At 49.0% G+C, this 67,767-nt stretch overlaps 3 protein-coding genes and 27 non-coding genes across 30 annotated transcripts; all 30 read left to right on the forward strand.

Annotated features, from left to right (window-relative positions):
- Window positions 1–20,940: 20,940 nt before the first annotated feature.
- On the forward strand, window positions 20,941–21,012 carry Trnat-ugu (transfer RNA threonine (anticodon UGU)). Its single transcript has one exon. It is a non-coding gene; the product is annotated as a tRNA-Thr (tRNA).
- A 66-nt stretch (window positions 21,013–21,078) lies between these two features.
- Trnat-ugu (transfer RNA threonine (anticodon UGU)) lies at window positions 21,079–21,150 on the forward strand. The gene has a single exon. It is a non-coding gene; the product is annotated as a tRNA-Thr (tRNA).
- A 66-nt stretch (window positions 21,151–21,216) lies between these two features.
- Trnat-ugu (transfer RNA threonine (anticodon UGU)) lies at window positions 21,217–21,288 on the forward strand. The gene has a single exon. It is a non-coding gene; the product is annotated as a tRNA-Thr (tRNA).
- Window positions 21,289–21,354: 66 nt separating this feature from the next.
- Trnat-ugu (transfer RNA threonine (anticodon UGU)) lies at window positions 21,355–21,426 on the forward strand. The gene has a single exon. It is a non-coding gene; the product is annotated as a tRNA-Thr (tRNA).
- Window positions 21,427–21,492: 66 nt separating this feature from the next.
- On the forward strand, window positions 21,493–21,564 carry Trnat-ugu (transfer RNA threonine (anticodon UGU)). Its single transcript has one exon. It is a non-coding gene; the product is annotated as a tRNA-Thr (tRNA).
- Window positions 21,565–21,630: 66 nt separating this feature from the next.
- Window positions 21,631–21,702, forward strand: Trnat-ugu (transfer RNA threonine (anticodon UGU)). Its single transcript has one exon. It is a non-coding gene; the product is annotated as a tRNA-Thr (tRNA).
- Window positions 21,703–21,809: 107 nt separating this feature from the next.
- Window positions 21,810–26,877, forward strand: LOC144145720 (uncharacterized). The gene has a single exon (XM_077677418.1). The coding sequence runs from the start codon at window positions 21,821–21,823 to the stop codon at window positions 23,003–23,005; it is 1,185 nt and encodes a 394-aa protein (XP_077533544.1). The 5' UTR covers window positions 21,810–21,820; the 3' UTR covers window positions 23,006–26,877.
- Window positions 26,878–26,884: 7 nt separating this feature from the next.
- On the forward strand, window positions 26,885–26,956 carry Trnat-ugu (transfer RNA threonine (anticodon UGU)). The gene has a single exon. It is a non-coding gene; the product is annotated as a tRNA-Thr (tRNA).
- A 66-nt stretch (window positions 26,957–27,022) lies between these two features.
- On the forward strand, window positions 27,023–27,094 carry Trnat-ugu (transfer RNA threonine (anticodon UGU)). The gene has a single exon. It is a non-coding gene; the product is annotated as a tRNA-Thr (tRNA).
- A 66-nt stretch (window positions 27,095–27,160) lies between these two features.
- Trnat-ugu (transfer RNA threonine (anticodon UGU)) lies at window positions 27,161–27,232 on the forward strand. Its single transcript has one exon. It is a non-coding gene; the product is annotated as a tRNA-Thr (tRNA).
- Window positions 27,233–27,298: 66 nt separating this feature from the next.
- Window positions 27,299–27,370, forward strand: Trnat-ugu (transfer RNA threonine (anticodon UGU)). Its single transcript has one exon. It is a non-coding gene; the product is annotated as a tRNA-Thr (tRNA).
- Window positions 27,371–27,436: 66 nt separating this feature from the next.
- Trnat-ugu (transfer RNA threonine (anticodon UGU)) lies at window positions 27,437–27,508 on the forward strand. The gene has a single exon. It is a non-coding gene; the product is annotated as a tRNA-Thr (tRNA).
- Window positions 27,509–27,574: 66 nt separating this feature from the next.
- Trnat-ugu (transfer RNA threonine (anticodon UGU)) lies at window positions 27,575–27,646 on the forward strand. Its single transcript has one exon. It is a non-coding gene; the product is annotated as a tRNA-Thr (tRNA).
- A 66-nt stretch (window positions 27,647–27,712) lies between these two features.
- Window positions 27,713–27,784, forward strand: Trnat-ugu (transfer RNA threonine (anticodon UGU)). Its single transcript has one exon. It is a non-coding gene; the product is annotated as a tRNA-Thr (tRNA).
- A 66-nt stretch (window positions 27,785–27,850) lies between these two features.
- Window positions 27,851–27,922, forward strand: Trnat-ugu (transfer RNA threonine (anticodon UGU)). The gene has a single exon. It is a non-coding gene; the product is annotated as a tRNA-Thr (tRNA).
- Window positions 27,923–27,988: 66 nt separating this feature from the next.
- On the forward strand, window positions 27,989–28,060 carry Trnat-ugu (transfer RNA threonine (anticodon UGU)). Its single transcript has one exon. It is a non-coding gene; the product is annotated as a tRNA-Thr (tRNA).
- Window positions 28,061–28,126: 66 nt separating this feature from the next.
- Trnat-ugu (transfer RNA threonine (anticodon UGU)) lies at window positions 28,127–28,198 on the forward strand. Its single transcript has one exon. It is a non-coding gene; the product is annotated as a tRNA-Thr (tRNA).
- A 66-nt stretch (window positions 28,199–28,264) lies between these two features.
- Trnat-ugu (transfer RNA threonine (anticodon UGU)) lies at window positions 28,265–28,336 on the forward strand. The gene has a single exon. It is a non-coding gene; the product is annotated as a tRNA-Thr (tRNA).
- A 66-nt stretch (window positions 28,337–28,402) lies between these two features.
- Window positions 28,403–28,474, forward strand: Trnat-ugu (transfer RNA threonine (anticodon UGU)). The gene has a single exon. It is a non-coding gene; the product is annotated as a tRNA-Thr (tRNA).
- A 110-nt stretch (window positions 28,475–28,584) lies between these two features.
- Window positions 28,585–30,757, forward strand: LOC144169632 (uncharacterized). The gene has a single exon (XM_077698891.1). The coding sequence runs from the start codon at window positions 28,593–28,595 to the stop codon at window positions 29,799–29,801; it is 1,209 nt and encodes a 402-aa protein (XP_077555017.1). The 5' UTR covers window positions 28,585–28,592; the 3' UTR covers window positions 29,802–30,757.
- A 3,645-nt stretch (window positions 30,758–34,402) lies between these two features.
- LOC144169636 (uncharacterized) lies at window positions 34,403–35,785 on the forward strand. The gene has a single exon (XM_077698905.1). It carries the CDS (start codon window positions 34,469–34,471, stop codon window positions 35,705–35,707), a length of 1,239 nt encoding a protein of 412 aa, XP_077555031.1. The 5' UTR covers window positions 34,403–34,468; the 3' UTR covers window positions 35,708–35,785.
- A 24-nt stretch (window positions 35,786–35,809) lies between these two features.
- Trnat-ugu (transfer RNA threonine (anticodon UGU)) lies at window positions 35,810–35,881 on the forward strand. The gene has a single exon. It is a non-coding gene; the product is annotated as a tRNA-Thr (tRNA).
- A 66-nt stretch (window positions 35,882–35,947) lies between these two features.
- Trnat-ugu (transfer RNA threonine (anticodon UGU)) lies at window positions 35,948–36,019 on the forward strand. The gene has a single exon. It is a non-coding gene; the product is annotated as a tRNA-Thr (tRNA).
- Window positions 36,020–36,085: 66 nt separating this feature from the next.
- Trnat-ugu (transfer RNA threonine (anticodon UGU)) lies at window positions 36,086–36,157 on the forward strand. The gene has a single exon. It is a non-coding gene; the product is annotated as a tRNA-Thr (tRNA).
- Window positions 36,158–36,223: 66 nt separating this feature from the next.
- Window positions 36,224–36,295, forward strand: Trnat-ugu (transfer RNA threonine (anticodon UGU)). The gene has a single exon. It is a non-coding gene; the product is annotated as a tRNA-Thr (tRNA).
- A 66-nt stretch (window positions 36,296–36,361) lies between these two features.
- On the forward strand, window positions 36,362–36,433 carry Trnat-ugu (transfer RNA threonine (anticodon UGU)). Its single transcript has one exon. It is a non-coding gene; the product is annotated as a tRNA-Thr (tRNA).
- Window positions 36,434–36,498: 65 nt separating this feature from the next.
- Trnat-ugu (transfer RNA threonine (anticodon UGU)) lies at window positions 36,499–36,570 on the forward strand. Its single transcript has one exon. It is a non-coding gene; the product is annotated as a tRNA-Thr (tRNA).
- Window positions 36,571–36,912: 342 nt separating this feature from the next.
- Window positions 36,913–36,984, forward strand: Trnat-ugu (transfer RNA threonine (anticodon UGU)). Its single transcript has one exon. It is a non-coding gene; the product is annotated as a tRNA-Thr (tRNA).
- A 66-nt stretch (window positions 36,985–37,050) lies between these two features.
- On the forward strand, window positions 37,051–37,122 carry Trnat-ugu (transfer RNA threonine (anticodon UGU)). The gene has a single exon. It is a non-coding gene; the product is annotated as a tRNA-Thr (tRNA).
- Window positions 37,123–37,188: 66 nt separating this feature from the next.
- Trnat-ugu (transfer RNA threonine (anticodon UGU)) lies at window positions 37,189–37,260 on the forward strand. The gene has a single exon. It is a non-coding gene; the product is annotated as a tRNA-Thr (tRNA).
- Window positions 37,261–67,767: the final 30,507 nt, after the last annotated feature.

Genomic DNA, 67,767 nt, shown 5'->3' on the forward strand with positions numbered 1-67,767 from the left:
GAACATATATGCCCTGGCCGAAATGTCATAATCAATCGAACAGGCTGGTTTGGAAGCCATTCTTGAGTCGCTTATCTGGTGATCAAAATTCCGATTTGCTAATGCGCAAGATGCCCTGTAATTTATTGATTCTGGGACCAGGATTCGAAAGATAAAGTGTTCGTGTTTTTATCCTGATTTCATCACGAACTTCAATGCCGCATTATGTGTCATTTTTTTCCTAGTAAGGGTGCTGTTTCAGTCCGCGCTTTGAACCCTTGATGCGCCCGATGCCCGCTACCCACATCAGCTATTAAGCAATTTTCAACCTCATCGAAGAACCTAACTTTGCATCTTCGGCCGGCTGCGATGATATTAACCGTAAATTAATAAAAAAAACATCCCTTCCTAAGGAAACTTGAGAGCAGCGCGAAAGCTAAGAGTGTGTCCAACCTTCGCTGAAAGGGCGTCCAACCGATCGTGGATCGTAGAACCTTCAAGAGACGTAAATCGCAAACGAACAATGAAATCATTCGACGATTTTTCGCGCACTAAGTATACGAATGATCTAGATGTATACCGATACGTGGTTTATGAGTTAAAGGTGTATTATTGTACTCCTTCTTCATGATCGATGCGTGCAACTGATGCGGTTAATTTTAAAGTAACCGTTTTGACACAATCTAAGCCCGGTTTCACGAACGCGCATGTGTGCAGAGACCGTAGACAGTTTTTAGTTTCACGTACGTAGTAGCTCCACGTACGTAGAACTTCCGCGGGGGACCAGTGCTCATGCTCAGAACGCAAAAGGCTTACGCGAATCTCACGGCGTAAGATTCGAGTTTTTACATTTCGGTGTTCACGCTGCTTCCGTACGTAGAGTCGACCAACATGGCGGTGCCCTGCCCTCCCGCTTCGCAGCGAAAACAGCTTCGTCGTAATCCCTCGGTGCGATATCGTGTTCGAAGATGTTGATTTTGCCTTCAATTTACCCATTCTTACCTTCACTCAAAGTTGAAATCGACAAACAGCTTTTTTTTTCTCAGATAGAAGAGCAATTTTTCAGCTGTTAAGCCTGATGAAGTAGCCTTTGTCGTCATCATAGCAACGGGGTCTCGAGGTCAAGAGTGGCTACAGCAGTATTTGTGTTTGTTAGTAGATAGCGCTAGGAGTAGCGCGCCGGCTGGGATACGGCCCGTTCGTCACTGGCGTTTCGTCATAGGCCGGTTCGTAATAGGCCGTTTGGTTACATAGGATCATTCGTCATAGGCCGGTTCGTAATAGGCCGTTTGGTCACATAGGATCATTCGTCATAGGCCAGTTTGTCACTTAGGAAAGTTCGTCACAGGTGCACAAAATGAATGTCTACGTGTTTTTTTTTCGACTCGAAAGAGAGAAGCGAGGCACAGGTTTAGTTAGTTTTTTTTGTACTTTGGGCCGTACATCTAGCAAGGCTCAACAAAGAATGCAAGCCAGAGTGGGCAAGTAGGGTGACGTGTTCGGACAAGTTCTTATGTGCACACAAAAAAGGCTTTCCAAGGAAAGGGGCAAAAATGACCACGCTGTGAGCACTTGGCTACCAGTGAGGGAGCAACGAAAATGAAAAAAAAAAAAGTGAAGAAGCAGGAGTGCTACAGCCACTGCAAATTAGCGTGCGCCTGCTACCGTGATGTTCATGTGAAAGGCAAGGGGGACGGGTGGGAGCGTTATGGACTGCAGGACCAGGATAATTCGTGCACGGGTTCCCCGAAAGCCAAACATTTTTTGGGGCGTGCCTTACTGCCAGTTTAGGATCGCCGTGGCGGCCGCTAAGAGGACCGGTACTGCGAAAAGGTGTGCAAAGTAGTTATAGTCATGCTTCATCACCACTTACGTCTAAAAAAAGCCACGAATTTTGTTTTTTGCGTTCCTGTGACGAACTTTCCTAAGTGACAAACTGGCCTATGACGAATGATCCTATGTGACCAAACGGCCTATTACGAACCGGCCTATGACGAATGATCCTATGAGACCAAACGGCCTATTACGAACCGGCCTATGACGAAACGCAACGTGACGAACGGGCCTACACCCCGCGCGGCTATGGGCGGAGAGCGCGTGCATCGAAACGCCCTACGCGAGTAGTGCGTCGCGTACCTGTAACTAAAAGGGTTTCAAACTATATGCGCGTGGGCTACGTATACTTTTCACGTTTGCGTACGTGAACTTTGTACGCACGTGAAAAAAAAAATGTCTCTATAAGAGATTTTCGGTCGACCAACCGGGGTGTGAAGAAACGCACCGGTTTTTCGACAGAACTCCATCGGTCACACTGAGAAAGCGTTCGCTTTAAAGGGAATGCTATTTCGGTCTACAGTCAGATACTTTTCCTAATATTTTCACAATCTTTAGAATACAGCATCATTCCAGATGGCTGGGAGGCCGCGCAGATTTCGTCGCTTTTTTTATACTGGCAATCGTGCAACTTCCGCTATCACCCCATTTCGCCTACAAGTGTTCCATCCAAATTGATTGATTGATTTGTGGGCTTTAACGCGCCGACGCAACGCGGGCGATGAGGCGCGCCGTAGTGGAGGGCTCCGGAATAGTTTTGACCACCCGGAGATCTTTAACGTGCTCCGAAATCTCGCACACACGGGCATTTTTGCTTTTCGCCTCCATCAGAAAAGCGGGCGCCGCGGCCGGGAATCGAACCCGTGACCTCGTGCTCAGCAGTCCCATCCAAATTGCTCAAATGCATATAGCACTAAACCTCATGAATTATCTGGCCACAATTAACTTCTTTTAACACTATCAACAGGATTTTCCCAAGTCGTTTTCTTCCGAAACTCAAAAGAATTTACATATGACATTTTTAGGACATGAATGAAGTGGATGTAATATTTTTGGCGGTTTCCAAGGCGTTTGACCGGGTTCCCCATAATCGTCTCTTGCTTAAGCTCTTCTCGTGGAATTACCATTAATATATTATGCTTGATTGAACACTTTTGAGACGGTCGTATGCAATATACTACTACGAATAAAGAACGCACATCTCTCACCAGTGCAACTTCTGGAGTTTCGCATCGCGCAAGCCTATCACCATTGTTATTCCTTATCTATATAAACGATTTTCCTACGAATATTAGAACGAAATTACGTCTATTCGCTAACGACTGCGTCATCTATAACCCCATCAACTCTACATCCTATAACAACTCCTCGCAACACGACCGTAATACATTTTTTCCTGTGGGACACATCATAATGTCATTAAACCTTGAGAAATGCGAAGCCTTGTGTTTTCCAGAAAACACACTATCTTTTAACACATGTACACAATTAAGTTTGAGTAACCCCTGCCACCGCGAATAAATACCTAGGTGTTCATCTGACGTCATCTTTTTCGTCGGTGTCCCATTTCTAATCAATCTGCTCACACGTTTTGAGAACGCTTGGCTTCCTCCGTCGCAACCTCAAATCCGCATACGCCGTTATTGAAAAGCTACCAGATCTAACGTTCGTTCCACCAAAGCTAGATTAAGCAACATCAATTTTGGACCCCTCACAATCATACCTTTCCCACGATTTCAATCGATACAAAACCGTGCCACCCGTTTTATAACATCACAGTGCACACTCACTGTCTTTGTTACGTCACTGAAACAGTCCTTCAACCTCCCCACCCTCACTACCCGCCGCATTATCGCTCGTTTGTGCCTTCCGCACTCATTTCACTACCAATCACAACCAAGACATGTTTCATAAACGCCACCACCAAGAGCTTCTGGCAGTCTGAACTAGAGCCCCCAATCGCTAGAATCAAGTTGATTGATTGTAGGGTTCAACGCGCCGACGCAACGCAGGCGATGTGGCGCGCCGTAGTGGAGGGCTCCGGATTAATTTTGACCATCTTGGGATCTCCAACGTGCGCCGAAATCTCGTACACACGGGCGTTTTTGCTTTTCGCCTTCATCAGAAAAGCGGCCGTCGCGGCCGGGAAACGAACCCGCTAGAATCAAGTGGTACACATTACCATTGAACAGTTCTTTCTCTACCCATGCAACAGCCATTTGGAATACACTAACCAAAGGAGATAGCTTCGTGCACTAACCGCCAAATATTTCGCGGTTAGTGCTCAAAAGGAGCAGGGACATCACTGATCTATGGGCCTTCACGTGATACTCCTTCCGAATTGATTACAAGGGCTAATAACGACATTATTTTTCTTCTTCTGTCCACTTCATCATGTTTGCAATAATGTTTGCTATTCCTAGCGGATGTTGATTTCTCTTGTGTTCTTGTTTATTTTAAGAGCGAAGGCGGTACTACGTTACATCTTTCAGGCTCAATCATAGCACCGCATTGACCTAGAGCCGCCGATGCACAAGTTGCACCTTTCTTTCTTATCGCTTTTCTTGCTCTTAGCTTCTTTGCTGCGATACCGCGGGACTAGGAGAGGATAAAACAGCTGCTTTGCCCGCGCCTTATCGGCCAGTGGCGGTGGGACCTCTGCGAGTGCGGTTCAGCGGAAGCGTATAACCTGACTCGGCGAGTGTCTAACGTCTCATACTGTGCTGACTGAGTTTACAGGAACGAAAACTAGAACACACGATGGGTGCACATGAAAGTGCTGCTTCGCGGCTGCTTTGTCGATGCTTGGTCCCTCAGTCTCGCCATCGATGGTGCGCTGGTTTGGCTGTCTGTGTGTGCCCTTCAGCGCAAGCGAAAGGATGAATTCAATCATCCAGTAGGTAGAGCTGGACGGCAGGCTGTTAAAGAGTCCCTGAAACACTTCGGATAAACGCTTTCACTCTTTCCTACGCGTCTGGAGCACTGCCTAAGCTACTGTTACGGCCAGCACGGAGCGGCACAGTGTGGTTTCCTCGTCGCAGCAGATATGACTTCCGTTTATGTTTGCTTTTGTGGCTTCCTTTTTAAAGAGACTATCGAATGCGTTCATTGCTGCAACTGAAGGAAAGCGTGCCAGTAGCGGCTACGCCGCTGTTATGACGTAATTACAGGGGTAGAAGAACGCCAACAGCGGGAAAGAAAAAAAAATGGCGCAGCCTGTAGTAGTGGTGCAAGGCTGGAGAAACAGCAAAGCTGTCGGACCCTCTCCTTTTGCAGGAGACCCGGCTGTTGCACCTCACATGGATATCAGATCTTGCAGCTGAAGCTTCTTTATGACTGGCAGGCCCGGATAGTTAAAAAGACCGCAGGCTTTCATATCTCTCCCACAGCGGACCACGTTAGCACGTGCCAAAACCCGCGGCCACCGGCTTTGTGAACTCAGTCTCTGTGCTCCCCACTTCAGGCTCGAAGGCTCGTGAACTGGCCAGGAGAGCAGTAGGACGCCAGAGGTCCCGCCACGAATGCAGGACAGAGTGTTCTCGAAGGTCGAGCTGTACGGCGCTGGGAACTCTCCACGAGACGCACTCTCACGTGCAGTCGGTATTTTCCTTGGTATTTGTTTCGAGCTCCTCAGGTGGCGCAAGCTTACGCGCAATCCTGGACGACGCCACCGTGCACGAGCCTTTATACCATGTGTTGCGCAGTGACATCACGGCTTCACGGGCGCCGATGGGGCTCGCCGGAGCCATGCACAGGCTAGCGATGCGAGTGCGAAGCTATGCACAGCTGCGCAAGGGTTTTCTAGGCAACGCGAGGTGACGTCACCGCTCCTCGAGGTTTTTTTTTTGATACGACGGACGGATAACGCTCGGCTTAAGCAGCTCTGCTGTTAAAATCTTTTGAGCAAGTTTCTAAGTTACTTTGCGACCCCCTAATCTAAGTACCAGATGTGTTGGTTGACCACCTTCTGCAAGCATTTAATATGTCGAAAAAGCTGGAAAAAGGACCGCAGGGTCCCTTGAAATCTCAAGCAAACGTAAAATTTCCGGAAGCACCGTGTGCATAGTCTATGCTTTCGGCCCCGATAACTCAGTTTAGAAGTGTTAAGCCTGAGCCATTTGTTGTTGTTATTTTCACTGTATATATTGATATATTGCTTTACCTTGGCGCAAGCCCCCCCCCCCCTTTCCCTGTGTAATGCCTCCGGACCACTAAGGAGCAAATAAATGAAATAAAATAATTCATGGAAGCAATGGCAAATGCCTTCTTTAAAAGATTTAGCCTAGTAGAGAGCCGCGACTAGAGCTGTTATGATGCCTGTCCAGTTCACCAGTGCTTCATCTTCCTTGCCGTTATTGCATGACCGCCAATTTCCTTGCAAGGGTAGGAGATAGCATAGAGCTGTTGACCGCTGTTACCTCTTCCGCACTACAATATATATATATATATATATATATATATATATATATATATATATATATATATATATATATATATATATATATATATATATATATATATATATATAGCCCTGAGGAAAGCAAGTTCTCTTTGCTGAAAAGTAGGCCACAATCGTGCTTTTACCTTGTTCGAAGTTTTTCTTCTCTTGTGTTCTCTACCATCTTCAAAGGTCTACTACTCCCTATATATATATATATATATATATATATATATATATATATATATATATATATATATATATATATATATATATATATATATATATATATATATATATATATATATATATATATATATATATATAAAGAAGAACGGCGGCTGGCATGTAGTACATTAGTTGTTATGCACTTCTCTCGTTTCTGTGGTTTCGTGCTGCAAAATTGTATTTACAGTATCGAGGTAGCTTCCTTGACGTAAGTGTGCGTCGTCAGTGCATAGCGGTTAAAGATGTTGCTCGTGCACGCCTACAGCACTGAATGTTTCCCCCCGAATTCTCTTGGGGAATACTGTATGTACAAACCGCGCGAAAAGAATCTGGCGCTTTATTTCTAGTGACCAAATGAGGAAGAAGACAAACAGGATAGCGAAAGTAGCTAGGCAAAGAAATTCTGTAACGGGCCAGACAGAAAAAAAAAGTTACTCTATCCGAGCATCACGCAACGACGACCCAAAAAACCGCGGGGCAAGCGTGGACGAGCTCATTGGGGGTCTGCACCATTAGGCGGACCATTGCGCGGGCAACCGTGTACTGCAAGAAGGATGGCGTAATTACGTGACCGTGGCGTTCGTTTGCAGCGCGGACAAAGAAAGGAAACTACCCAGGCTTAATTACTTAGCTGATCAGGGAACAGAGCAAATGATACGAATGTCGAGAGGAAAGGCGCCTCCATCGTATCTCTAGTTATTCGCTTGAGAAGGCATGCGCCGTCTTCATTTCGGCATTCAGGTAAGTGCGGAAGCTGTAATCACCGCATCGCGAAAATTTCGGATCATAGGAACATTAGGCGCAATGTTAGGCTTAATCTTTACGAGGCAAGTGAGAAATGCACAGCTTTTCAGTGGAGAGAGTTCCGCCCGTTTTAATTGTACAAGTGTAATTTGGAACAGTGATAGCTTCGACCTCTGTTTGTAATTTAATCAGCCTCGCGTCATGCCTGACCCCTTAAAAACATACTGTGCCAGTGACGCGTGCTCGTTTCACAAAAAGTGCGGGCGCCAAGTACATTGCAGAAAATCACATTTGTGGAGATTTATTCTTTCCGAAAATTCGTATTCTACGTACTAAAATTTCTTAGAATTTTTCTTCGTAATAAGCTTCTAGTGCAGAACGTAATGTTATTTTGGCAAGTGTAGAATACAATATGTGGCCTTCAAAAGCCATTTATTGTACACCGTGTTATTATCACTAGAGGAACGTTTCATGCGTATCTTTGAAGCATTAGAGCGACGTTGAGGCGACGATAATGAATGCATGTGATTGTGCTTGAAATTATTGTATTTCTTTTCTCGAGGAGAATGAAGCTGCCCACGCCGCTGCCCGCAAGCATACCTTCCGGGCCTTCCCCTCGTTGGCAGACCGATCGATAACCTCCAGCGACGAGATTCCAAGAAGATACACGGATGTCCTCGCCCATTACCAACTGTAGCGCCGCGTTTACCCCCCCCCCCCCTCCCCCCTCCACCCCAAGATGACCAGAGCGGACGCCATTACCCTCAGAGAGCTGCAAACTAACACCTACCCCCACGGAACACTACTCCATGCCGTCTACCCAGCAACACACAATTGACTTGTCAACACTGCCCCACACCCAACACTCTCTATCATATAGTATGAGAGTACCGACCATCATCATCATTAACCCTCCTACCAAACCCCATGCTGAACCAATGGGAGTACCAGCTGACCAGCTAACGCCCTCAAGACCAGCAACGACTGGTGGGAAGGGCCCGCCCGGCAGCCAAGAACAAAGTCTTCGGAGACCTCCCACAAAGGAACCCATACAGTTCAATAAATGTTGGCGGTGAAGCCCCCTATGGGATCAGGCTGTCAGCGTCTCTTTTCTTGTCATGTAGTCATGGTACTAAAACACCGGCACACTTGTTCTCCAACGCCTCGCGCTACAACGTTTAATCTCCGTGGGCAAAAACGCGTACTAAAAGAACACACCAGGATACTCGTTTTCCAACGCCTCGCGTTACTTGTTATCATAAGAACTTAGCATGCTCCGGCGTGTGACACGAAGACAACTTACGGCCAGTCTGTCTCTCATTTAATTGCTTAAATCCGGTTCAACGCAAGAGACGGCGCCAACGTCTCAGCAATCACGGGATTGCTTCTCCGGCGCCCAATCAGTGCGCGCTGTGTGGCAAGATACTTGCAATCCTTGAATACACATAGAGGGTGTTGCGACGATAATTGGAACACTTTAAAAATTTTCCTGAGCGCGCCGCCGCTCTGTTGGCGCTCAAACTTGCCACGAAGGTCGCAATTTGTGGTCTATTTTGTTTGACACCGGGAACAGCGATGGTACTTACCTGTGAATTCTGAAAATAAATAAAAACGATTTTCGCCTATGGGAGAATGGCGGCTGATTTGGACGTGCGAGCCAGCGCAAGTTGATGTTGGAACGACGGAACCACCTGCAGACTGAAACGAACGTTTGGGGTTCACGTACGGAGCCAAATGGTGCAGCAGACGATCAGAAAATGCACCTAGAAATGAGCTAGCAGACGATCAGAAAACCCAGTTTTCGGGCTCGCACGTCCAAATCAGCCACCATTTTCCCATAGGCGAAAATCATTTTTATTTATTTTCAGAATACACAGGTAAGTACCATCATTGTTCCCGGTGTCAAACAAAATAGACCACAAAATGCGACCTTCGTGTGAAGTTTGAGCGCGAACAGAGCGGTGGTTCATTCAAGAAAAATTCTTTAAGTGTTCCAATTACCGTCGCAACACACTGTATAACCTGCATGCTTCTCCCCTCCCTAGCTTTCACGTTAGTGGAGATGGCCCGGGATTTTTTATTCCTCCTCTCCCCGTTAGACCAATTATCTGCACGGCCAGTGCAAATCACGCAATGCAGAAGCTTCATTACACTGAGAAAAATAATTGACCGCGTATCCGCTTACTTCGCTGTACATGTCGTCGAAAGACGATGGTCTGCCACCCCTACACATAAATGCCTCTCTTCCCCGTGTAAGCCTCTCAAGCTCCTCCCACAATAAACATTGTGGACCTTTGCTACAGTCGATTCAATTTTCCTGCGTTCCACCGCTAGCGCGCCGTCAATATGAACCTTTCGTTCTTGGATTGCCGCAACGAGGGCTGAGCTCGGGAGCGAGTTTTTTCGTATTTTTGGTTCCAAATGTTGTTTTCAGCGCGTATTTTTCATTTCCTTTCCGCAAATATCAAGCGCACATTTATTTTTAGTTAAAAGGACACAGTTTGGTACAGGTTGTTCATCCATGTTTTGCCTCGAATATGCCTAATGTTTTCTTTTTGCTCAACAGTGTTCACAAGTATGAGTAATGGCCCCATATTTAGTGGTTTGGAAAGGTTTTGCCTATATAAACTGCTCGTTTCAGAATTATTATACCTTTTGGCCGGGCGCCTGAATAGGGGGACAGACAGACAGACAGACAGACAGGCAGACCAAAATTTTCGGGTTTAAGTAGCCCAAGAAAGACTATAGTCTTAAAATAAACAACGGAAAAACGGTAAAGATGGACGTAGTGAATGCATCGTGAGCTTCGACTTCGAAATGTGTGTTAGAGGTATGTACGGTGCCTACATGAGTACCTTGATCGAGATAATTACAGAAACAGCGCCCAGTTAAATGCACAGGAAAGTGCGTTCCAACTGAATGTCATCTTTGCTTGGAGATGCAAGCGTAGCTACGTGCCTAGTAACAGTAAACGAAAGAAGAAGAAGAAGACGCAAAAGGAACAGGATAATGAAAATAATGACAGGGCATGCTCGGCAATGTAACGGATGATATCCCAATAGCAGGAGTACTTAGCTGTTCGTGTGGATTTTGGTGCACCCTTTGATTAGAACCAGGGTGTCGGAACAAAACGAAACCGCAACCGAAAACCAAAAGAAAAACGACATTTTCGGTAGGAAAGAAAGCAAAACGTAACTTTATTTATTATTTCGTTCAGGAGTGAAACCGAAAATATTTCGTTTCGGTTTTTGGTTTGAGCGGCAAGTTCAGGTATTTCAGGATTTATTTCAGTATCCATGAAGCCAGGTGAGAGATTGCCGTCACTTCGCTGGCATAAAATCGTCTTTCGTTTCTCTGGCGCATTCCCTCCTTCGGCTCGCTTGTTTCCTGCTCCTGTACTCCCTTCGTCTGTGCCGATAGGCGTAGTGCTGCGCTCTCCGCGTGATCGTCGCGCGTACCTGGCTGCGATGCAGACGTCGTGGTCCTATTTACTTATTTTTTAAGGCGAAGCTTTAGTGTTCTGCCTGGTGGCGTCTGTAACGCGAAAACTGGTGAAGTGAAAGGAAAAACGCTTCCCGTCGCCGGAATCGAACCTGGGTCACTCGAGTTATGAGGCCCCCTTCTATCCGATTGCTTCATTTTGACATGGTTGAAACTCAGTCCAAGCTCAGACGACAACCAAAGAATCCGTCACGAGAAAGCTTCGTGTTAACCATCGTCGTCGTTAAACGGAGGGATGTCTGATTTTTATTTATTTATTTATTTATTTATTTATTTATTTATTTATTTATTCTTAAAAAAGCCACATTAGTCCTACGGCATTGTTGGAGGAGGCGCGCTATACATGAATAAACACAAATATTCTGAAACACGATGTAGGAATAAAGAAGACGCAATACAATGTTTGGCGTGAAAACCAGCATACACGACCATAGGTCGGCGTACTCACTCGTGAGTACACTCATTTGTACTCATTTGTACTCAAACTCACGAGTGAGTACGATGATGAGTGATCACACACCCAGAAAAAAACAGTGAGTATGATGACGAGTGAGTACAGGGGTAAGTCCACTACTCATGAGTAAAGTACTCATGAGTACACTACTCATGAGTATGAGTACTCATGAGTACAGTATTCATGAGTATGAGTAGTCATGAGTTTGAGTACTAATGAATATCAGTACTCATGAGTACACAGTACTCATGAGTACACAGCACTCATGAGTACACAGCACTCGTGAGTACACAGCCCTCATGAGTACAATACTCGTGATTACTGTTTTTGCGAGTGCTTGCACTCTTGAGTATATGCACTCCTGAGTACAGTAGTGCAAACAGTAGTGCAAACAAGAAAACGGACGACAAAAGCTGCCACCCGAAGACACACAGAAAAACGCAGTTTACGGCCACGGCTGCACCGACAACCCCCGAGCTCCCCTGAGCCCGACCCGGCCTGAGAACAAGAGGAGACGCCAGACGCAACGCGAGTGCTTACGTTCCGTTTCGCTTTCTCACATGTACTTGCCTTCGCGCAGTAAGTCGCTCAACGACAGTGCACCGCGTCAGACGTTTTCTTCCTCTGTCCTGATTTATATGTAACCTGTGTTTTTTAATCAATTAAACAATTTATTTTTTCTACTTAGTCTTTCATTCGAGCTACGACCTAGCTAACAGTGCAGATAAGTTGATTATTCGTGAGTAATACAAATTGAGTACTCATGAGTACTGATTGAGTACTCATGAGTGCAGAATGAGTAGTACTCATGAGTGAAAAATGAGTAGTACTCATGAGTAGTACTCACGAGCAGTAGTACTCATTGAGTACTCATGAGTACAGATTGAGTACTCATGAGTACAGAGTGAGTACTCATGAGTACAGATTGAGTACGAATACTCGTGAGGACAAATGAGTTTGAGTACAAGTGAGTACGATTACAAATGAGTATTTGATGAGTGAGTACGAGTGATTTTGTAAACAGACGAAGTTTTTGAGTCTGAGTTTGATTGAGTACAGCGTGAATGAAAAAAATTGTGATTGAGTTTGAGTGAGTTCTTTCTGTTTTGCCGACCTATGTACACGACTAACAGCGCGAACAGCAGATTACTACCGCACACTCAATGACAACAGCTACAATTCCTGTTGCAGTTGAACGCAAGTGCTACCAGAGCTCAGCGGAAAACATTGCATAAGCGGCGGTAGCAACAGTGTCGGGCACGGTATTCCATTCATTAATAGTTTTCAGAAAAAGTCGCTTCCTATGCGGATGTGCGCCATGAATGTTCACCAATTTTCTTGCTCTTATTCATTCGTCTGGATGTATACGTGGGAGTCTGAAGGTATTGATGCTGGTGCTTTCCTACTTCCTCTCATACAATGCTTGAAGATTAAACGCAGGCGTTTTAGAGCGTTCCCTGAGACAGAGCGTTTTAAACTTGTAACGATAATGTCACAACTATAAGAGTTAGCAACAAAGCGCAAAGCTGGATTTTGAATTGCCTCAAATTTATTCATAAGAATTTTAGTGTTCGGGTTCGAAACAAAGGCCACATACTCAAAACCTGAGCGCACGCGCGCAGCACACTGGTTTTCCGGAAGCTTGGAGTGTTCGCGCCCAATAGTTGTATACTTCACCCTAAAGGGGCACCCCGAAACAAACAGCGCTCGAGGATTTTGTCCTCTACGACAGCACATCAGTGAAACCTGGGTACCAGGCTGAGGACTGCCTTCATGTAGTTTCTGTAGACCAGAGTAAAAATTTGGAGCGTCATTTGCAGCTGCGCCATCTAAAGGTATCCGACAAGGAGTGCCTTACGGGTCCTCGGATTTCTTTGTGTGCATTTGAGCTATTTAACGGACATCTTTACAAATACTTAGAAGCATCACTTACTCTTCTTTAACATAATTTCATAATGGTCAATGTTCTTAACACAATTTAATAAATCTCAATTTTTCGCTCGCGCAAACACAAACCGTTATGAAACGTTACGAACCATTGTTTTTTTCGTTTCGGAGCTGAACCGGAAAGGAACTTTTATTTATGGAACAAAACAAAAACCGAGTCGAAAAACATTTAGTTCCGATACACTGATTAAAACACTAAACCATGCCGATTTTTCTTGTGAAACGTCCTATTTATTACATCTTGGAGTAAATAGACAAGCACGACGTGTTTTTAAACAGCACAAATCTGATCGAGGGCAAAGGATGCAAAAAAGAAGCAAGTATATAAGCATAAGCACGACATGCTCAAGATCACCAAAGCACAGACGGGGACCAGAGCTAGAACGACGCTCTGAGCTAGGTCCGCGGGAGGTAAGTAGAAACACTAAAGTAGGACGAGTCAGGTGTTAAAAACTAACGATATTCACAGAAGTGTTTTACTTGAGCCACTATGTAGCTGAAACAGCATTTTGAAGAGAAAATCAGATCTGCGCCCAAGCCGAATATCCGTGTTTTCGACAAGCTGTAAAGGCCAATAAACGAACTATTACCTTGTCTCAGTGCGACAAGATACCATGCACCGTGAGGTGTTATGTAAAGGTTTTATGAATGCCTCCATGAAAACATCCTAAAATACTAGGACACCTCTGCCATTTTGAGAGCCTTTAATGATGTCTTATGCACGGGTATTAAAAGACACTACTGAGGACGGAAGTGTGTGTTGTTCGTGTGGCGAGGTATTAGCAAACACTATGTGAACACTTGCCTTCTATAGACGGGTTTTCTGAGGTATTTGCACGCAAACAGTAATGCGGTTTTAAAGACAGTGAGGGCCGAACAATTAAATGAACAAATCTTTCACCAATAGTGCTCCAGTGGTTGTGTAGCGCCATACGAGTTTTCTATGGTGCGCAGTTAAAGCTGACGTTTCAAACGCTTATGGGTGTATTCTTTCTTGCCACTGTAATTGTCGCTAAGGCCTAACTAAGCGGAAGTCTTTTACTCCAAAATATTTTTTTAAGATATGGTTTTTGTTTCGTTTACTAGCTTAATCTGTGGATATCGCGTCGTTCCAAGGCTATTCAAACCTCACGCATGCAACGCTGTTAGACACATTTGTTTGATGCCCTAATTTTAAATGAAACAAAATCAGTACACTATTTCTGCCACTTGTTGGTGCAATTAAAGTACGGCCATGGCTGTCATGCCTACTGAGGCAAAATATTCGAATTTTGTGGATACTTTGAAGAGACTCGCTGCGTATGCCATTGCGATTATGTGGGTCACCACTTTGATTTACCAATGCAGACCTTCAGTTGAATTTCAGCGTCCAGCTTTCGTCAGGAATTGTGTGAATACTGTCGTGTTACCCTACAGTGTCCCGTTGCGAATTCTATTTGAGTGCTTTGAATGCTTTATAGAACCGCCACAAGCCATCGGAGCGCTGGACCATCGGCCTGCATTCATGCCTGCGCGGGGGCAAGCAGGCACTCTGTTTATCCCGCAGGATAAGCTGGTCAGTGGGAAAATGAGATTTTGTACGGGGGCCCGCAAGCGCATACGCACGCCTGGGCAGACGCACGTGTGCGGGCACGCGCCTGAAAGGAAAAAGTCCCTTGTGGCTGTCGCCGCAAATGTTCGGATGAAAGAGGAGAATGTTTGTCAGATTACAGCTTGGGACAGGCACTATAGCTGCACGACTTTGGGACTTTATGGCAGTTTCTACAAAATGGTGTCCTATTCACCACCTGTCGGCAAGAAAAGTCAACATGAACGCTATTCTGTTCCGAACATCCATCACGAAATCTTTATATTTCAGACACACGCCTTCTCTCTCTCTCTCTCTCTCTCTCTCTCTCTCTCTCTCTCTCTCTCTCTCTCTCTCTCTCTCTCTCTCTCTCTCTCTCTCTCTCTCTCTCTCTCTCTCTCTCTCTCTCTGTCTCAATTTGGCGACGAGCATTCATTCTGTGCGCGTCCGTTGGGGCAGCCTTTTGTGTAATGTCAGGCATCTGTAATGGCAAACAGCCGACTCTGCGGCATCAGAGTCATTTGCGGCTATTTATCATCGGATAAATAGTTTTCTGTACATTCCGCGGCTGCATGTCGAACAGTGAGTTTAAATTACAGGGCATTGTTTTAAGCGACGTTTAGCGGCGACTCAGATGGCACTAGCACAGACAGGATAATTGAATACGCGGCTGGTTCCTAATTACCACCAATATAATCTTGTGGCCCATGGGAGCGCCCGTCTCCTGCATGTATAGTGTTCGGGTGAAGCTGAACGTTGATTCTCTCCGGCTTTCCTATAGGCCTAAATGCGCGGAAATTCATACGATTGAGCCACTAACGAGCGCGGTGATGGTCTTCGAATTTATAGTTTCGTAAAAACAATATAACCTCTCGATAAAAAAAAACATGAAGTGCTATTCTTGACAAAATGGCATGTTGTGAAAGATAATAAGAGACGGGGAAACCGACATGGGGTTGATCACATTAGTTGCAAGAACATGGCATTTTCTTTCCTTTAAATAGCGGAAAATAAGCACTCTGCATCGCTACTACCATCGTCTCTTGGAATAGTACTTCCAATTCTGTTGCGAATTTCTCAAACGGCTCTGAGCCGTGAACTGCATCCTTGTTTGTTCCGTCATTCGGTGTGATGCTAGTTTATATATCTATTTTTGTTTTACAGTGTTCATTCCGCGGCGGCCGCTTTTATGGTGGAGGCGAAAAGCAAAAACGCCCGTGTGTGCGAGATTTCGGCGCACGTTAAAGATCCCCATGTGGTCAAAATTAATCCGGAGCCCTCCACTACGGCACGCCTTATCGCCTGCGTTGCGCCGGCGCTCTAAACCCTACAATCAATCAATCAATCAATCAATCAATCAATCAATCAATCAATCAATCAATCAATCAATCAATCAATCAATCAATCAATCAATCAATCAATTCAATCAATCAATCAATCAATCAATCAATCAATCAATCAATCAATTTACAGTGTTAATTAAGTTTAGCGCTACTTTTTATAATCACCTTTCGCACATTACTTGTTGTACCCGCTGAAACGTGTACTTGTTCCTTTGCTATCCCCCCTTACTCAATGCCCTATTCAAGGGTCTGTAAGGTAGTTTTCTGTTTTTTCGTTCGTACACCCCCCTAAACAGAGCAGGAATTGCGCAAAAGTCAGCTTTAAACGAAAAGTTAACTCGCCTTACCATATGCGCACTTACCTCGCAAGAATGTATATTCCGATAGACCACTAAGACCACTCCATATCTGCGCTGAGGGTAGCGCACTACGGCTGTACTACCGCAGATAATAAGCAGTCAGGGTTTCATCACAAATAAAATTGCTCGGCCGCTTCCGACGCCGTTTGGGATCCGGTGGCCCCACCAAATTTTAAAACGCAGCTACTAATCAGAGTGTAATGGCTCCATGTTTGTCCGCTGAGACAAGGCAGCATTTTCCCCAAAATTCATGGCACCACTTGGCGTAAAAATGCAGCCTCAACAGTCATTTCGTTAGCTTCTCCGCAACCCCGCTGAACTTATAGGAGGCCAATGCTGCTACAATTGCCGCGTCCAGCGTAATCATCTGTCACGAGAAAGGAGTTCCGCGCTGTAACATTAAATAACGCAACTCAGTTAGTTCAGACCAGCAAAATCCATGGTATATAGAATTTGTTCGCAGCTCTCTGATGACAAAAATATAGATCGCCACTATGTAAGTCCGTGATCCATACTGTTGCGACTAGAAGGAAGTCGGTAAACGAGGTAGTAAAAAGTTTGATGCCATAGAAATAGGGTAAGCATCTGTCGCGAAAGTAATGCATTCGCATGTGCTGTGACAATGATCTCTACCAGTTTTTCGCATGCTTTCCTGGGACTGGGGCGCGGAAAAACAATTTGGCTCTCCATGCTCGCCACTTGGGTAAAAAGAAACAGCGGCACAAAGCTCGAACTAGGTGTTCGATTCACTTTCGTCAAAGCATTACGAAAGTTTTGTGCGTAGACTTCGTGCGTAGCAGAAGATGTGGCGAAAGCGCTGGATTATTTGTTCGCTGATCTTATTACTTTCTCGACGATGGTGGGGAATAGGTCACCTGCTCGTAAGATGAAGTTTCTGCAATGTCTGATGTTTTTACCTTCTTAACGATGATGTGGAATAGTTTACTGGCTTGTAAGAAGAAATTTCTGCAATGTCTGATCTCCAGCCCAGCTGCTGTCGGTGTCATCATTCATTAAATCTACGCGTATTGAGTGGACCTCCGACAGCGGACGACGTCCAGCCGTTTCGACACTTTGGGTTACGCGACACCCCAGGTCAGCGGCCCCGTTCAGGGCGTGCACAAATGGACATCCACAGCTGCTACAGCCCAATATTTTTCTAGGTAGATAGATATGACGTAACATTTCGAGTGAAAGTGCGACTAATGTATCCTTCTTCTTAAGGCTAATGCATGCTCTCAGGGTACTTGAGCAAGAAATCAATACCTTTTGAGGTTGTTTTCAATTTAGTGTGCAACAGCCCACATCATTTGAATTGTTTTATCGGAAGTTTTTGAAATGCGCATGCATACCCTTTTCTGTTTTTCTATTGGTTGACTATATATATCTTTGAATGTCTCCATAACCCCACTGAGAAAAAATAGACTTATTTTAAAGATGATAAACCGGCAATCCCGGCGATAAAGACCATATATTAGTGTTTTAGTAGACCGGAGTAACTATATCACCCGTGGCTTGCCTTGCGACACCTAGACAATGCAGTGGCGTCGTGCTTCAGAGAATAAATGCCTTCAGCAGCATAAAAAGCACCTTGAAATTTTTGTTGATTGATTGATTGTAGGGTTTAACGCGCCGACGCAACTCAGGCGATGAGGCGCGCCGTAGTGGAGGGCTCCGGATTAATTTTGACCACCTGGGGATCTTTAACGTGCGCCGAAATCTCGTACACACGGGCGTTTTTGCTTTTCGCCTCCATCAGAAAAGCGGCCGCCGCGGCCGGGAATCGAACCCGCGACCTCGTGCTCAGCAGCGCAACGCTTGAAATTTTTGTGCGCGAGTGCGTGCGGGCGTATGCATGAACAGGAACATTCACGCATATTTGAAAAATAACACTTTCGTCAGTTTTAGGGATCAAACCCAAACCTTACAGGTCCCAAAGCAGCAAACATAACCACTCGACTTTAGCTTTTTATTATGTATTTTAAAACCGATGGCCCAACAAAAAGCGGCAACTAGAAAACTCAACTTATTTCAGGTATAATACCCCAATGTCACTACCCGGGCAAAGATCCTGCCTTCGCAGGCTGTCCGCAACAACGGTTCCTTAAAGATACGGCAAGAAAAAAAAAAGGTTTATCAGCACTTGGGAAAAAAAAAATGTGTTAACACTAAAGTCCCGTTGCGCACGCGTCGAAAAAAGTTTGTAAGGCTCATTCGTTACCAGGATAGATCAAGAATAGATACAGCAAAAATATGACGCGTTTGCTGAACTTCACCTCACAACAGGGAGGTGTTTTAGGCGCGGAGTACCTTAGGACCTCACAATGTCCGTCCGCGTCCATGCGCATAGCATGTACAATCGGAAAAAAATCACATAGGCACCGGCAGGATTTGAGCCTGTGTCTGGTAGACCACACAGAGTTAGTGCCAGTCGTCTTACCCATTGGGCTACGACCGTGAGTTAGTACCCGAGTGTCAAAAGGCTTACTCCCTCGCCTGTAACGGTGCGGAGTACCTTAGGACCTCCCAGTGTCCATCCGCGTCCATCCGTGCGCACACAACCATCAAGAGAAAATCAAGCGAAATGCGATTTGAGCCGTGAGTTGCAGTTTCATTTAGGGAATAATCAAGGTGCAACTCACGGATAAAATCAAATGACGGTCGGGGCGCAAATCGGATGTCACTCGGGGCGCAACTTGGTTGTCATTTCGAGTCCTCGCCATCATCCACGGAGTGGAGATGCTGCCATTTTTTAACGCGTACCACAGCTTTTTCACCATGAACATGTTGCAAACTGCCACGTACGCGAAGCTGGATGCACTTGCGTCCTTCCATTTCTCAGTCATCGCTCATAGCTCCACAGCTTGTATCGGCTAGTAGGGGTCGCTGTCGGAACAATATTTAAGACGTACAACTAAGTGCTTAAAAGGGTCACGAAGTCAAATTATAACCTTGTTCAATTTTAAAGTTGCCTTTGGAAAGCCACCCAGCGGCCGTCCAGCCACGAAAGATATTTCTTTTTACAAAAAATGCAAGGAACATTTAAGAACTTTCAGATTTTGCTCTGCATGACGTAACCAGTGGCACATTATTGCGAACGCTAAAACATAGTTACGGGTGCATTAACAGAACGTTAGCGTTCAAGTGATGCGATCAATTGGAACTGGAGGCCCCCTACAATAGCGAAGTCATGTTTAGTGTGGTGGCTTTGCTTTGAGGCCACCATATCGCACGTACCAGATGCTATGATGTCACAAAGACGTAGCGAGAAAATGGCTTCTAAATGGCCACTGCTTAATTTCTTATATTTAATATCGAGATTATTTTTGTAAGCTTGCGATAAAATTGTCATCGTTATTATTGAGAGAACCCAGTTTTTTATTTGCACTCCATGGTATTATGTTCAATATTCTGCTCAATATTCTGCTCAATCTTGCTAATATTCTCAAATACCGTGAGTGTTGTACACCACTCGGCAGGTGGTATATCCCTAAGTACGGTTCTTCCACTATCCTATCCACTTGATTCCCGCACTGTTCATTTACGCACACCATAGCAATATCATCCGCGTATGCCAAAACACGAGCTTCACCTGCGTGGAGTTAATTTCTCTTAGTTGGGTTGCATATTACCCGAAAACACAATGATTTGGTGTATACGTGCAGAGGTGGAGAGGAGATACACACAGGAGGGGTCGGCGAGCCTAACTGACCGCATTACTCTTCAACGCCTTCCCAACGCCATTTTCCCAGTAATTTTAGTTTAACAGCTGGTGTAAACCATGCGAGCACCTCCCAAAAAGCACAGAAGTAATGTTAACCTTCTCCAGAACCGCCGTAAAGTCCCGATGTAGTACACAATCACAATCTTCGCTTAGGTTGACTTGGGACATTGCGACGCCGATACGTACGCGACAGGTGCTGTCCAGGTTGGTACCGACTAATCTTCCTTTTTTTTCCACGTGCGATGAACTCCCACTCATATGTTGATTCCAGTCTGCCACCTTTTAACCAGCATTTTTCTTGGTAATTTCAAAGCGAAGATTTTTGTGGTTAGGTGAAAGGAAAATCCGGCGGTCCCCTGCACGCACAAAAAAAAACATCCGGCGCAACCCCATGCGCATGTGCGAAAAAATCATGTTCGAGAGGCGTTAGAAGTAAAGGGAGAGACATTGGCTGGGTTTATAGATGACGTAGATACTCTCTCGCATCTACGGACACTAGTAAGTGGGAACGGCACATCAGAGGGGGCGAAAACGACGCTCTCTCGCACTCACGCAGTGAGCTACTTCGTTAAGCACAGATCAAGCCACAAGGTCAGGAAAGGACAGAGTCTGTGCGGGAGGAGCAGCGTCAACGTGGCAATAGCAAGTACCGGCCGCATTTTACTCCGAAATGGGTAATACGCGGGTCAAACGCAAAACATAGGCCCCACTCTACGGCTTCGCTGGTTAACCACTTGTACGGAGTGCATGGGCGGCTTTTTTTTATCTGCATATCAACGCGCGCATACTATCAGTGGCACAAATAAGCGCTGTGCAGCCGCGTGCCGCTATAGCTCAGTGGTAGAGCGCTGGTCTTGTAAACCAGCGGTCGTGAGTTCGAACCTCACTAGCGGCTTTCTTTTATCTGCATATCAACGCGCGCATACTATCAGTGGCACAAATAAGCGCTGTGCAGGCGAGTGCCGCTATAGCTCAGTGGTAGAGCGCTGGTCTTGTAAACCAGCGGTCGTGAGTTCGAACCTCACTAGCGGCTTTCTTTTATCTGCATATCAACGCGCGCATACTATCAGTGGCACAAATAAGCGCTGTGCAGCCGAGTGCCGCTATAGCTCAGTGGTAGAGCGCTGGTCTTGTAAACCAGCGGTTGTGAGTTCGGACCTCACTAGCGGCTTTCTTTTATCTGCATATCAACGCGCGCATACTATCAGTGGCACAAATAAGCGCTGTGCAGCCGAGTGCCGCTATAGCTCAGTGGTAGAGCGCTGGTCTTGTAAACCAGCGGTCGTGAGTTCGAACCTCACTAGCGGCTTTCTTTTATCTGCATATCAACGCGCGCATACTATCAGTGGCACAAATAAGCGCTGTGCAGCCGAGTGCCGCTATAGCTCAGTGGTAGAGCGCTGGTCTTGTAAACCAGCGGTCGTGAGTTCGAACCTCACTAGCGGCTTTCTTTTATCTGCATATCAACGCGCGCATACTATCAGTGGCACAAATAAGCGCTGTGCAGCCGAGTGCCGCTATAGCTCAGTGGTAGAGCGCTGGTCTTGTAAACCAGCGGTCGTGAGTTCGAACCTCACTAGCGGCTTTCTTTTATCTGCATATCAACGCGCGCATACTATCAGTGGCACAAATAAGCGCTGTGCAGGCGAGTGCCGCTATAGCTCAGGATTCTGCTTCCGGTAGCGCTAGCGTGCGGTCGCAGAATGTCGAGCTCCGCCCAAGGAGCGGCTTCAGCGGGCCTTTCGGCCCGCGGTAACAGGATATATGCCCAGGACGCTGATGATTACCAAGTACTTTTGCCACAGTTTCCTTCAGGTCAGTCGGTTTTAAACACGGTTTTTCTTCATGCCGACATGCGTGCCCGGCCTTACCGCGTTGAGGACTTTCGGGACGTTTTGGCTCGTCTGGAACTGCTCCCCGACGTCGTGGCGTTGGGGGCGTACCAGATGAGTCACGTTTGGGCAGTGACGTTCAAGTCGGCGGAGGGTGTAAAGAAAATTTCTGCGCTCGCTGATATCAAGGTGAAGGATCGTCGGTGCCTTGTTATCGACCCGTCTAATCAAGAAGCCCGCCTCAAGCTTCACTGGCTGCTGCACAACGTGCCGGACGACGCCGTTCGCGCTGCGCTGGCGCCCTACGGGAGTGTCGGCGAGGTGCGCAGGGAGCGGTGGCGCGTCGAAGGCATCCAAGACAAGGGCTCGACACTTCGTACGGTGACCCTCAAGTTGAAGGCGGGCGTGACCATCGACGACCTGCCGCACGAACTTCGTGTGGCGGGTGACAAGGCCCTCGTCGTCGTCGCCGGAAGGGCCCCGCAGTGCTTACGTTGCAACCTCAAGGGGCACGTCAGGCGAGAATGCAAGGTTCCGAAGTGTTCTTCGTGCCGTCGCTTCGGGCATGATGCAAGCGCCTGCGTTAAGTCCTATGCCAGCGTCACTGGTCCAGCGAGGGAGGACGACCTCCGCGAAAACCTCATGGACGAGGCAGAAGCGGAGGAGACAGCTGCAGGAGTAGCCGACAAGGCGGTGAAGGAGTCGACGTCGGCGGGGCGGGTCGAGGCCGAGGCTGGCCAGCGCGTTCCTGAAAAGGAGCAGCCGGTCGAGCCGACGACGCCTCCCCCTCACGTCTCGTCGAACGAGGACAACGGAACCGGAGCGGCCAGTCAGGGAACGACGGAGGTGTCGGCTCTAGCAGCCGAAGCCGTGCAAATGGACCTGAGTGGGGCCGTGGCAAAGCGACAACGAGAAAGCAACGACACAGAGCAGGGTGACGGACTCACCAGCAGCGAGGAGCCCCCGGCTAAGGCGGTTTCAGTGAGACGTCCGAGCTTCAAGCCGAAGCCCAACGTCCCACCAGACCGAACGAAAACTTCGGCTCCGCCCTCCTAGCCAGCACGTCTCTACGAAAGGTAGTCGCCATCCTGTTCCTCAGTGTTTGTTGTTGCGCTGCTGTCTTGAATCGCCAACGAACTAAACGCAACAGTGTAGTTGGGTCAAGGCAGTATTTTTGGAGGGGGTATTGTGTTCCTGATGCTTATGCTTTGAGCTTTAGGTTTGGCTGGGGGGAGGGTGGCAGTGTGTATTGCAGCGGCCGTGAATCCCGCAGGCCATACGAATGTTTTATAAGTGCGGGATTTTGGAGCGTGTATGGGATGTTTGCAGTTGATGAAGCGTCGTTCTTTTTCGTGCTGCATGAATGTAAGTGTTGTGCGATAAGTCTAGCTCCCTCCTAAAACATGGTTTACTTGAGCAAACCAATGCGCATCGCCACGCTTAACGTCAGGGGATTTTCGGATCGGAGACGTCAAAATCAGGTGTATCGACTCGTAACAGATGAGGATTTGGACATCGTGGCCTTGCAAGAGACCAAAGTTGGGAGGGAGGACCAGACGGATCGTATGGTGCGGCCCTTTATTGCGCGCTATGATGTGTGCGTGTCGCATGCGGTCGGGTTTTCTGCGGGTTGCGCACTTCTAATTCGGAGAAGCTTAGGGGCCGCTCTAAAGACTGTCACCGCCTCGGAAACGGGGCGGTATGTTGTGTGCGACTTGGAGTATTGTTCCAATGAATGGCGTGTAATGTGTGTCTACGGGCCCACCAATACAGCCGAAAGGAAGGCTTTCTTTGAAGAAATGCGTCCATGGTGTGAGACGGAACGGCTCTTAATTTTAATGGGCGATTATAATTGTGTTTGCTCAGCGCGCGACAAAAGCAGCACGACCAATTTCAGAGACGCCAGTACGGTGGTACTGAATGAGATAGTAGCCGGCTGCGCCCTGGAAGATGCAGGTGATAGCATGAGCAATGCAGGCACCGTTCGCTATACACACTTTCAGGGCAATAGTCATGCGCGGCTCGACAGGGTGTATCTTTCCGTGGAACTCGTACGTGAATGTGACAAATACGAAGTGACCCCTGTTTCATTTAGCGACCATTGTCTGGTGTCGTTAACACTAGGCAGGGCCGCTAAACGTGGAAACGCGTTCTCCTGGGGTTTGTGGAAAATGAACAACAAACTTCTGCAAGATGATGAATTCGTCGAGGCCGTTGACGCATGCGCACGGACCTCGTTTAGCAGCTCAGACGTGACGACCTTCAGTCGGAAGTGGGAGCTGTTCAAACAAGAAGTTAAGCTAAAAGGCCTTGAACGTTCTTCTCTAATGAAGAGCGACGAGAAAAAGAAAGAAGCCACGCTACGAAGTAATCTCGACGCTCTTATTGTAGCAGAATGTAGATCGCCGGGGACGTGCAGAGATGACATAAAGAATGTTAAAGCACAGCTCGAGGTCTTAGATCAGGGCAAATATCATGGCGCGCTTGTTCGCGCAAGAGCAGAAAAGATGCTGCTGGGAGAGGCGCCGACCAAAAGAGCCTTATGCTCCGAGAAAAAGTACGCTCGCAGAAATGCGATAGCGGAAATAGAAAGCGAAGGCGTCTTGTACAAGGATCAAGCCAGCATAGAACGCTGTTTTTGTAACTTTTACGACAAGCTGTTTGCACGTCACGCTATTGATGTCGTGGCGTTTAAGGATGAATTTTTGAGATTGTTACCATGCCTAAACAAAGAGATGTCAGCACTGCTCGAAACAGACATAACGGAGAATGAAGTAAGAAAAGCTATAGAGGAGTTGAGCCCGGGAAAGACGCCTGGCCCCGATGGGCTAAGCGCTGCATTCTATAAAAAGTTTAAAGAGTGCCTAAGTCCAGTGTTGTGTACGTTATACGCTGAGGCGTATCAGAATGGTGTGCTGCCACCGTCTTTTCATGAGTCGCACACCATTTTTATTCCTAAGTCAGATGATGACGCCAAACTCCGAGCTGTATCTGGGTATCGCCCAATCAGTCTCACTAATGTAGACTATAAGATTTTAATGAAAATTCTGGCGAGTCGTTTGCAGACTGTTATTAGGGACATCGTTGGACCGCATCAAACATGCGGTATAAAGGGGCGGTCGATAGTAACGAACATTCATACTGCTCGAAGTGTTCTTGAGTGTTGCGACAGCACTCAAGGTTCTCTAGCAATGCTCCAGGTAGACCTGGAGAAGGCGTTCGATCAGGTATCACACGAGCTCCTTATAGCCATGTTAGAGCATATAAATGTAGGGGCTGTTATTCTTCAAGGAGTGCGCATGGCGTATAGTGGGTGTTCAACTAGCCTCGTTGTGAACAAGTCGCTCAGCAAAGCAGTGCAGGTTCAACGTGGCGTACGTCAGGGTTGCCCATTGTCCCCATTGCTTTTCTGTGTATATGTAGAAGCGTTTTGTTTGAGTGTTATTGGAAGCAAAACCATCAACGGCTTTCGACTACAGTCGTGTGAGGTGCGTGTGTTGGCCTATGCCGACGACATTGCACTTTTCTTTATTGATAAAAGCAGCATAAGCGAAGCTGTAAAGACACTAAAGGCCTTTTGTAAATACAGTGCCAGCAGTGTGAACTGGCAAAAATGTTTAGGTTTCTGGCACGGCCAATGGGAAGAAGCCCCGGAGGTGTTTGAAAACATAAGCTGGCAGACGACGCCAACCAAATACTTAGGTGTGCCTCTCGAAAACTACGAGGACAGTGATCCCTATTGGCGCAGACAGACAGCTGAATTGCGCGATAGAGCAGAAAAATGGCAAGGCACTGGGCTCTCCATTTTTGCAAGAGGCTCAGTCTGCAATGTGTTCTTAATAAGTAAAATATGGTACGTGCTCCAGGTGTTACACTGTTCGCGTGCGCATGTGCAGGCGTTGCACCGGGTTTTCGCCGTGTTAATTTGGGACTCCACGTGGGAAAAAACAAGTCGAACGAACTTGTTTCGGCGCGTGCGTAGCGGGGGCCTTTCCTTGTCTCATTTGTTTTTACGACAGGTTGTCAATCGTTTTCTCTTCCTTCGGGATGTACAAGACCCCTTTTTGCGTACTGTTTGCCAAATGAAGTTGTCTGTGGTGTTACCCGATTTTGTTATAGCGTCAGCACGTTTCCCTGTCTTGACAATGAAGGGATACTTCCGCGAAGTTGTTCAAGCGACCCAGTTTTTGCGTGCCCGCTTCACGATGGAATACCTATGTAGCGTAACGCGGAAAAAATTGTATAATGATCTCGTTGACTCTGTATTTCCAGTTCCACTGTACCGCTCAATGTACCGTGCAGGGCCAGGCCAGGATGTGCTTAAACGCGTGAAATCTATGGCGGTACCGCCATGGGTTAAAACGTTCTTTTTTAAGCTCCACGCGGGTGTCCTACCAGTCAAAACGTGGCAAAAAGAGAAAGGACTGTACGTTCCGTGGGGGGTTGACTGTTATCCGTGCAAAAAGCCGGAGACAGTAGAACACGTGTTTTTAGAATGTTGGGATGGGGTCTTTTTTTGGGACGTGCTTCAGAGGACTTTGAAGAAAGATTTCCCTCTAGACGCCTACGGAATCAGGTTTATACCCATCGAGAATGACGGCGGGTTGCCGTATGATGTGGTGATGGTTTTGGCTCTGCACGGCATTTGGAAATCTCGCATGGCTATACGCCACCGCGATGTTGATGCTAAGCGTTCCAAGGAATACTTTGGAGAAACTGTTCGTTTGATTGTAGAGGTTTGGAAGACTCAGCCTGACCCCCCGGAATGGCTTCCAGTAATGGAGTCGCTGACAAACCTCAAGCAGTTTTAGCCATTTCCTGCTAGCAAAAGACTGTTAGCAGTTTTATCAGTGTATGTTACAGCTTTGTGTACCTGTTTTCCTTGCTTTGTGTGCTTGTTCTCTGTCAGAGTGTGGCAATAAAGAAAAAAAAAAAGCCGCTATAGCTCAGTGGTAGAGCGCTGGTCTTGTAAACCAGCGGTCGTGAGTTCGAACCTCACTAGCGGCTTTCTTTTATCTGCATATCAACGCGCGCATACTATCAGTGGCACAAATAAGCGCTGTGCAGGCGAGTGCCGCTATAGCTCAGTGGTAGAGCGCTGGTCTTGTAAACCAGCGGTCGTGAGTTCGAACCTCACTAGCGGCTTTCTTTTATCTGCATATCAACGCGCGCATACTATCAGTGGCACAAATAAGCGCTGTGCAGGCGAGTGCCGCTATAGCTCAGTGGTAGAGCGCTGGTCTTGTATACCAGCGGTCGTGAGTTCGAACCTCACTAGCGGCTTTCTTTTATCTGCATATCAACGCGCGCATACTATCAGTGGCACAAATAAGCGCTGTGCAGGCGAGTGCCGCTATAGCTCAGTGGTAGAGCGCTGGTCTTGTAAACCAGCGGTCGTGAGTTCGAACCTCACTAGCGGCTTTCTTTTATCTGCATATCAACGCGCGCATACTATCAGTGGCACAAATAAGCGCTGTGCAGGCGAGTGCCGCTATAGCTCAGTGGTAGAGCGCTGGTCTTGTAAACCAGCGGTCGTGAGTTCGAACCTCACTAGCGGCTTTCTTTTATCTGCATATCAACGCGCGCATACTATCAGTGGCACAAATAAGCGCTGTGCAGGCGAGTGCCGCTATAGCTCAGTGGTAGAGCGCTGGTCTTGTAAACCAGCGGTCGTGAGTTCGAACCTCACTAGCGGCTTTCTTTTATCTGCATATCAACGCGCGCATACTATCAGTGGCACAAATAAGCGCTGTGCAGGCGAGTGCCGCTATAGCTCAGTGGTAGAGCGCTGGTCTTGTAAACCAGCGGTCGTGAGTTCGAACCTCACTAGCCGCTTTCTTTTATCTGCATATCAACGCGCGCATACTATCAGTGGCACAAATAAGCGCTGTGCAGGCGAGTGCCGCTATAGCTCAGTGGTAGAGCGCTGGTCTTGTAAACCAGCGGTCGTGAGTTCGAACCTCACTAGCGGCTTTCTTTTATCTGCATATCAACGCGCGCATACTATCAGTGGCACAAATAAGCGCTGTGCAGGCGAGTGCCGCTATAGCTCAGTGGTAGAGCGCTGGTCTTGTAAACCAGCGGTCGTGAGTTCGAACCTCACTAGCGGCTTTCTTTTATCTGCATATCAACGCGCGCATACTATCAGTGGCACAAATAAGCGCTGTGCAGGCGAGTGCCGCTATAGCTCAGTGGTAGAGCGCTGGTCTTGTAAACCAGCGGTCGTGAGTTCGAACCTCACTAGCGGCTTTCTTTTATCTGCATATCAACGCGCGCATACTATCAGTGGCACAAATAAGCGCTGTGCAGGCGAGTGCCGCTATAGCTCAGTGGTAGAGCGCTGGTCTTGTAAACCAGCGGTCGTGAGTTCGAACCTCACTAGCGGCTTTCTTTTATCTGCATATCAACGCGCGCATACTATCAGTGGCACAAATAAGCGCTGTGCAGGCGAGTGCCGCTATAGCTCAGTGGTAGAGCGCTGGTCTTGTAAACCAGCGGTCGTGAGTTCGAACCTCACTAGCCGCTTTCTTTTATCTGCATATCAACGCGCGCATACTATCAGTGGCACAAATAAGCGCTGTGCAGCCGAGTGCCGCTATAGCTCAGGATTCTACTTCCGGCTTCCGAGCGGAGCGGTCGCAGAATGTCTGGCTCCAGCAATGGGGCGTTTTCAGCGAGCCCTTCGGGCCGCGGTAACAGGTTTGAAGATGACTCCCAGGATTATGCTATCGTTTTGCCATCGCTGCCAACAGGACCAGTTGTTTTAAACACAGTTTTTTTTCATGCTGATATGAGGGGACGGCCTTATCACGTCGAAAATTTCCGTGACGCGCTCCTGCAACGAGGCCTGCTCGGCGAAGTGCTCGCTCTTGGACCGTACCAAATGAACCACGTTTGGGCTGCAACTTTCAAGACACCGGAGGCCGCGCAGAAAATGCTGACCGAGACCGAGATGGAAGTGAAAGGACGGAAATGCGTTGTTGTCAACCCGGGCAACCGAGACGTCCGTGTGAAGCTTCACTGGATGCTTCACCATGTACGAGACGACGACATCAGGGCAGCCTTCACTCCGTACGGCAATATTATCGAGGTGAGCCGGGAAAAGTGGCGCGTGGAAGGCTGCGGAAGCCAGTGCAGCATGACGCGTATAGCCGTGCTCAGGCTCAATGCTGGTGTGATGCCCGAGGACATCCCGCATGAACTAAGGATTGCCGGTGCCAAGGCGCTCGTTGTGGTGCCGGGCAGAGCTCCTCTTTGCCTACGGTGCCAACGTACAGGCCACATCAGGCGAGAGTGTCGCGTGCTGCGATGCACCTCGTGCCGCCGCTTTGGACACGAAGCGGCTGAATGCGTAAAAACTTACGCGACTGCTGCCACGCGCACCGTCAACGAAGACAAGCGAGAGCTGCTTATGGACGAGGCTGACGCCGAGGAAATGGCCCTCGCAGTGAAGGAGGATACGCCCACTGTGCCACCGCCCACCAAGCAACTCCACGACGACCGCGCTGCCTCCGGAAAAGCTGGAAGCAACGAAAACCATCAGCTTGAAACTGCACATCCACCGCTGTCTGACGAGCACGGAAAAGCGGAAAACGACACCTCTACCGCTTGCGCTGTTCCACCCGCGGTGGACCCCGAGCCCATGGACAACCAGGACGCCGGCGCAAGCAACACCTCGGCCAAGCGGCACCATGAAGGAAATACCAGTGACGGCCTGAGCACGGTGGCCGCGACTCCGGACGAGCCTCCGCCAAAATCGGCCCCGGGACGACGCCCATCTTTCAAGCCAAAGCCAACGATACCTCCAGACCGAAGAACCGCCGCGACACCCTGGGCGTCACAGCCACCATAGCTGCGAACGCCATGCACGCCCGGACAGACGGCCAAGTCGTTTGTAGGATACGGCGAACTGAACTTATGGTGCCGAGGTATGTGCAGCAGCCGGCGCCAAAAAACGAACAATACGCACGAGAGGACAGTTTCGAATGCCCAGCGTGGTGTTACCTGCCTCGACTGAAAGGTAAGCACCGTGAGGTCCGCTTGCTCTAGCCTTTATATGGCACTAAATCTGAAGAATAACCTACGCCTAGGCACGTTGAACGTGCGTGGATTGTCAGCGAAAAGGCGGCAGCATCAACTCAAACGCCTCCTCGTAGATAACAGCCTTGACGTGCTTGCGGTGGAAGAAACAAAAATCGAAAGCGAAGAGCAAACGGATCGCATGGTGCAGCTTTATAGTGCTTTCTACAATGTATGCGTATCTCACGCGGTTGGCACGTCCGGTGGATGCGCATTATTTCTGAGTAAGTCTTCCGGCATTGATGTTGAGCACGTTGTGTCGGCCAGCGATGGCCGCCTGATTGTGTGCGATTTTCATTTTACCGGTTTGAAATGGAGAGTTGTATGCGTGTATGCCCCCACCCGATCTAATGACAGAAAGCAGTTTTTTGAAAGTGTTGAACCCTATCTTAAATCCGAAAGAAATGTCGTCCTGTTAGGTGATTTCAACTGCGTCTGTAAACCACCCGACAGAGTGTCGAATTCGCCCATCCGTGATACAAGTGCTTTGTTTCTTAATGGGATGTTACATGATCTACATTTCGAAGACGTGGGCTGTCTACTCTCGGGTGGGAAACCCATCGAGTACACCCACTTTCAAAGAGATAGCCATGCCAGGCTAGACCGGATATACGTAACCGCGGGTCTGGTGCCTTTCTGTTGTTGTTATGAAGTTAAACACATTAGCTTCAGCGATCACAGTTTAGTGATGCTAGATTTGGGGTACGGGAAAAGAAAACACAAATTCGACTGGGCCTTATGGAAATTTAATGCAAAACTTCTCAAAGACGATGCGTTCGTTGGCAAAGTAAGAGAAAAACTTAAAGGGGTCCTGAAATACCTTCCGCCGATGCATGGATGTACATGTAACCAAATAAGACAATGTATTAGCAATCTCCTCCCGCAAGAATTTTGTTAAAGCGATGAGTATTAGCTGAGAAATCGTAAATCAAAAACCGCGCATTATCGTCGCTCCGCGTTTCCTCCTCTTTTCAACTGTTGACGGCGAGCGAGCACTCCCTCCCATGATGCTGCGCTAGTCAGCGGTGACGTACTTCCGCATTACGCTCCTCCGACTGCCGTCTGCTACGGGCAAGTTTTGTTGACACCATGAATTCCGCACTCCGCTCAAGGATGGATAAGCGAACGAAAAATCTGGCCGCATGTGTGCGCTGTCCTGGCCTTGCCCTTTCGCGGTGTGCGTTGCTGCAGTGCAGCACGTGACTTTTAATCGGCGGCGAACTCGCAGCCGCTGGGGAGGATCTTGCGCTCGGTCCCTTTCATGCACCGCGCACTGTTTATCCAAAAAGCGCCGTATCAGATGTGGCCCCGCTGGTGCCGGGTCTTATTTTGCGTTGGTGGTAATTCCTGCCGGCGCCATGCGAAAAAGACATTTTAAAGGCCAACTGCACTCAAAATTTCGACCTCTTGAAAACCCTATTTTCGTATAGTCTGCTTAAAAAGAAAGCAACATGCAAAATGCAACAGCTGAAATACGCGCGTGGACGCCGCAAGCGGCCAGCAAAAATCGGCGATTTTGAAACCGAAACCGAGCAGAGCGCGGCCATCGCAGTGACGTTGCAGCCGTCCAGCGACCGGCTGGACGGTCACCAGCTCGGGAGAAGGTCTGCGCGCAAGCTCTACGCGCGCACGTGCGCAGCCGAGCTCGACCGGTTCTCCGGCTGCGTGGCTGAGCAGAGGAAAAAGCCCCCGTCGGCTGGAACGTCGCAGGCGCGTCATGGCTGTTTACGCGATCCGCCGGCAGGTGCAGCGTGGTCTGCGGCGGAGCTTTTTTAAACGCTTACTGCTGATTAACGAGGCGTTTTACGGGGCTGCCACTTGTGTCACCGCTGATTTGGGGGTACTTACTACACATTAAAAATAAATTTGGCCGAGGTGAAATTTGAGTGCAGTTGACCTTTAAAGCGATACAGAACCCGTGCACAAAACGCTTCAATCCTGTGAACAGTTCAGCTTGGGGCGACGCGTGGTGGAGAGCGGCAACGTTGGCAAAACATGCTCCGGCGCGGCTCTGAGCTTTCTAGCGCTGGAGCGAGCGCCTTTCTTTGACGATCTCAAACATCGGTTGCCTTGGCAACAAGGCACAAACCGCCCCAGAGGTCAGTTACGGTTGCGTGATCCCGGTTCAGCTCGGGGCCCCACCTCGCGACATGTGGGCACTGCAGGCGTACCACTCACTCTCATTAGGAAGTGTGAGATGCGTTTGGCATTGCAGGAGGCGATGGTGTGTGTGTTGTGGACGCCTTTGTTTCGCGATGAAATGCGACGTTGTGCATCTGCGGGTGGATAGTGCTTCCCATGGTCTGGATTATCTTTCTCGAGCGACGTACGACTCAACCTCGCATGGGGCATGTGCAGTGTGCGTGGCTAAAAGCAATCTGGGCTTGCGCGCCGGAGTTAAGTGGCTTGCTGTTCGTCCCCGCAAACCGCGCGCGAGGTGAGTGCCGAGTTTACGACGGGCAGGAGGAGGCAACCCATCGTCTGTCAATCGCGGTTCAGACTTGCAACGCATGTTGTGACGTTGGGTTCGTTCGAAACGCATCTCTGGATTGTTTTGAAGTGGAAAAAAAATGTATCCGTCAAACCCGGGCATTCGGCTCAGGGCGTTCTCTGCGATTGCACGAAAGAAGTGCCACGGGGCTTCAACGCTTTCTTTATGGAACGTACTCCGGTAAGAGAATATCCATGTCGTGTTATGGCCGTGTTGCATTCAATACGAACGGTTAAGCGTTTGTTTACACTTGTTTCGTTTGTCGTAAAATGTCCAAGCACTCCGGCACTACGCTGGCAGATCAGCCGGCGAGTCGACGCTGAGCAGACGACTCATCTCTTTGCCGGAAGTGCGTGAAAAAGCCGCCCAATAGCAGGATGTCTAGCTCATGACGAACATCTGGGAATCGATGATGTAGACATGTGAAGATGGCGGCGTCCAAAAACACGAAGGAAAGGGTGAGAAAAAAGCGACAAACTTTTCAACAAAAGTGTGAGCTTTCCACTGCGCGTAAAAGAGTAATACTTGGCCCAGATGACCTTGACGACCCAATCTAACGATTGCGCTACTTCATTTAGTGTGCTCAAAATGCCTTTCAGGGCCCCTTTAAGGTTCTGTTAAACGTAGAGCAGAAAGACATTATACCAAATTGGGAAAACTTTAAGCAAGAAGTTAAAATGGACGCCATTGAAAGGGCTTGTGCACTAAGACATGACGAAAGGAAAAAAGAAAAGGAACTGCAGCTGCAGCTTGAACTTCTTTTAAGCATCGAAACAGCTCAGCCGGGGAAGTTCACCGATGCTATCAGAGAGGTGAAGGCGCAACTTGAACTGATAGATAACGAAAGATACAGAGGGGCTGTAATACGGGCACGAGCTGAAAAATTATGGTTAGGGGAAGCGCCAACGAAGCGTTCACTGGGCGAAGAAAAAAGATACGCAAGGCAGAACGAAATCACAGCTATAGACTATCACGGCCAAGTTATCCATGACAGCGATACGATCAGTCAAGCGTTCCTAGAGCACTATCGCGAACTGCTAGGGAAAGGGCGGGACGTCGAAGATGGATTTACAAAGTGTTTTTTATCTGCGATGCCTAAGTTGGATGACGAGCTAAGAGAGCGTCTGGAAGGACCCATAAGCATATCAGAAATAGAGAAAGCCATAGATGAATTGAGTATGGGCAAATCCCCTGGACCAGATGGTTTAGGGGCTTGTTTTTACAAAGCATTCAAAGGTGAACTAGCGATGATCCTTTACTGCTTGTTAAAGGAAGCATATGAGAAAAAATGGCTGCCAAAATCGTTCAGACACTCGCACATTGTTCTTATTCCAAAGAGCGACGACCCCGCTAAATTATTGTCGGTGAAGGGCTTCCGCCCAATCAGTCTCACGAACGTTGATTACAAAATTTTTATGAAGGTTTTAGCAAGCAGGTTGCAATCAGCTATAACATATATTGTTGGGCCGCACCAAACGTGCGGAATAAAAGGACGCTCTATTCAGACCAACATTCATGTGGCCAGGAGCATCCTAGAGTGCGTAGACGCTCTGGGTGGACAAGTCGCCGTACTACAACTTGACTTAGAAAAGGCGTTTGATCGCGTTACCCACAAAATCTTGTTTGATATCCTGGAGCATGTTAATGTAGGTGCTGTCATTTTAGAAGGCGTCAAAATGAGCTACTCCGATTGCTCAGCGAGTCTCATCATAAATAAGAAAATAACCAGTAGCTTCCAGATCCTGTCATCCGTGAAACAAGGGTGCCCCCTGGAACCTCTACTCTTCGCTCTGTACCTCGAGCCATTTTGTTTGAAGTTGCTCTACAATGACAGCGTGCACGGTTTCAAGCTCCATGAAAGTGAAGTCAAAATCCTTGCGTACGCCGACGACATTGCCCTTATCTGTACTGACAAAGAGAGTGTTTGTGAAGCCGTGAATGATGCCGTAATGTTTTGTAAACAGACAGGAAGTGAAATTAACTGGGACAAAACTGCGGGGTTCTGGCACGGAGCGTGGGATAACACTCCAGCCTCATTCGCAAGGGCACAGTGGGCCACCATACCCTCAAAATACCTAGGCGTACCACTTGACCAGTACCGCGACACGAAAGAATACTGGGAAGCGGAGATAGAACGGGTGAGGGAAAAAACGGCTAAGTGGGGCGGTCGCGACTTATCGATGTTCGGACGTGCAACTGTGTGCAATTTGTTCTTGGTTGCAAAGATCTGGTATGTTCTTCAAGTGCTATACATGACAAGGGTTCATGTGCAAAAATTGCATAGGGTCTTTGCCGTATTTATATGGGGCTCCACGTGGGAGCGCACTAGCCGCACAAACCTTTTTCGTTCTGTCAGATGTGGCGGCTTGGGGTTGGTTCATTTGTTTGTGAGACAAGTTGTGTCGAGATTTGTTTTTCTACGCGACCAAAGCAATGACTTTTTACGTACTATGATCCAACTTAGGCTGTGTGATTCCTTGCCTGACTTTGTTATGTCTTCTTATGTTACCAGGGGAACGACTGCAAGGGGATATTTACGAGAAGTGGTGCTGGCATACCAGTTCTTAAAAGCGCGATTTTCAATCGAATATATCAGTGCTGTTACCCGCAAACGACTTTACAAAGACTTGATCGATGTGACAATGCCGGTGCCTCTGTACCGATCCTTACACTGTGCAGGCCCAGGACAAGATGTTTTAAAAAGAGTTAAAAAAATGCCAGTCCGGTCATCAACGAAATCCTTTTTCTTCCAACTTCACTGTGGCACCTTGCCAGTCAAACCTTGGCTACAAGAAAAAGGGTTGTTTGTCCCCTGGGGCATTGACTGCATTATCTGCCGTAAACCAGAGACTATTGAACACATATTTCTTGACTGCAGTGACGCTTTTTTTCACTGGGACATCCTCCAGCGAACTTTAAAGAAAGATCTACCGATAACTCCTTACGGCATACGGTTTCTGCCGACAGAAAATGACGAAGGCGTGCCCCACGACATGTTTATTCTCCTCAGCCTGCACAGTCTGTGGAAAACGCGTATGGCAGTTCGTCACGCCGACGCCAACGCACGTCCGGCGAGGGAATACTTTAAAGAAAGCATCGCATTTATAAGAGGTGTTTACAACTCCCAGAATGAGCCACCCTTGTGGATGAATGTACTGAACGAACTGGTAGCCCTTAAGCAGTTTTAACCCACACGCACTTGCCTGAGCTCGGCCAGTGCTTTTAAGCTTGTGTTGTGCAAAGGTTGTATTGCATGTTCTGTACCAAGCCGGTAATAAAGAAAAAAAAAAGCCGCTATAGCTCAGTGGTAGAGCGCTGGTCTTGTAAACCAGCGGTCGTGAGTTCGAACCTCACTAGCGGCTTTCTTTTATCTGCATATCAACGCGCGCATACTATCAGTGGCACAAATAAGCGCTGTGCAGCCGAGTGCCGCTATAGCTCAGTGGTAGAGCGCTGGTCTTGTAAACCAGCGGTCGTGAGTTCGAACCTCACTAGCGGCTCTCTTTTATCTGCATATCAACGCGCGCATACTATCAGTGGCACAAATAAGCGCTGTGCAGCCGAGTGCCGCTATAGCTCAGTGGTAGAGCGCTGGTCTTGTAAACCAGCGGTCGTGAGTTCGAACCTCACTAGCGGCTTTCTTTTATCTGCATATCAACGCGCGCATACTATCAGTGGCACAAATAAGCGCTGTGCAGCCGAGTGCCGCTATAGCTCAGTGGTAGAGCGCTGGTCTTGTAAACCAGCGGTCGTGAGTTCGAACCTCACTAGCGGCTTTCTTTTATCTGCATATCAACGCGCGCATACTATCAGTGGCACAAATAAGCGCTGTGCAGCCGAGTGCCGCTGTAGCTCAGTGGTAGAGCGCTGGTCTTGTAAACCAGCGGTCGTGAGTTCGAACCTCACTAGCGGCTTTCTTTTATCTGCATATCAACGCGCGCATACTATCAGTGGCACAAATAAGCGTTTTACAGTGAGTGCCGCTATAGCTCAGTGGCAGAGCGCTGGTCTTGTAAACCAGCGGTCGTGAGTTCGAACCTCACTAGCGGCTTTCTTTTATCTGCATATTAACGCGCGCATACTATCAGTGGCACAAATAAACGTTTTACAGACGAGTGCCGCTATAGCTCAGTGGCAGACCGCTGGTCTTTTAAACCAGCGGTCGTGAGTTCGAACCTGACTAGCGGGTTTCTTTTATCTGCATATTAACGCGCGCATACTATCAGTGGCAGAAATAAACGTTTTACAGACGAGTGCCGCTATAGCTCAGTGGCAGAGCGCTGGTCTTGTAAACCATCGGTCGTGAGTTGGAACCTCACTAGCGGCTTTCTTTTATCTGCATATCATCGCGCGCATACTATCAGTGGCACAAATAAGCGCTGTGCAGGCGAGTGCCGCTATAGCTCAGTGGCAGAGCGCTGGTCTTGTAAACCAGCGGTCGTGAGTTCGAACCTCACTAGCGGCTTTCTTTTATCTGCATATCATCGCGCGCATACTATCAGTGGCACAAATAAGCGCTGTGCAGGCGAGTGCCGCTATAGCTCAGTGGTAGAGCGCTGGTCTTGTAAACCAGCGGTCGTGAGTTCGAACTTCACTAGCGGCTTTCTTTTATCTGCATATCAACGCGCGCATACAATCAGTGGCACAAATAAGCGTTTTACAGACGAGTGCCGCTATAGCGCAGTGGTAGAGCGCTGGTCTTGTAAACCAGCGGTCGTGAGTTCGAACCTCACTAGCGGCTTTCTTTTATCTGCATATCAACGCGCGCATACTATCAGTGGCACAAATAAGCGTTTTACAGACGAGTGCCGCTATAGCTCAGTACAGTCGCCCAGATAACCGAATTGCTGCTTCCGGGCGCGCTAGTGTGCGGACGCGGGATGATTGGCTCCTCAGGAGCGGTGAATGCGGCCAAGTCTGGCCGCGGAAACAGGTTTTTTGGACAGGAATCGGAAGATTACCCCGTGAGTTTGCCAATGCTGCCAACAGGTCGGTGTGTTTTAAACACCATTTTTCTACATGCGGACGTTCGTGCGAGGCCTTATCGTGTCGAAGATTTCAGGGACACTTTGGCTCGTTTGGAACTGCTCCCCGAGGTGCTTGCCTTGGGGGCGTATCAAATGAACCACGTATGGGCCCTGACATTCGGGGACGAAGGCGGCGTAAAGCGCATGCTCGCGGCCACCGACGTGAAGGTGAAGGAGCGCCGGTGCCTCGTCATCGATCCGGCGAACCAAGATGTGCGGATGAAATTGCACTGGATTCTTTACAACGTGCCGGACGAGGAGGTTCGAGCGGCGCTGCTACCGTACGGGCGTGTCGTCGACATCGGACGTGAGAAGTGGCGGGTCAAGGGCATGAACGAGAAAGGTTCGACGACGCGGTCGGTGACCCTCAGGCTGAACGCCGGCGTGAGGATCGACGACCTGCCGCACGAGCTCCGGGTTGCGGGCGGCCAGGCGCTCGTGGTCGTGCCAGGCAGGGCCCCGCAGTGCCTCCGCTGCTCGGGGACGGACCATATGAGGCGCGACTGCAAGGTGCCTCGCTGCACGGTCTGCCGCCGCTTCGGTCACGAGTTGGTGGTAGTGAATGCGTTATATCAGCAGCTTCTTGACGTAGTTTGAATGAGTCAAGGATATAAGGCGCGTTCGTAGCCTTCGGTTCTGTGTCGGCTTTCTGGCGCAGTGGTTAGAGCACCATGTACCTTGCGTTCCGCCCGCAGGGTCGTGGGATCGAAACCTGGCGCCGGTAAGTATTATTTTTTTATATAGTGTAGGGGGAGGGGTGCGGACCTGTTGTTGAGAGCGAGGAGGGTAGCGTGATGCGGGAGAGGAGGAGTGGGGGAGAGGGCGCGCCTGCGCGCTGAGCTGTTTCGGACGGACATCGGACGCTACATGTGAGTTAAAGAAATGCTCTGCATTTAAAAAAATTAGCGCCAATCCACACTGTGAATGTGGTTGGAAAGCAAAGCTGTAAGCGACACTCACAATGATTACCCATGCGACGTCACTTAAATTCACTCACGTCGCTCTACAAATAGTGAAACCAGACAGAAGTGGAATGCACTTAACCACACCCTCTATTACTTCAAAGAGATATTCTTTGTAAGGTTAAATTAATGCACGATGCATGAACGGTGGTAGATTGAGTTGTATTGGTGTAGCAAATGAGTGGAAACTCTTTTTTATAAAATTAAAGGTCAAACCCGGTTAGACGACCTGACTTCTCCGTCTCTGCCGTCGCGGACGGAGGCGATGAGATCGGCTGCAGAGACGGGGGAGGAGCAAGAGGAGGAGGGAGAGCATGAGGAAATACTTCTATTGGGATTTCTGAACGGCACAGAGTGCCGGCCAGGGGACTGGTTCCTTCTTCACTGTAGCGCATATTCTGTCCGCGCCGCCTGTGCTCTGCCCACCAGCTGAAACTGGGTAGGTAGAGAGGGGCTGGACCGCAGCGTTTCTCATTCCTTTTGTTCGGTAGTTGAGGGAAAGCGAGGAGGGTGCTCAGGGCTAAAGTCGCACACCGCGATTATGTGGCAGAGCGTTCCTACTTGTGAGCAAAATTTACATTCAGCTTCGTAGCGATTCGGGTGCATTAAGTGAAGGCGCGTCGGGTGTGGGAAGGAGCCGGATTGTATGAGCCGTAGGGTAGTTTATTGTTCTCTGGAAAGGTCACGGTAAGGCGAAGGTACGCTCTGTCTCAGAAGGCGATAATGCTGGGTTATCTCCCTGAACGTGACAAGCGGGTGACTGTCCTCGTGCAGCTCTATAGCACGGGAGTTAAAAGCGCAGGCTTGTTGGGTGGGCGTATTTGTTGCCCTCCATTGAAGCGTGAGGGGGTGTCCAGATGAGCTAAATGGAACCGTTTGGGGAGTGGTTTTTTAGCACGCGCCGTGCAGGTCAGGACACCCAACCCTACTGGTAATTCCAGTAGGCTTGCTGGGAATCGATGACTACCTTCCGGACCCCTGGTTGAGCGAGAGCCAAGGTGATGGCTGCCTCTCCTGCTGCCGTCATTTCTTGGGTGCTAAGCGAGGTACACGCAAGGAGATTGGTTCTGGAGGTAGCCACGATGATGGCGTATTGCTGCCCTTGATGTTTGGAGGCGTCTGTGTAGATAACTGCATTATCCCCACTGAGGGTGGTGTTTAGCGCTTGAGCCCGTGCTTTTCGGGAACCCTCGTCGTGTGAGGGGTTCATATTTCTAAGCAAAGGGAGCATCTTTAGTTTTAGTCGCCAAGTGTCTGGAAGTACGTCAAGCGGAGTGACATTCTGGGCTGCCCAGCCAATCTGGTGAAGCATGTGGTTACCCATCGCAGTTCTGAGTCGGACCTACTGGTTAGAAAGATGGCCTTCAATCAGCTCTTTCACCTTGTTGTGGAGCCCCGTGTTAAGCAACCTTTCGGTGGACGCACTCATAGGAAGACAAATGGCTTGCTCAACCGCCTTTCTAATCATTAGATAAAGCATCTTAAGTCCCCCTTGCCGAGAAGAAGGCAGGGGTTCTACGTAAGTGATTCTCAAGAGGACAAAAGCTTGAACTAATCGAAAGGTATCAAATTCCTTGAGGCCTAGCTTCTTGGTGTAAACTCGCCTGATCATGTGTATGATTTTATTGATAGTGTGTTTGAGGTGCTGCAGTGATCCGTCACTCTTGGTGTTGGTCTGAAGATGTAGGCCCAGGATCTTGATGCTGGGGCTTGGAGTGATGGCCTGGCCATCAAGGAGTATTTGAATGTGTTCTTTGGGGTGTCGTTTGTCATGAGGGCGGACGACAAGGAGGTGAGAATTTTCACGTGTGTACTGGAAGCCACAGGCTTTAGCACACTGGGGTACTAGAAGTGAGATGCGATGGGTTGGTGTGAGCTTCCTTTAATCGCTATCGCGTGGCATTCAGCGAGAATGCAGGGGTTAAACACGTAGATGTGCTTGATGAGTGCACCACTTTGCTTCCCCGTCGCCGCGTGGACGCGTAGCTCAATCGGTAAGATAACGGGCTCTTGCTTTGTTACTCTTTTAGTTCCAGGTTCGATTCCTGGCGGTGCAGTAAATTCTTTTATTTGTTTGCGGTAGTTTTCTGGTGACACCAACGGTCGCGAAAGAACCCTTGGGGGGGTAGAGGTAAAAAGGTTTGCTTTAAAACGTTCAGCTAAAACTCGCTAATACCTGTCGACCGTACCGGATTGACGATTTTCGCCAACCACTGAAAGATATCGGCGTCATACAGGAAGTGGGCGGCATCGGTGGTTATCAGATGTCGCACGTTTGGCTGGTGAACTTTCGCAGCGAAGACGCGGAGAAGCAGCTGTTGGAAGCCGGGAAGCTGGACGTGAAGGGGCGTACGTGTTTGGTCATCGACCCAAACAAGCAAGAGCTACGAGTGAAGCTTCATTGGGTTTCCTTCGACGTGTCAAATGAAGCGATTCGCCGGGCCTTCGCTGTGTACGGCGAAGTGAAGGATGTGGCGAGCGACCGATAGAGAGCAGCTGATTTTGAAACTGCGGACTCTACCACTCGTGTGCTCCGACTTGTGCTTCGGGAGGGCGTCACCCCGGAATGTCTACCGCACCAGGTGCCGCTTGGAAAGGGGAAAGCCCTTGTAGTGGTTCCAGGTAGGGCCCCGGTCTGTCTGCGGTGTCGCACTGCACGCCACATCACACGTGAATGCAGAGGTTCCCAAATGCACCGAGTGCAATGCCTTCGGGCATGAGTAGGCTGACTGCACGCGAACGTACGCGCGAGCGGTCGGCCGGAGTGCTGACGCAGACCGGGATGAGCTCTTGATGGACGAAAAGGAGGCGGAGACGGCTACGACTCCGGAAGAGGACAGGAACGCTGTGAAAGACGTGGTGAGCGACTTTGCAGAGAAGCCGTACGAAGTCGACTCCACACAAAAGGGTTTAGGGGAAGAACTAACGAAGGAGGTGATGGTTCCGGAAGCCAACCCCTCCACATCGGAGACTGCCCTCGTGGCTTCGCCGGCTGTGGCCACCGAGAGTGACTCCAAAAAAGACGACGAGGCAACTGTAAGAGGGTCCAGTGTGATGAAGATGAACCTGCAGGAAGGGTCGGCGAAACGCGGAAGGGAGTGCGTCGACGATGCGCCCAAAGCGCAACGTCTACGGCAACTTGAACAGCAGTGGAAGTACGTTGGAAAAAAAAAATCGTGTCGTCAACGAGCTTCCTGCGTCACCTCTTACGACAGGCAGCACACCCAAGTCCTGATTCGAGTCTGAGACGGAATACCCTGCAAGACATGCCAACAAAGGTAAACCCTACGCCTTCCGTCTGACACTGCTATTTCTTGTTTTACCTCAATAGGCCCATGCGTGTAGCTACGCTTAATGTACGGGGACTAAGTTCCCGGAGAACTTGGATATATTAGCAGTTCAAGAGGCAAAAATAGAAGACGAGGATCAGATAGAGGCTATGGTACGGTGTTTCCAGTCTCAGTATCATGCATGTGCTTCTCACGCGGTTGGCACGTCGGCAGGGTGCGTACCGTTTATCAGACAAATCATGGGCCTATATATTGAGCATGTGACTCCTAGCACGGACGAAAGCCTAGTTGCCTGTGATTTTGTGGTGTCTGAGTGTAAGTGGCGTGTCTTGTGCTTGTACGCTCCAACAAAGGTGCGGGATAGGAAATATTTCTTCGACACTGTGGCACCTTACTGCAACAGTGAACGAAGTGTCGTCATGTTAGGTGATTTCAATTGTGTTTGTGCATCACAAGACAAGACAAGTGCTACACCGTTCAGAGACGCAAGCACAGAAACGTTACTGTCTATTGTAAATGAATGTGGGCTTGACGACGTAGGGAGGCCGCCAGGGGGCGACGGAGTGGCAGGACGTGTTCGTGTCGGCTGCCGCCTTTATGAGCAGTTTTGACCGGGTATTTTTCTTGTTGGTGCCTAATTTTGTGCTCAACGGATCCGGGAAGTTACCAGCTACACCGGGATAGCGGACATTTTTCCGTGAGTGAACTGTACGTGACTTTACGGCCTTTTTTTTCTCGACCACGCCGGCGGAGGTGTTAGCCCTGATCGCCGTGTTCGTGGGCCTTCCGGCCTTCCGGCCGTCTGAGGCTATTGTCATGGTGGAATATGCTGTGGAGGGTGAAGACATTGCTCCGGAAGAAGTTTCGGAGGATGCTGGCTGGAAAATTCAGAGCGAGAGGAATTCTACGACCAAGGCAAGGCTACCATTTGGCGGCAACGCTGGTAGCCCTAACGTCGGGCTGGGACCCACGAACGGCCGAGTGAGTACAAACACGCCAGCTAGTGTGAAGAAGGGTATCATCCGGCGCGCGAAAATGCCTCCGCTGCCGAAAAATGATATTAAGATTATCGTCAGGATCAGGGGAGGTCTGAATATATCCAAAATTGGTGCGGCCGTGGTGGCTGATGCAATCACGGCTGCTGCTTGCATAGACGATGTGAAGCGAGAAGCGGACACGATCTGCCCGAATTTTCAACAGAATATTGTGGTGGTTAGCACGCCGGAGGAAGAAAATGCTACGAAGTACGTGAGGATCAAGGATCTGTGCATTGCTGGGCACATGCATGAAGCTGCGGCCTATCGTGCGGCGCCACATGAAACGTGCAAGGGGATAATAAGAAACGTTCCTCTCAGCGAGAGCCCTGCAGCGCTCCATCGCAAGATTGTTAACCCGCATAATCCCCTCGCCCTGGCTGCCAAGCGAATCAAGGAGTCGGGCACGGTCATCATCGCCTTCGACGGGTACAAGGTGCCCAATTATGTCCGGTATGGTAACGCACTGGTTAGGTGCACGCTTTACCGCAAGCAGATAGATGTTTGTTATGCGTGTGGAAAGTTGGGACATCGCGCTGACGTCTGCCCCTCACCGGAAGAAGCGGTCTGCAGGGGCTGCGGATCACCCAATCCCGGGGAACCCCATGGATGTATGCCCAAGTGTGAACTGTGTGGAGGTGAGCACATCACGGCGGGCAAGGAGTGCAAGCAGCGGTTCCGTACCCCATATGTGGTCAGGCGCCGTCGTTTTGAGCGGGCTATGGCAGATACCAAGGTTGAGGAAGAAGAGAAGGGAGGCTTCAGGTACGACGAAAACCAGTTTCCGTCGCTGGGGAAGACACCGGGGGCTGGGCAAGGACAGGAGCGTGGGCGTCGACGTTCCAGATCAAGATCAAGGGGACCAGGAAGAGCATCTCGCAGCCGCTCCGGCGGCCGGACTGGGAGCAGATCGGCGTCCAAGGTGCGCTTCGGACTGGACAGACAGTTGGGAACTGGGACTGGGCGTGGCCCCAAGGGGACTGAGGGGCTGGGTGTGCGCAAGAGTGGTGTGTTGCATGGTCTACAAGGCAAGGGCCACGGTGGAGTGGCCAGTGATACTGCCTGGGTGGAGCGGGCAAGTTCCCGAATGGAGATGCCTAGTGTGGTAAGGCCAGAGCATGGTAAGAATGAGGAGAGATTCAAGAGGTTAGAGCAAGAAAACGCAGAGTTGAGAGAAATGGTGAGGATGCTTAGGGCAGAAATATCGGCTCTTAAGGGTGCGGCAGTCCCTGCACCGGCCGATAGTGCAGTGCTTGAGCCTGTAGAGAGCATGGATGTTGCTGACGTAGGTGAGGCTGGTGGGTCGCGCCCCTCAAAAAGGGAGGCATTGACCCATGAAGCGGAGCCCGTGCCGAGGAAGTTGAGGTCTGAGGTTAAGGAGATGATGTCGGGTGTTATTGATAGTATTAAACAGGTCAACGATGGTCTGGCGCAGCTGAATAAGCGTCTCACGGAGTCGCTCGCCTCGATCGATGGAAGTTTCTCGGAGATGCGATGTAGAATCGAGGCGTTGGAGAACAGGTGCAATCTGAATGCCTCTCACGCCCCGAGATCGAGATCTCAGTCTCCAGGTGCCCCGACAGGGAAGTCTGAGGCTCAGCAAGGTGGCTCGCAGCAACAACTTCAACATGGCGCGGCGAAATGAGACTTTTCGTGTATGGCAATGGAACTGTAGAGGGTATGCTCGTAAAAGGGCGCCTCTACAGCAGTATATTCGCACGTGTGAGGGTAGGCCGCAGGTTATACTATTGCAGGAGACAATGACGGAAGAAGTTTCTCTGACGGGCTACCGAGCCGTCTTCGGCGGATGTAAAACTAGGGGGACTTGCATTATGCTGGATAACAAACTGACGCAGGTGGTGCATGACCTTAAGATACCGTTCAGTTCCCTGGAATATGTCATGATTGAGGTGATTCCGAACCGGGTGACCAAGGGAAGCGTGTTTATTCTGAACGTGTACAGTGCCCCGAGAGATAGGGCGCAGAGGTTCAAGCTTCTTCTTCAGAAGGCCTCTAAGCTTGCCGGGAACCACCCGCTGATCGTGGCGGGGGATTTTAATGCTCCGTATCACGTGTGGGGGTACAAGCATGACACGGCCAAGGGCAGGGACCTCTGGCAGAACGCTGCAGAGTTCGACCTTACACTGGTCACTGACCCTGCCTTTCCGACGCGAATAGGGACGTCTTCGTGTAGGGACACCACCCCTGACCTCTGCTTTGTAAAGAACGCTACCAGGCCTAGTTGGTGCAATCTTGTCGAGGACCTCGGTAATGATCATTACATTAACCAAGTCGCTTTTGAGGTTGAGGGTAGGCGCCCGAGGGAGTTGACCTTTATAGACTGGGATAAGTTTCGGGTGATCCGGGAGGAGAGAGGAGAAAGGGAGGAGAATATCGTAGGCCTGAACCGGCCGTCTCTGGAGGATTGGGTCGCCCAGGTGAAGGAGGATGTAAAGGAAGCTACGGAGAGGATCACTACGGATCTGGAGGTGGACAGTGTTGATAGCAGGCTGGCCCACCTGATTGAAGCCAAGCAGTCTGTGCTGGCTAGATGGAAGGGGCAGCGGCTTAATCGCAGGCTGCGTAAAAAGGTTTCAGAGCTGAATAAGCTGATTGAGGAGCACTGCCAGCTTTTGTCTAGGCAACAGTGGGATGAGATATGTAACTCGGTGGATGTGCAGGTGCGCAACGGGAAGTCGTGGGGCTTGCTTAAGCATTTGCTCAGCGATTCCAATACGAGAGCTAGTCAGGGGCACGTCCTTGCTAGAGCTATACACGATGCAGTGAAGTCTGCCTCGAAGGAAGAGCTGGTCGAGCAGCTGGCCAACAAATACCTCCCTGTTGCAGCCCCGGATGATCTTCTGGTGGAGCAGACGTACACGGGGGACGACAACGTTTCCTTAGATGAAGACTTTTCTGTGGAAGAGATACGTACGGTTTTGCATAACCTTAACAGCAACTCCGCTCCCGGGCCGGACCGGATTTCGAACAAGCTTTTGAAGAACCTGGACAATAGATCGATCGAGTACCTTACCGGGGAGGTTAACGCTATGTGGAGAGATGGGGAGGTTCCGCAGCAGTGGAAGACAGCTCTCACGGTGCTGATTCCTAAGCCTGGCAAAGCCCCGAGCATTGATAACTTAAGGCCCATTTCACTCACTTCATGTGTGGGCAAGGTGGCGGAACATGCGGTGCTCAATCGGCTTACGAGGTACCTTGAGGAGAACGAAGTGTACCCCCACACCATGATTGGTTTTCGGGCCGGGCTGTCCACTCAAGACGCAATGAAGCTTATCAAACATCAAATCATTGACGGGGGTAGTGGGGGCGTTAAGGCCATCCTAGGGCTGGATCTAGAGAAGGCTTTTGACAACGTTCGACACTCATATATTCTGAAGTCTATTTCGGATCTAGGCTTGGGGGCGCGATTTCACGACTATGTGAGGTCCTTCCTGTCAGGTAGGAAGGCTACCCTGAGGGTTGCGGAGATGGAGTCTCGGACACTGGATCTTGGGGACAGGGGTACTCCTCAGGGGGCCGTCATCTCGCCCACATTGTTCAATCTGGCCATGGTCGGATTGGCCAGGAAGCTCTTGGAAATTGATGGTATTAAACATACCATGTATGCTGATGATATAACCATATGGTGTCCTGGGGGTAGTGAGGGATACAGTCTAGTCCACTTATAACAATATCCAAGTGCCAAGAAAATCCCATCGTTATAACCGATAATCGTTATAAGCGGGTCGAGAAAAAAAAGCCACAAGAGAGATCAAAACATTTTATTAGCATGCAAGTGAGGTAGTGCAACTACTCGTTTGCAGAAAATCAATAGTCAGTCAGCTTTGACTGCTTCACGCGAAGCTGACGCACATCTTTTTCGAGAGCATCTAATTGCTCCACATAGCTGAGCGGGAGGTCCTTCGCGAAAATGAAGTCCCGTAGGGACTGTATCATTCGTTGGGCCTCGTGCGATGACGGTACCTGGGTAGGCTGCTCAGCTGCGTCGTCGTCGTCGTCGCTCTCAGCGCTGTCCGCTGCACCACGCACACTCGCAACGATCGTCTCGTCACTGAGGGACTCGGACGTTTCCACACCATCGTCGGCATGGAGAAAATCGTCGAGACACAACGCGTCTTCGTGAAGCGCCGACCATAACTGTGGCACCCCTTCATCATCGGGTGCTTCCGTGGCCTCCCCTGGGATCGCTTCCTTCTCGCCTGCTTCCTCCTCGTGACGCATTTTCGCATTTTCGGTGCGCGCGATAAGCGGATTCAATCGCTATATCCGATATCGCGGCTCGGGAGCATCGTAATAAGCGGGTTATTTTACCATAGAAAGCATACAAAATTGGACGGTGCAATCGTTGTCCATCGTTATATCCAATATATTGTTATAAGCGGTATCGTTATAAGTGGATTCGACTGTATATCGAGAGTGTTCTGCAGGAGGCAGTAGATGCAATTGAGACTTATTTGGTCCCAACGGGGTTAAGGTGCTCTCCCGCCAAGTCGGCGCTGTTGGTTTACAGTCCCACTAGAAGGGGACCCAAGCCCAGGGGCTGGGTTCCCGTGGACAAGATTAGCATTCAACTTCGCACGAGGAATGGGGATATGATACCTAGGGTAGATAACATCAGGGTTTTGGGAATGCTGATTGAGTCTAATGGCGCCAACACGCTGACGATCGCGAAACTTATTGCCAAGACAGAGAATGCGGTTCGCTTAGTGAAGAGGGTGGCCAACAAGCAGAATGGGTTGAAGGAGGACAGTCTAATCCGGCTTATGCACGCCTTTGCGTTGTGTCACTTTACCTATGTGGCGGCTATGCACAAGTGGAAGCCTTCAGAGAAGGAGAAGCTTGACACGCAGATAAGGAAGATCACCAAGAAGGTGTTGGGAGTGCCGATGTGCACCAGCAACGAGCGGCTTCTCCAGCTGGGTATACATAATACCTTGGATGAGATAGCTGAGGCTCAGGAGAGGGCGCAGATGGTGCGTCTCTCTACGACTAGCGCGGGTCGGCAGATTCTGATAGAGTTAGGTGTTCCTCAGGAGAGGATTTCGCTGCTTCACGTCGGTATACCCTTGAAGGCCCGTCAGCGGTATCAAGTGATGCCTATTCCTAGGAACATGCATCCGGAGCGAAATGTCGGTAGAAGAAAGGCCAGGGGGGCTTGCCTGCTGAGACTCATTCGCAATAAGAATCAGAGGGTTAGCTTCGTCGACGCTTCTTTTAACGAAGAGAGGAAGGCGTTTACCGTAGTTGTCGTGGATAATGAGGGCGCGGTCGTCAACGCTGCTTCTGTTCGGACTGATAGACCGGAGGACGCCGAGCAGGCGGCTATTGCGCTCGCCCTGGTTGACAGGAACAGGCCTTTTGTGTATAGTGACTCAAAGTCAGCCGTTAGGGCTTTCGAGAAGGGCTCGGTGGCTAAGGTTGCTTTCAGAATTATGAAGACCTGTGAGATCTCTCAGCACTACTTATGTTGGTTTCCTGCTCACCTTGGGGTGATTGAAGGAGCCCCTCTGAATCTCAACGAGTCTGCTCATGCGGCAGCGCGAGACCTTACCCTCCGCTCTGCCCCGCGCCACGGCGTGACAGCACTCCCTGAGAACAGAGACCCCCCTTCCACATACAATGAGGTAACTAAGTACTATCTTCTTAACCGCAGGATTTACGGTTTGCCGCATCCTAAACTAAACCGGGCTCAGGCACTTACATTACGCTTACTGCAGACTGGCACTTATCCTTGCCCGCGGAGGCTCCACATGTTTTATCCTGAGACGTATACGGAGCCTTATTGCATGGACTGTGGTGATTTAGCCACACTGGAACACATGCTCTGGTCTTGCGAGCGAATTGAAGATCCGGCTATCAAGGACGCGTTCAGGTGGGAGGCTGCACTTCGCAGTCCGAACCTGGACGATCAATTCTGGGCTGTCCAGCAAGCTCACGACGTGGCTGTGAGGCTTGGCCTTTCGGTCCCGACGTGGGAGCGGCCCGCTTAGTGGTTCATTTATCACTATTTGCAGGACCAAATAAAGTTTTCCCTCCCTCCCTCCCTCCCCTTGACGACGTAGGAGAAACTGTAAGTGGAGGAGGAGTTCACTTTACTCATTTTCAAGGATACAGTCACTCCAGGCTTGATCGAGCATACGTTTCATTGGAAATTGTACCAGAATGCAGAAATCATCATGTGCGTCCGGTCCCATTCAGCGACCATTGTTTGGTCGCCTTTTCCATAGGGAGCAAGAAAACGCAACCGAAAGAATTCAGATGGGAACAATGGAAATTAAAGTCTAAGCTATTAAGCGATGACGCCTTTGTAAAATACGTCCAGAGTGCATTGAAGGAAGAAAACAAAAAAGAAAGAAAGATATGGGGTAAAATGGGAGCTGTTCAAGCAAAACATAAAAATGAAAGCGCTAGAACGAGCTACATTGCTGAAGCATGAGAAGGACAAGGACGAAAGAATTTTGCGCAACAATTTGCAGGCGCTCGTACAACTTGAATGTACGCAGCCGGGAGCCTTTAGGGATGACATCTGCCCGATAAAGAAAAAAACTAGAAGTGATCGACACAGAGCGATATCGTGGGGCGCACGTAAGATCCAGAGTTGAACACATTGTCGCGGGAGAACAGCCAACGAAGCCAGTGTTAGGAACATAAAGAAGCCAAGCTTGCCGCAATGATATAAAGGAGATACAATACAAAGATACGTACAGGTCCGCGCAGAAGTAAACGGAGCACGGGAGCGGTGGCCGAACTGCATCGCTGCGCCGCGTGTGGGCGCCGACGGGAACTAAGGAGCGCTGGTTTAGGAGTGCGCTCGCACTGCCCCCGCCGCCCTATCTGATATGTTTGATCGTCGCTCTGCTGGCGGGTCGTACCAGGCGTGACGGTTTTCAAAAGGCAGCGCTGGGCTATAGAGGGGCGCTGGTTGCATTGCCGCTCGCATGTATTAGCGGCGGCCGAATCGGCCGCTGTTGAGCGGGACGAAGCTACGCGCGCTCGGAAAAGTGCCTTGTGGCGCGCTGTAAAGGGATGCATAAAACTGTAGCCGGCTGCGGTTTCCCATAGCATGTCTTTGCGATATAGTTCATTGAAGGCCAGCAATAAGATCTCCCTGGACAATATAGAAACCGCATTCGCTGAAATGTTTGTTACTCGAAAAAAAAAAAAAATCCCGCTTCGATACATTGTTTTTCTTAATTTGGTTTTCTCTAAAGTCATTGCTGTCACTCAGGTCAGGCCTGTTCTGAAGAAGGACTATGATAAAATGCCGATACGGTGGAAATTTGCTCTGCGGGAAAGCATTGTGCCTATATTTTTAACGAGTGAAGAAGGAGCTACAGCTTTCAATCAACTCCTTTGCGCTGTTATGTCGATAGTAAGGCAAACAAATTATTGTTGTTCTGCGGCTTCGACACGCGCCGTTAAAACAATAACTGCGTCCTTTCACTCTGTGAAGAAGGATTACCAGCGGAGCTGCGGCGCCCGTAGTGTTAGAGTCGTCTTAGCGGCGAAGTGTCACGTAATTTGTTTCCGGGTAGTTCCCGTAAAACAAGAGTTACAACCGTTTTCTGCAACCGTGCTCCCTTCGTAGATGGGCACGTATTGACAGCAGACCGTAATTCTGTATCGTTTACCACTCCACTGTGAACTCAGGATCACGTTACAGCCGTTTTCTGTAATCATGCTCCCTCGAGGCGGCCAGCAATGCAGCCCGATAACGTGCTGGGCTCGCTCCCGCTCTCCAACACGGCGCTATGTCGGCCCGCGATGGAATGATTTCTCAATAAGGAGTCGCGCAGCATTACCTAAGTGTCTCCTGCCGCGGCTACCCCTCTGGCCACATATCTCTCGTCTGTGGCTCCGTCCTCCACAAGATACATCCCTCCCAGTTCCCTTCACCCAAATGTCCCCTCTGTGACTGCCCTGACGCTCTCACTCACGCCATGTGGGCCTGTACTCTCAATCCCCATCTCCAGCATCGCGCATTGGGAGGACGCGCTGGGCAGCTCGCAACCGGGGATGCAGCTATTAATTGTTGACTCATCCGGCACCACCAGTCTTCGGCCGCCGGCCAACATGCGTTCCTAAACTAACTTCCTTGGAAAAATGAAGTGATTTTTCTCTGTATCTCTGAGATGGCCATGCATCTCTGTGCAAGAGCTATGTGGGAAAGCAAGCTTAGAAAGACCAAGCTTACGCCGATCATCTCAAGGACGGTTCTACGTCTAATCACAAATGCATTGCTAGAGGGCATTTTTGCAGGGGCAATACAGCCGTATTTTATGAAATATGAATACCTAAAACCGTGTTTATGTTTTTGTGAATTTTTTTTTTACACTGGGAACCAGTTACTCTGAGGCGGGAACGCCTGCTTCGGAAAAGGTGACGCCATATTACACACGACTGTCGTAAAGCCCAGCCCTAGAACAGCTGCGCTGTTAAAAACACCTTGCCTTACTCTGTAGCAGTGCGGGAGTTGTTTCAATTAGGCCCGCATCTGGGAGGGTTCTGGAACAAAAAGGAACAATTCCGGAGTCTTACTTTTTTGGATAATGTTGGTTTGGATTTCTAAGTAAGGTCACATGATAAAGCTTGCATTGCGATCTCGTAACTAATGGGGTTTTTTCTTTACTGTTATTTTTAATTTGGTATTCTTTAAATACCGTTCCTAGTTTCTAAGATTTCTCATCATTATTTTTGCCCACTATCACTCTTCCGCGACTTCAACACGGGGTTTCTGCACACTCAATATGCAGAGTTTAATTTACTTTTTCATGCGTTGTTCGTGACGATGGTGAAAGTGTTACAGAATTCTCTTCTGCTACCAGCACATGGCCGTCTACACGAGGGAAACGGACAGCCCCATGTTTTTTCGCTAGAATAAAGCTTGAGTCCTTCCAAGTTTCATTCAGCTAATCATCCATGAAGCTAATTTCATTTTTCACGAAGAAAGTTTCATTCAGCTAATGATCGTAATCAAAAATTACAAACATAGACATTTTATTCGTCCACTACTTAAAATGCACCCACCTTCGTTAGTTATCTTTCTTCACAGAATGGAAGGGCCCTAGTTTTTTTTCAGTCGCTTTTCGGGGCTCTGTTGCCTTAAAGTGACCCCACTTTTCGCGATATATTCGCGTTACATATTTATACCTAGGGGCAAGAAAGACGCAATGCTTTGAGCCATTTTTTTTTTTCTGGGAGCGATCCGGAGCAAACCGCGACTAGAACTGTTGATAAAGAAGCAATTTGCTTCGGTGGTCCGAACGATGTTCCACTGATAGGTACAGATGCGATACGATAACTGAGCTTGAGGTATAAAAAGGCAAGGAAAGTTAAGAACCTGCAGTGTGAAGACGATGCCGCCGAGGGTAGCGCACAGCGCCAGGCTGGAAATTATAATATATATATATATATATATATATATATATATATATATATATAAATATAGTGAGGGTGTTCCTCAACGAGAGATATGCGGAAGGTCCGGAAGATCTATGACAGCGGCCAACCGTATAATACAAGCATATCAGCAAAAGAACGGCCGAATCGACGACGCCCCACGGCCTGGAAGACCGCGCTGCAGTTCCGAAGAACAAGATCTGCTCATCATTGCCGCCATCACGGATGATCCCTTTCAAACAGCTAGGGAGATTCGCGACAACGTGTCGTTGGACATCAGCGAAACCACAATTAGGCGGCGCCTGGATGAGGCTGGTTTGAATGGCTGCATTGCAGCCCAGAAACCTTTCATCACCGAGCGGCAGAGGGTGCAGCGCCTGGCATTCGCTCGAGCCCACTAAGCCTGGAGTCTCGACGACTGGGGAGAAGTGGTTTTCAGCGATGAATCCGCATTTTCCTCCAGGTGGGACCAGCAGTGCCGCGTCTGGAGGCCGTACAACTGCAGGTATGCCGTTACTTCCTTCTGGGAATCTTTTTGAAACCGAATTGTTGTTTCTCATGCGGCGAAAAACAGCACTCTTCATGTGCTGAGATTAGGGCAGGGGTTAAAGATCCCCAAGCGGATGAATTATTTGTAACTCTTCACGGCCGGGCACTCCATTGCACTGAGCGGGAGTTAAAGCCGCCATTTTTATGTTCATTTGAAACCGAAGTTCTTTGCCAGGCCTTTCACAGCTAGTAAATGGCTGCGCCAGAAACTGTATGTGAATTTAGGAAAAACGTGGTATATGAAGAATTTCAAGAGTGAACAACACCTTCTCAGGGAGACGTTCTAGGGAAAAAGGGGACTTTATCAACATTATAGGTAATTTCAGAAAGAGATGTTACGAGGCACAAATAGAGAGCCCCGTTTTAGCCACGGAAACAGAAAATGCCAGCTTCTTTCTGAGATACGCGAACGCGTGCAGGCCAGTACACCTAGTGCCGTGGCAATTGTAGGCGAGTGTCATCGCGGTGCCAAAAAGGAAAGAAACTGCGCCATTTACCACTGCAATCCAGTAACCCGTGGCCGCGGTTGCACATTGTTGCGCTACTGAACTAATTTTTGGTGAAGGCGAAAGCGAAGAGCGGCCGTGTGTCGAGATCAGGAAGCACGTAATTGATCGCTCGGAAGAAAAATATCAAATCCCATGTAAAGGAGGGGCCCATGAGGCTCATTTCCGATTTGAATTTGGCGGTAGCCAGCATTAAGGAAGTCTCAGTATTGCGTTCTTTCGGTCATATGCTTTCCGGCCCGGTAAATGCATTTGGCCTTTTTTTAAGAGACCTCCGCGTAAGGAAGTTCTCTATCGACAATATTCACGATTTGTTTGTTCGATTTTTTTGCATACATTCCTTCAATAGACTTCTTATTTGCGCGACTTTACGGACAATTCATATTCAAAAGAACATAACTCTCTTTACCTCTTAAACAAATTATGGTAATTTGTACCGTGAACCAGTGTGTTCCATGAAATGGTATTAGGCTTGTTTGCGCGTGACTATTACATTCTTTATTACCACCCCGAATTCATCCTAAGTAATACAAAACACAGCGTACTCGCACGAAAAAGAAACCATTCCTGCAAGCGCAGCTAAACTATTGTCGATCTTTTTTCGTTTCCCATCTCTAGCCCTCCTCACAACGGGCCCTCGTCCATGTTCACGACTGAAAACAATTTATTGCATTCATTTCAAAACTTTTCATTGGCCACCAAACCTTCATTGTTAGTGCCCACATGTTTTCTGCAAGTTTGCGTTTTACAACAATGGCTTTCCAACGCTTTTTCTTCTTTCTTGCCAGATACCAGCCTGGGTGTGTGTCCCATGTCCTGAGCAGCGGTCGGTGTGCTGTGAATGTGTGGGGAGCCATCACCAGGGACGGCCTTGGTCCACTCGTTAGGCTTCCACAGCCCTTCAATCCGGCCGCCTTCTGCGACGTAATAGACCAAACGCTCATCCCTTATGCCCTGGACATGCCCTTCAAGGACGGCTGCTACATCTTGCAACAAGATCGAAGCCCCGTCCACACTTCAAAGGCCGTCCAGCGGCTACTGGAAGGGCGCGGTTTGCGTTTACTCGAGTGGCCCCCGAATGGGGCCGATTTGAACCCAATATAGAACGTGTGGGGGGCCATGAAGCATAACCTTGCTCATCTAAACCTCACCACAGCGACCGCCGACGATTTGTGGATGGCTGTGAAAGCGCAGTGGGAAACTCTCCGCCAGAAGCCAGGCTACGCTGATCAACGGTACGCCTCACTGCCCCGCAGGATTCGAGGCAACATTAGGGTGGACGGCGCCTTCACCGGCTACTGAACGTGCGAACTGAATGAGCGTAAATTAATTTGTAACACGACGGTTACTTTTATTTTAATTGTTCATGTAAAATATTTTCATGCATTGTTTTCAAAACATCTAAATTATTTTCATTTATTCAAGTTGTGAATAAATCCCAAAGTCAAGATTGGGGCGTTGCCCATTTCTGTTCACACGCCATCCCGAATACGGGTCTAATTGCAACTACCTTTGCGCTGCTACAGAGTTACACAAGGTGTTTGTAACAGCGGATCTGTTCTAGGGCTGGGCTTTACGACAGTCAGGTGTATCGCATCACGCTCCTTCCGGATCACGTTTTCCCACCCCGTAAAAGCCAGTTCCCAGTATGAAAAAAAAAACGTAAAAGTATCAAAAAGCTACTAGACCCAGTATTTAGAAAGGCTTTTATTGGCCTCTAGAAATTGCTTCCAGCAATGCAAGTGTGCGTAGCGGTGAAGCCAAATTAAAAAACACGGTGGCAGGCTTTTTTGCATTGCCGGATGCGCAGTGAAGCATGCCCGTTTACGGCGGGAGCATGATTACAGAAAACGGCTGTAACGTGATCCTGAGTTCACAGTGGAGTTGTAAACGATACAGAATTACGGTCTGCTGTCAATACGTGCCCATCTACGAAGGGAGCACGGTTGCAGAAAACGGTTGTAACTCTTGTTTTACGGGAACTACCCGGAAACCAATTACGTGACACTTCGCCGCTAAGACGACTCTAACACTACGGGCGCCGCAGCTCCGCTGGTCATCCTTCTTCACAGAGTGAAAGGACGCAGTTATTGTTTTAACGGCGCGTGTCGAAGCCTCAGAACAACATTAATTTGTTTGCCTTACTATCGACATAACAGCGCAAAGGAGTTGATTGAAAGCTGTAGCTTCTTCTTCACTCGTTAAAAATATAGGCACAATGCTTTCCCCCAGAGCAAATTTCCACCGTATCGGCATTTTATCATAGTCCTTCTTCAGAACAGGCCTGACCTGAGTGACAGCAATGACTTTAGAGAAAACCAAATTAAGAAAAGCAATGTATCGAAGCGGGATTTTTTTTTTTCGAGTAACAAATATTTCAGCGAATGCGGTTTCTATATTGTCCAGGGAGATCTTATTGCTGGCCTTCAATGAACTATATCGCAAAGACATGCTATGGGAAACCGCAGCCGGCTACAGTTTTATGCATCCCTTTACAGCGCGCCACAAGGCACGTTTCCGAGCGCGCGTAGCTTCGTCCCGCTCAACAGCGGCCGATTCGGCCGCCGCTGATACATGCGAGCGGCAATGCAACCAGCGCCCCTCTATAGCCCAGCGCTGCCTTTTGAAAACCGTCACGCCTGGTACGACCCGCCAGCAGAGCGACGATCAAACATATCAGATAGGGCGGCGGGGGCAGTGCGAGCGCACTCTGATTTGATTTGATTGTAGGGTTTAACGCGCCGACGCAACGCAGGCGATGAGGCGCGGCGAGCGCACTCCTAAAGGGGCCCTGAAAGGCGTTTTGAGCACACTAAATTGACTAGCGCAATCGTTAGATTGGGTCGTCAACATCATCTGTGCCAAGTATTAGTCTTTTACGCGCAGCGGAAAGCTCACACTTTTGTTGCAAAGTTTGTCGCTCTTTTCTCACCCTTTCCTTCGTGTTTTTTGGACGCCGCCATCTTCACATGTCAACATCATCGATTCCCAGATGTTCGTCATAAGCTAGACATCCTGCTATTGGGCGGCTTTTTCACGCACTTCCGGCAAAGAGATGAGTCGTCTGCTCAGCGTCGGCTCGCCGGCTGATCTGCCAGTGGAGTGCCGGAGTGCTTGGACATTTTACGACAAACGAAACAAGTGTAAACAAACGCTTAACCTGTTTGTATTGAATGCAACAGGGCCATAACACGACATGAATATTCTCTTACTTGAGTACGTTCCATAAAGAAAGCGTTGAAGCCCCGTGGCACTTCTTTCTTGCAATCGCAGAGAACGCCCTGAGCCGAATGCCCGGGTTTGACGCACACATTTTATTCAACTTCCAAACAATCCAGAGATGCGTTTCGAACGAACACAACGTCACAACATGCGTTGCAAGTCTGAACCGCGATTGACAGACGATGGGTTGCCTCCTCCTGCCCGTCGTAAATTCGGCACTCACCTCGCGCGCGGTTTGCGGGCACGAACAGCAAGTCACTTAACTCTGGCGCACAAGCCGAGATGGCTTTTAGCCACGCACACTGCACATACCCCATGCGAGGTTGAGTCGTACGCCGCTTGAGAAAGATAATCCAGACCATGGGAAGCACTATCCACCCGCAGAAGCACAACGTCGCATTTCATCGCGAAACAAAGGCGTCCACAACACACACACCGTCGCCTCCTGTAATGCCAAACGCATCTCACACTTCCAAATGGGAGTGAGTAGTATGCCTGCAGTGCCCATATGCCGCGAGGTGGGGCCCCAAGCTGAACCGGGATCACACAACCGTAACTGACTTCTAGAGCGGTTTGTGCCTTGTTGCCAGGGCAACCGATGTTTGATATTGTCAAGAAATGGTGCTCGCTCCAGCGCTAGAAAGCTCAGAGCCGCGCCGGAGCATGTTTTGCCAACGTTGCCGCTCTCCACCACGCGTCGCCACAAGCTGAACTGGCGTTTTGTGCACGGGTTCTGTATCGGTTTAAAATGTCTTTTTCACATGCCGCCGGCAGGAATTATATACCACCGCCACAAAACAAGACCCGGCACCAGCGGGGCCACATCTGATACGGCGCTTTTTGGATAAACAGTGCGCTGTGCATCCAAGGGAGCGAGCGCAGGATCCTCCCCGTGCGGCTGCGAGTTCGCCGCCGATAAAAAGTCGCGTGCCGCCGATAGCAAAGTTCTGCAGCAACGTACACCGCGAAAGGGCAAGGCCAGGCCGCCGCACACATGGGGCCAGATTTTTCGTTCGCTTTTCCAGCCTTGAGCGGAGTGTGGGATTCATGGTGTCAACAAAGCTTGCCCGTAGCAGACGGCTGTGTGAGCAGCGCAATAGCGGAAGTACGTCACCGCCGAGGAGCGCAGCATCATGGGAGGCAAGGCTCGCTCGCCGTCAACAGCGGAGAGTAAGTTGAAAGGAGGAGGAAACGCGGCGCGACAATAATGCGCGGTTTTTGATTTACGATTTCTCAGCTAATACTCATCGCTTCAACAAAAATCTTGCGGGAGGAGATTGCTAATACATTGCTTTATTTGGTTACATGTACATCCACGCATCGGCGGAAAGTATTTCAGGACCCCTTTAAACCGGCGCTCCTTAGTTCCCGTCGGCGCCCACACGCGGCGCAGCGATGCAGTTCGGCCACCGCTCCCGTGCTCCGTTTACTTTTGCGCGGACCTGTACGTCAAAGAAACTGAAGATATCGAGCATGCCTTTTACGAGTACTACAACGCCCTTTTCGCTCAAAGCACAGTTAACGTAGAAAAATTCAAGAATGAGTTTCTTCCCTTCATGCCAGTGTTAGAAGCAGATAGTAAAGAATTTTTAGAACAGCCCATAACAGTTAACGACGTAGAAAAGGCTATAGAAGACCTAAACCCTGGTAAGTCGCCGGGGCCGAAAGGCTTGACGGCAGCGTTTTATAAGAAATTTAAGACAATGTTCACCCTTGTTAGCAAATGTTTTCAATAAGGCTCTAGAGCTTAGGACCCTTCCTCCGCTATTTTTAAATTCACATACCGTACTTATCCCCATAACTGAAGATTGTCATCAAACTTAAACAGGTTACTAGTTACCGTCCCATATGCTTAACAAACGTGGATTATAAAATTTTCATGAAAATACTAGCAAGAAGGATGCAGACAGGAATGAGTCGCCCCACGAAACATGGGTAATAAAGGGAAGGACTATATTTTCTAACACACACAAGGCACGATGTGTCCTAGAGTGTTGTGATGTCACGGGAGGGGGCGTTTCCATGATCCAGTTGCATTTAGAAAAGGCATTTGATCGTGTGCCACATGACGTCCTATTCCTCATTTTAGAGTATATTAATGTGGGATCTGTGATTCTTGAAGGAGTACGCATGGTGTGCAATAGGTGTACGACAAGCCTGATTATAAACAATGTCGGTAAGCGAATACAAGTGGAACGATCTGTGAGGCAGGGATGCCCTTTAAGCCCGCTTTTGTTCTGTATATTTATTGAGTCTTTTTGTTTAAGTGTGACTAAGAGTGAGAACATTCAAGGTTTCCTATTCCATGCGGCTGAAGTTGGAAAACTGGCTTACGCGGATGATGTTGCTGTTTTTCGTACAAATTACAAGAGTGTATTTGAGGTTGTACAAGTGGTCAAACGTTTCTGTGAAGCCAGTGGCAGTTCAGTCAACTGGGGTAAATCTTTAGGGTTTTGGCATGGCAACTGGCCTGCAACTCCAGGCATACTCGCCAACAAGCAGTGGGTAACTAGCCCTGTTAAACCCCTGGGAGCGCCGCTGTAGTACTATCAGGGCAGCGAGCCGTATTGGCGAGAGCAAGTTGCTATGCTTCGCGATAAGGCTGACAAGTGGAAAGGGTGGGGACTGTCTGTGTTCGCGCGTGCCACTATTTGCAATCTATTTCTTGCCAGCAAGCTTTGGTATGTGCTTCAAGTGTTGCATTGTTCAAGAGTAAACGTGCAGAAGATTCACCGGGTGTTTGCCGTGTTCGCGTGGGGTTCAACGTGGGAAAGAACAAGCAGAACAAATTTTTTTCGGCCGGTCCGAGAAGGCGGTCTCGGGTTAACTCATCTCTTTTTAAGGCAACTGGTTAATAGGCTTCTTTTTAGAAGCGACTGCAACTCATTCACTCGCCTTGTCCATGCAGCGTCGTCGGCGTTGTTGTCGTCTGCCCCTCCCCCATTCTCCTCGCCGCGCGAGCTGCGCTCTCCGCCGCTCACCCCCTCTCCTCTCCGATGCCCCTCTCTCGCGAGGGGCATTGGATTGGATTCGAATGGACTGGCTTGGCTTGGCTTGGCTTGGATTGGATTGGATTTGGATTCGATTGGATTAAAGTGGATTGTGTTGGATTGTGTTGCGTCATAGCCGCGGCAGACGCACTGGCGCCGGCGCGTCCCCTCACCGTTACGCGCGCTATAAAACGCGGTGCCTGCGCCGCTCCGCTCCATCGTTCCAGCGCCGTTCCTCCGCTGTCCAACGCTGCAACGTGAACCCCCTATGCGTCGCATCTACACAGGGGTTCCCGCGAGGGGAGGTGGGAGTTTTTCTTAGAGATGTCACAGATTCTTTTCTTCGAACGGTCTGTCAATTGAGGCTTGAGAGTGTGCTATCAGAGTATGTCGTAACCACCGATTATTTAAGCGGTGGAGTGAAGGGCTATTTCAAAGAAGTTGTCTAGTCTTTTCGTTTCCTCACCGCACGTTTCTCTTTGGATTATTTGAGTACAGTCACGAGGAAAAGGCTGTACAAAGATATTGTACACATAGTGCTGCCTATACCATTGTACCGAAGCATGTACACCCTGGGGATCAAGTGGAACGTTTTGAAAAAGGTAAAAAATATGCTTTTTCCATCTGGCGTGAAAAACTTTTTTTTCAAAATGCCCACGGGTACACTTGAGGTAAAGATATGGATGGAGCAGAAACAATTGTTTGTCCCATGGGGACCAGACTGTTTTGTATGTAAAAAACCGGGGACGATCGAACACGTTTTTTAGGGGCGAAGCTCCTTAAGTCATGGGTCTGTCCATCCCTTGTGTCTCGTGGTACGCGACCGCCGCATGCTTTCGGAGATGTCGCAAAGTGGGCCGCGTTGCACGCGCAAGAACCGGCTGCAACCGGCAGCGCAAACTCGGCACTGGGAGCGCGAGCTTGTCTGTGTTGGCCAACGGAGGCGCGAGCGCACGTGCACTGCGAGGGGGAGATCACGCAAGAGATCACGCCACGAACGCAGGCAGTCGTTCTCGGAGATCGAACGAGACGCAAGGACCTTTGCTCGTTTCCTCTCGTCTTGTTCGGGCACAAGTTCGCCCTAAATAAAAGTTCTTTCTTTACCGTTGTGTCCCATCCTACGTGACAAATTATGGTGGAGGTGCGGGGTAGTCCTCGATGGCGCGGGGTCTTTCACCAGGTCGGGGCCTGGGAGCATTGACTCCGAAAATAAAAGTTGATTTGTACAATGTACGCACACAGTCTTACGTCTTTCTTAATGATGTAATGGGCGAACTTTCACGGGAGAGTTACGGTTACCGATGATCTCCCCCTCTCGAGCTTCGCCCCACTTATCATCATCATTCCGTGGATATGGCGTGATTTTTTTTAGACTGTTGGGGGGCCGTATTCTTTTGGTATATTTGCAACGAACAATCAAAAAAGAATTTCCGCTGGTTCCTAAGGGTATAAGGTTCCTCTCTGTTAAAAAAATGACGATGGAATTCCGTATGACACCGTCATGCTGTTAGGAGTGCACGACATATGGCGGAACAGATTGGCGGTAAGGCACAGTGACGTTTATGTGAAAAGAATACCGGAATATTTCAAAGAGTCGGTACATCTTTTTGTATAAATGTATAAAGTATGAGAGGCTGAGCCTGAGTGGATACCTATTTTCGAAGAGCTGTTGAAATTGAAAGAGTATTGAAGCACCAGCGTCAGTCTAAGCCAGACTGACGTATTTTATCAATTGACAGTTCTGCAGGCGTTTTTTGACTCACATGTAAAAAGGCAATAAAGAAAAAAAAAAGCCGGTATAACTCAGTGGCAGAGCGCTGGTCTTGTAAACCAGCGGTCGTGAGTTCGAACCTCACTAGCGGCTTTTTTATATGCATATCAACGCGTGCATACTATGAGTGGCACAAATAAGCGTTGTGCAGACGAGTGCCCCTATAGCTCAGGATTCTGCTTCCGGTTGCGCCAGCGTGCGGTCGCAGAATGTCGAGTTCCGCCCAAGGAGCGGCTTCAGCGGGCCTTTCGGCCCGCGGTAACATGATTTTTGCCCAGGATTCCCAGGACTACCAAGTACTTTTGCCCCAGTTTCCTACAGGACAGTCGCTGCTAAACACGGTGTTTCTGGATGTGGACATGCGTGCCGGCCCTTACCGTGTCGAGGATTTCCGCGACACGTTGACCCGTCTGGTGCTGCTCCACGATGTTGTGGCATTTGGGGCTTATCAGATGAGTCACGTCTGGGTGGTGACGTTCAAGTCAGCGGAAGGAGTGAAGAAAATTTTGGCAGCAAGTGACGTCAAGGTATAAGACAGACGTTGCATTGTTATCGACCCGAGAACCAGGAAGCGCGTCTGAAGCTACATTGGCTTCTGCACAACGTGCCGGACGCAGAGAGCGTAGGCGCGTTGACGGAATTCAAGTTAAAGGTTCGACGATGCGGACGGTGACTCTCAAAGTGAAGGCCGGAGTGGTTCTGGATGACCTTCCACACGAACTACGCGTGGCGGCCGACAAGGTCCTGGTCGTCGTCACCGGGAGAGCCCCGCAGTGTTTGCGCTGCAACACGAAGGGCCACGTTCGCCGGTAGTGTAAGTTGCCACGTTGTTCTTCGTGTCGTCGCTACGGGCACGAAACGGCAGCATTCGTAAAGTCCTACGCCAGCGTCAACGGGCCTTCGAAGGACGAGGTCCTCCGCGAAAACCTCGTGGACAAGGCAGACGCGGAGGAGACTGCAGCAGGAGTCACGGGCGGGGCGGCAAAGGAGCAGACGCCTGCGGAACGGGTCGAGGCCGAGGCTGGTCAGCGCGGTCCTGAAAAGGAGCCGCCTGGTCAGCCGAAACGCCTCCCCAACTCGCAGCGCCGAAGGAGGCTAGCTGCGCCGGAGCGGCAAGCCAGGGTACGACGGCGGCGTCGGCTACGGTAGCGGACGTCGTGCAAATGGACCTCAGTGGTGCCGCCGCAAATCGAGTGCGAGGGCAACGGCACCGGACAAGGCAACGGACTCCCCGGCAGCGAGGAGCCGCCTACTAAGGCGGTTATAGTGAGAAGTTGGACGCCAAAGATTCCGTCAGTGAACTGGCTGGCACACCTTCAACGAGCGCCAGCCAGCACACTGTCAGAGCCGCGAGCACCTCCGAAGACAAAGCTGCACAGAGGAGAGCTTGCGACGCCGAACGTAAACGGCAGCGTCGCGCAGCGGATTCCTCACTTCGAGAACGAGAAGCCGCTTTGAAACGCCAGCGGCGAGTAGCTGATCCACATTGCACGGCTTTGCATCCCCTCAGGGATCCCACGTGGGAAGATTGTGTAATTTTTTTATCTGTGTCTGGTGTTGCACTTCTCTAGCGGAGCGCGAGCGAACTAAACTGAACTACGTAGTTGGGTCCAGGGAGTACTTCTGGAGTGTCTTTGGTGGCTTTGTTGCCTGAAAAGTGTCTTTCGGTGTGTGTTTTAAGGTGGAGAAGGGGGGAGGGGCAAGTACAGCACCGTGTTTAGTGGTGCCCATAAAGCACTTGGAGTGTTTGCAGTGTAATGTATGTATATATATATGTATGAGTGTTTTATTTCTTCGTGTTTGTTGTAGTTGCGTTTTGGAATGCATGCGAGTACTTTACTGTCTGCGGAGTGCTTTTTATTGCGAGTGTACGGATGTAAGTGTTACACGGTAAACCCTGTCGCTTTTTAGCAACGATTTATTTAAGGAAGCCTATACGCATAGCCACGCTTAATGTCAGGGGGCTTGCGGATCGGAGAGGCCAAAGTCAGTTGTACCGCCTTCTTGAAGACGGGGATCTGGATATTGTCGCCTTGCAAGAAACCAAGGTCGCGAGAGAGGATCAAACGGACCGTATGGTGCGGCCATTCATGTCGCGCTATCACGTCTGTGTTTCTCACGCAGTCGGGTTCTCGGGGGGTTGCGCGCTTTTAATGCGGAGTACTTTAGGGGCCACCCTGAATACCGTCACTGCGTCTGATTCGGGGTGGTTTGTTGTGTGAGATTTAGCTTTGTTCTCAAATGAATGGCGCGTTATTTGCGTGTACGGCCCCACCAAAGCCGCCGAAAGGAAGTAGTTTTTTGAGGAAATAAGAAATTGGTGTGAGACAGACCGGCTGGTAATTTTACTGGGTGACTTTAACTGCGTGTGTTCTGCACGCGACAAAAGTAGCCCGTCACCTTTTAGGGATGCTAGTACGGCAGTACTAAGTGATATTGTCGCAGACTTCGCACTAGAAGACGTTAGTGATAGCGTGGGTAGTAATGGCCCGTGTGCTACAGGCATTTTCAAGGCAATAGCCATGCCTGTCTGGACAGGGTGTACTTATCGCTTCATCTACTGCTGCAGTGTGAAGAATACCGTGTAATACCTGTCTCGTTCAGCGATCACTGTTTGGTATCTTTCACGCTTAGTAGGAACGCGAAGCGGCGAAATGCCTTTTGTTGGGGATTATGGAAGATGAACAATAAGTTAGTCGAAGGCGAAACATTCATGGAGGCAGTAAACACATGCGCACGAATGATTTTCGGCAGTGATGAAGACGTGAACTTCGCTTTTAAATGGGAACACTTCAAACAAGAAGTACAAATGAAATCCCTGGAAAGATCGGGGGCAATGAAAAACGAAGATTAACGGAAAGAAGCCCTGCTACGGAGTAGCCTTGATGTTTTTGTTAGAGAAGAATGTAAGTTGCCCGGCACGTTCAAGGACGACATTTGAACACTGAAGGTGCAGCTCGAAAAATAAGATAGGGAAGAGTATGACGGCGCACTTGTACGCGCAAGGGCTGAACGGTACCTGCTCGCTGAAGCGCGTGCAAAAAGAGCACTTAGTTCAGAGAAAAGATACGCACGTAGAAATACGATAGCGGAAACAGAGTACGATGGCGTAAAGTGTAATGATCAGGCAAGTATCGAGCGTAGTTTATGTGACTACTATGAGAAGTTGTTCGCGTGTCAGACTATCGATGCTGTCCAGTTCAAAAAGGAATTTGTGTTTGTTGCCGCGCCTGAGGGAAGAAACAACAGCATGTCTCGAAAGTGATATATCAGTAGATGAAATAAGGAGAGCCATTGACGAGCTGAGCCCAGGGAATACCCTGAGTCCGGATGGCCTGAGCTCAGCTTTTTATAAAAAGTTCAAGGAGGACATAAGCCCTGTTTTGCGTAAAGTTTACGCCGAGTCTTACTAAACAGGAGAATAACCTCCGTTCTTTCTTGTGTCACACACAGTCTTTACACTGAAATCATAGGACGATAATAAACTGAGGGAAATATCTGCCTACTGCCCAATCAGATTAACCAACGTTGATTATAAGATATTAATGAAAGTATTAGCTAGCCGCTTGCGGAGTGTAATAAGATACATTTTGGGACCACACCACACTTGTGGAATAAAGGGACGGTCAATAGTCCCGAACATTCACGCCGCCAGAAGTGTTCTTGAATGTTGTGACAGTATGCAAAGTGCTGTGGCCATGCCCCAGATAGACCTGGCAAAAGCATTTGACCAGGTATCCCATGAACTTCTTTTAGACATGTTACAACATGTAAACGTAGGATCTGTTGTTCGCGAGGGAGTACGTATGGCGTACAATGGATGTTGCACTCACCTTGTTGTAAAGAAAACGACAAGCGAACCCATTCAGGTTCAATGAGCCGTGCGTGAGGGCTGCCCATTGTCACCATTACTTTTTTGTTTATATATTCAAGCATTTTGTTTAAGCATCATAAGAAGTGAGTGCATCAACGGGTTTCGATTACGGTCAGCTAAAGTGCGTGTTTGGCCTACGCTGATGACATTACCATTTTTTGTGTTGATAGAAGCAGCATTAGCGTTGCTATAAAGGCTCTGAAATGGTTTTGTAAATATCGTGCCAGTGGAGTAAACTGGCAATAGTGTTTAGGATTTTGGCATGGATACTGGGAAAGTGCGCCTAGTGTGTTTGAATGTATCAGCTGGCCGACGACGCCAGCTAAGTATAGTGCCCCTAGAAAATTATGAAAACGGTGACGCTTACTGGCGCAGACAGACCGCTGAACTCCTCGAAAAAGCTGATAAATGGAAAGGAAGTGGACTTTCCATGTTTGCTAGAGCATCAGTATGCATCATATTTTTGATAAGTAAACTATGCTAAGTACTTCAGGTGCTGCACTGTTCGCGTTCTCATGTACAAGCTCTGCACCGGGTGTTTGCAGTGTTGATCTGGGAATCGACATGGGAAAGGACAAGCCGCACGAATCTCTTTCGGCGCGTGCATCAGGGGGGCTTTCTTTGTCCCATTTGTTTTTGCGGCAAGTCGCCAATCGTTTTTTGTCCTTTCGTGAGGTGAACGATCCTTTCCTGCGCACTGTGTGTCAGCTGAAGTTATCAAGGGCATTACCTGAATTTGTTGTTACGTCTGCACACATTTCTGTCGGAGTAATCAAGGGCTACTTCCGTGAAGCGGTTCAAGCGACCCAGTTTTTGCGTGCAGGTTTCAGTACAGAGTACATGTCTAGTGTTACGCGGAAAAAAGTTTTACCGTGATTCGCTTGACACTGTATTACCTGTGCAGTTGTACAGGACAATGTACCGTGCAGGGCAGGGACAGGGCGTGCTAAAACGTGTAAAACGAATGGCGGTACCGCCATAGGTTAAGTCGTTCTTTCTTAAACTGCACGTGGGTGTCCTCCCCGTAAAAACGTGGCAGATAGAGGAGGATTTGTACATGCCATGGGGGATGGAATGCTACCCGTGTAAGAAACCCGAACCTTAGAACATGTGTTCCTCGAGTGCTGGGATGGGATATTGTTTTGGGACGTGCTTCAGCGGACCTTAAAAAAGGACTTCCTTCTGGACGCACATGGGATCAGGTTCCTGCCCATTGAGGGTGACAACGGGGTACCATACGACCTTGTCATGGTCCTGCCTTTGCACGACATTTAGTCGCGTATGGCGATTCGTCATTGTGACGTTGATGCCAAACGCCCGAAAGAGTATTTTGCTGATACTATGCGATTGATGATTGAAGTGTGGAGGGCTCAACCTGACCCTCCAGAGTGGCTGTCCGTGATGGAGACTCTAAGGGACCTCAAGCAATTTTAACCGCTTTCTGCTAGCAAGGTTTTTGGCTAGCAGTTTTTATTAATTATCTTGTTTTTTGTTTGTTTGGTTCAAGTGCTGTGTCAAAATATGGCATTAAAGAAAAAAAAGCCGCTATAGCTCAGTGGCAGAGAACTGGTCTTGTAAACCAGAGGTCGCGAGTTCGAACCTCACTAGCGGCTTTTTTTATCTGCATATCAACGCGGGCATACTATGAGTGGCGCAAATGAGCGTTGTGCAGACGAGGGCCGCTATAGCTCAGTGGCAGAGCGCTGGTCTTGTAAACCAGCGGTCGGGAGTTCGAACCTCACTAGCGGCTTTTTTTATCTGCATATCAACGCGGGCATACTATGAGTGGCGCAAATAAGCGTTGTGCAGACGAGTGCCGCTATAGCTCAGTGGCAGAGCGCTGGTCTTTCTATAAAGTTTCGGTTCTATATAGATTTCTATGAGCAGCTCGCATTGCTGAAGATAGATCTTTCAAAAGAGTTTGATCGTGATTCCCACTCATTTTTGTTTTCTTTATTGGAGCGGGCCAACGTTGGTTCGGTCGCTTTCAAGAGAGTGCGTCTCTCTTAAAGTAACAGCTCATCCAGCCTAATTGTTAATGGTCCACTTTCGAAGCCCGTGCCTATACATTCATCTGTAAAGCAAGGTCCCCGCTATCACTCTTGCTTTCTGCGCTCTAGTTAGAGCCTTTATGTCGAAGTGTGCTGCAATGCGGCAGAATTCCGTGTTACAATATGCTCTAAACCCAACTCAAACTATTGACGTATGCTGATGACTTGGCCTTTTCCACAGTGATAAACCGAGCGTTGATAAAGTTATTTCTATGACCATTGAATTAGGGTTAGTTTCTGGTGCTACGGTCAACCTTTTGAAGAGCTCTGGACTTTGGTTCGACTCATGGGCACTAACACCAACCGAGTATGCCGGCATCCGATGGTCCTGTCCCCCACCTAAATATCACGGCGTTCCGCTGGACTCCTGCCGATACAGCGCCCGCTATTTGCGGAGCGCACTGAGGTCCTTCGCAGTTATTCACAGGCCTTCGTGCCGCATTGCCTGTCGATTTTTGGAAGGGTCCAGGCCTGTAACATGTTCTTGTCATCAAAATTGGTTTATGCAATGCAAATTTTTTATTGCGCTCGAAGTCACGCAGAGCGGTTTCA

This window comes from Haemaphysalis longicornis, unplaced genomic scaffold (genome assembly GCF_048455015.1).
Source record: "Haemaphysalis longicornis isolate Haplotype H1 unplaced genomic scaffold, Haemaphysalis longicornis Haplotype H1 scaffold_1, whole genome shotgun sequence".
Lineage (NCBI taxonomy): Eukaryota > Metazoa > Arthropoda > Arachnida > Ixodida > Ixodidae > Haemaphysalis > Haemaphysalis longicornis.

Excerpts from the sequence above, each read along its gene's own strand:
- LOC144145720 (XM_077677418.1), top strand. The coding sequence starts at position 21,821 with ATGTCGAGCTCCGCCCAAGGAGCGGCTTCAGCGGGCCTTTCGGCCCGC.
- LOC144169636 (XM_077698905.1), top strand. The coding sequence starts at position 34,469 with ATGTTTTGTAAACAGACAGGAAGTGAAATTAACTGGGACAAAACTGCG.
- LOC144169632 (XM_077698891.1), top strand. The coding sequence starts at position 28,593 with ATGTCTGGCTCCAGCAATGGGGCGTTTTCAGCGAGCCCTTCGGGCCGC.